This window comes from Ranitomeya variabilis, chromosome 5 (assembly GCF_051348905.1).
Source record: "Ranitomeya variabilis isolate aRanVar5 chromosome 5, aRanVar5.hap1, whole genome shotgun sequence".
NCBI classification, from domain to species: Eukaryota; Metazoa; Chordata; class Amphibia; order Anura; family Dendrobatidae; genus Ranitomeya; species Ranitomeya variabilis.
Genome location: NC_135236.1, coordinates 452348063 through 452420151, shown reverse-complemented (window position 1 = coordinate 452420151; position 72089 = coordinate 452348063). Strand labels below are relative to the sequence as shown.

The window sequence follows — 72089 nt, the reverse complement described above, 5'->3', positions numbered from 1 at the left end:
ACGCCGCAGAAAGCAAGCCAATCACTGCAATGCCCTTCTCTAAGATGGTGGGGACTGAGATCTATGTCATCACGCTGCCCACACTCTGCGTTCACCTTCATTGGCTGAGAAATGGCGCTTTTCGCGTCATTGAAACGCGACTTTGGCGCGAAAGTCGCGTACCGCATGGCCGATGCAACGCTGGGATCGGCTCGGTTTCATGAGACGCCGACTTTGCCAAAAGTCGGCGACTTTTGAAAATGAATGACCCGTTTCGCTCAACCCTAGTCTCTAGGAATCCGCTGCCTGGGGTTTCGGGAGTTAATGTGGTACGCACAGGCTCTGAGTCTTTAGCTTTTACAGCACAGCCTTTCCCGGGAAAACGATGGTCAGTCTATTATTAAGTCTCTCACCAGGAATCAAGGGCTCTGCACTGATACCGTGGGTACCCGGGGGTCACAGTATGTGCACGGGCCAATGTCTCTGCACGGGTCTCAAAGCACCCCTCTCCAGTTACAGCAGAGTCCGCTTTCATGTACTCACAGGATGCAGTCTTTCTGGGCAATCTCCCTGTATTTGTCCTCTGACTGGGAGCTCTCTCTCCCGGAGCGCAGCTGCACCCTGCTCTGACCCTTGCGCGCATGCCTTTCCCGCTCTCTGCCCGGCTTCCTTCCTGTCCCAGTCTCTAAGTCTGCCCCCTGGGGAACCTGTAGCACAGCTCAATGGTTCCAGGCACGGAGCCGAGAAGGTAACCGCCCCCAGACTCTTCTTGTGCTTCACCTCCTTACAACGGAGTTGTTCACTTTTCACGTGTTTTCCATCAGGACCAGACAGACATGATAACTAGGGTTGAGCGAAACGGATCGTTCATTTTCATAAGTCGCCGACTTTTGGTAAAGTCGGCGTCACATGAAACCCGACCCGATCCCTGTTTGGGGTCGGCCATGCGGTACGCGATCTTGGCGCCAAAGTCGCGTTTCGTATGACGCGTTTAGCGCCACTTTTACAGCCAATGAAGGAGCGTGGGCAGAGTGATGACACAGGGGTTAGGGCATGCACGCCTATCATCATTTTATCGCTTGTGCGCAGTAGCGATTTGGAATGTGTAAAACAAAATTTTCTGTGCTGGGACGGAGGGGGGGGGGGGGGAGAGAGAGAGAGAGAGAAAAAAAAAAAAAATCCCCATTGACGTGCATAGGGTTTCGTGTTCCGGCCGATCCTCGACTTTGCGCAGTAATCGGCCGATTTCGCCCGACTCGACTTTTCCAACAGTCGGGTTTCGTGAAACATGACTCGACCCTAAAAAAGTCAAGGTCGCTCAACCCTAATGATAACTTCTTCCAGCCACGACTTGGCAGCAAAGACACATTTCACTTGTAATATTTTCAGCACTATCCCCTATGGAACTAATTCCTAACCTGCACAAACTCCTTATCCTGCTAATACCCCAATGCTGAGCCACTGCTGCCGTATGTGTCCCTATTACTGCACATACTGTTTGGTTCTCTGTGCCCTCTAAATTCTAAAGCAACCATCTAGAATATAGTAATGCCGGGTGCAAGTGCCCTAGACAACACTGCCCACAATTTGCACCCTAGAAAGTAATAACGCCCTGTGTACCCCTTTGACAGTCACAGCAATCTGAGTTCCCCTATAACAATAAGTACCCACATTTAGTAATGTCCCAAGTCCCCCCATATACAGCTCCTCGCTACACTCTACTGCTCTCTTATGTGCAGTATAATGATCCTTCGCTGTACAGTACCATCCACACAATATACTGACCCCTTAGTAGCCCCAAACTGTTTGATGGCTCCAACAGTGTTTGATGGCCCCCTCACTGTAATTTCGACACTGTATGATGGTCCCCTAGATAGCCTCCATATAGTATAATGCACCAGATAGTCCTCAGAATAGTATAATGCACTCCCCATAGGCAGACTCTATACAGTATAATGCTTTTCCTATAGGCAGACTCTGCCTATTGTATAATGCACCCCCTTAGGCAGACTATCATAATGCACCCCCTATAGGAAGACTCTATAGTATAATCCACCCCGTATTCAGACTTTATAGTATAATGCACCCCCCATAGGCAAGCTCTATATAATATAAAGCACCCCATAAAAAATAAATACAATACTCACCCGAGTCACCTCTCCTCCTCGTTCCTCCACTGCTCCAAGCACCCGCACATCTCCGTTCAGCGGGTGGATTGATTTGAGGATGCCATGTCCAATTGGTAGAGCCATTGAGGTGCCAGAACAGCAGAACCCCCCATAAGTGACATTTTACAAACTGCAGCTCTCAATGAATTCATCCAGGGGTGCAGTGAGCATGTCGACACCACGTGTGCCTCACAGAAATTTATACCATTGGGCGGTGAAGAAAACAATTACATTTTTACTGCTAAAATGTTTTCGCCCCAAATTTAAAATTTTTATAAGGGCTAATAGGAAAAAATGGACCTCAATTTGTTGTAAAAAATTATCCTTAGTGCACCAATGCCCTACTTGTAATTGGGAACAACTTTTGAGGCACAGTGCAAAGCTCAGAAGTGAAGGAGTGCCATATTATAGTGCAGATTTTACGGTTACGATTTGCCATAACCCAGTAAAGAGCTTCGGAGGTGCCAGAACAGCACCTTTAGTGACCCCACTTTACATTCAACACCTCTCAGTGAATTAATCTAGGGATGCAGTGACCATATTGACACCATGGGTGTTGTCACAGAATGTTATACCTTTGGGCAGTGAAGAAAAAATAATTACATTTTTACCACAAAAATTTTATTTTACCCCAGATTTTACATTTTCACATGGGGAAATGGGTAAAAATGGCAGCAAAATGTATTACACAATTTTGGCTGAATGTAGAAATAAATCCCCCATATGTGGCTATACAGTATTGTTTAGCCAAATGGCAAGATTTGGGAGGGACGGAGCGCTATTTGCCTCCTGTAACACAGATATTCCTAGCATAGTTTGTAGACTCCCTATACAGAGCTCCAATGTGCTAGAAGAGCAGAATACTCCCCTCAAGTGACCCCATTTTGGAAATCATACTTCTTTGGGAATTTAGCTACGGATGCAGTGATGATTTGACTCCATCGGTGTTTTTTTTTTTTTTTAGTAACAAGCAGAAGTGGATGTTGCTGAGAGAGAATTGCAAATCTGTTATTGTAGTGCCCATACATTGTAGTGACCAGTATGTTATGCCCAGCTTGTGCTCCTGCAGACATGCACCCGGAAACTAGGCAGGCTTTCATCACTGCAGAAATGCCAAACATATGACCCCTAAGTGTAGCTTAGGCACACTGGGGCTCAGAAGCGAGAGGAGCATTTGAATTTGGCAGGACAGAATTCACTGGATTTATTTTGCTTTTCTAGAGCCTTTCTACCACCAGTTACATGGAAGCCCCCATTATTTCCATTGACAGATGATGGACCTGAGAGGGAGCTTGCTTTTTTTGTGGATTGAGTTGAAGCTTTTATTGGAAACATTTGACATAACACTTGGGATCACATACACAGTCCACAGTGTCCCCATCTGCTTTAAAAATACTTATTTATGGGTACAATATATATAATATTGTGATCTTTAAAAAAAGTATTTTAACATTTTGTTTTTGCTTTTTTATTTTGTGGTTCCATGGGGCTTTCACTTTTGGCAGTCTGATGACTGCTATAAACCATTGCAATCCATAAGCATTGTAACTCAGCACTTAACTGGCACAAGAGCTTGTGCGTGCAAAATCGCCAAAACTATCCATACATGCTAGGTTAGGAACTCCTTACCAACCATTACTTATGGATATATCTAAGGTAGTGAAGTGGTTAAAGAGTAACTGTCATTTTAATCTGTATTTCATAAATTGATAGAACACATGAAAATAAACAACTTTGCAATATATCTTATCAGATAAAGGTGTTTGGATTGAACTTTCACTCTTGCTTCATGGATGAAATCTGCATTTAGTAACAACAGATATTCCCATTACTGAAATAGGAGATGACAGTTGGGTCATTTAAAACTCTATGACGAGAGGAGCTAGATGCAAACACAGACATTCTGCTGCAAGGTGTCCTGAAACCAGTTAGGCTATGTGCACACATTCAGGAATGTAAGAATTTTCCTGAGCAAATCCGGACTCCTTTCGGAGGAAATCCGCTCGGGTTTTTTTGCTCAGATTTTTTGTGTTTTTTTCCCGGAGGTTCTCAATGCAATAATATAGTGGCAAATCCGCAGATTTTCCACAAAATAGATGAACATGCTTTGTTTTTTTCCGCAATGCGTTTTTTTTGCGGAAAAAAAAGCAGCATGGGCACAAAACACGGGTATTACATACCTGGTAATGTGTTTTTTCATGAGACATGACGGCATCATGAGAGAGGGGATCCGCCCTTCAAGGACAGGAAACCTTCAAGATAAAAGGGGTGGCTCCTCTCTCCACATCAGTTGTTTTACAGAGTACGAGAGGAACTCCGCCGGTTAGTGTACACATAAATAATACATCCTATACGGTTCTATTCACCGACACCTGAGGGAGTGTATAATACAAATAATGCTAATAACGCACCCAACTAATGACGTGATCAAAACGGTGGGAATATAAGGGTGCCGTCAGGTCATGAAAAAACACATTACCAGGTATGTAATACCCGTGTTTTTCCATCATACATGATGGCACCACGAGAGAGTTACAGTGATTTGTATTCTCTTTTAGGGAAGGATCACTGTTTGTAACACTCTTCTCCCAAATGTGAGATCAGAGGTAGCAGATAGGTCTAGCCTATGTTTAAAAAATGTAGACGGAGAGGACCAAGTGGCCGCCTTACAGATTTGGTTGATGGTAGCATCTGCTCTCTCCGCCCACGACGTCGCCATGGTCCTCGTGGAGTGGGCTTTCAGACCCTGTGGAACAACCCTGCCTGCACTACTATACGCTAGAATAATGGCCTCTCTCACCCATCTAGCTATAGTTTGTTTTGAGGCTTTAAGGCCCTTTCTTGACCCCTGGAATGAAACAAATAAAGCCCTCTGTTTCCTCCAGGATTTTGACATCTCTAAATACTGTAGGATACATCTCCTGACATCTAGGCAATGGAGTCTCTCCTCTTTCTTGTTGCTAGGATTGGGACAGAAAGAGGGTAGGGTTATATCTTGAGCCCTATGGAATCTCGATACCACTTTGGGGAGATATGCCGGATCTAATTTTAATACAACTCTATCGTCCATAATTTGTGTGTAAGGGGGGTCAGCTGACAATGCGTGTAAATCCCCAACCCTACGGGCCGATGTAATTGCCACTAACAAAGCTGTTTTTAATATTAGTACTTTATCTGATGTTGTATTTAACGGCTCAAAGAGGCTTTCTGTCAAAGCTGTCAATACTAAATTTGGATCCCATGGTGGAGGAGTAGGGGATGGAACAGAGTCAGCTCTACTACAGGCTCGGATAAACCTCACCACCCACCTATTGCTTGCCAAGTCACAGTTGAATTAAGGTACCTTCACACTAAGCGACTTTGCAGCGAGAACGACAACGATCCGTGACGTTGCAGCGTCCTGGATAGCGATATCGTTGTGTTTGACACGCAGCAGCGATCAGGATCCCGCTGTGATATCGCTGGTTGTTGCTGAAAGTCCAGAACTTTATTTGGTCGTCAGATCGGCGTGTATCGTTGTGTTTGACAGCAAAAGCAACGATTCAAGCAATGTTTTACAATGGTAACCAGGGTAAATATCGGGTTACTAAGCGCAGGGCCGCGCTTAGTAACCCGATATTTACCCTGGTTACCATTGTAAAAGTAAAAAAAAAACAGTACATACTCACCTTCTGATGTCTGTCACGCCCCCCGGCGTCCGCGCTGCTGCTCAGAGCTGCCTGCGCTGAATGTGTCAGTGCCGGCCGTAAAGCAAAGCACAGCGGTGACGTCACCGCTGTGCTTTAGGGCCGGCGCTTACACAGTGCAGGGAAGCGGACGCCGGGGGACGCGACAGGCACCGAAATGTAAGTATGTAGTGTTTTGTTTTTTTTTGGTAACCAGGGTAAACATCGGGTTACTAAGCGCGGCCCTGCACTTAGTAACCCGATGTTTACCCTGGTTACCCGGGGACTTCGGCATCGTTGGTCGCTGGAGAGCTGTCTGTGTGACAGCTCTCCAGCGACCACACAGCGACGCTGCAGCGATCGGCATCGTTGTCGATATCGCTGCAGCGTCGCTTAATGTGACGGTGCCTTTAGGCTGCTAAAGCTGAAATGTGTACTTTGAGGGTACTAACAGCTAATCCCAGATCTAAGCCCTTTTGCAGGAACTCCAGTATTGCCACTATCGGGACCTCCCCTTCCCGTATTGGCCCTGAGCTGGACAGGTATTTCTTCCATATTCTCCCATAGATCTTGGTTGTTACTGGTTTTCTGCTACTAAGCAAGGTGGATATTAAACCAGCTGAGAACCCTTCTTTCTCTAACAACGACTGTTCAAATGCCAGGCTGTCGAATGTAGCCCGGAATTCTGCGGGTGGTTGAAGGGACCCTGTGTTAAAAGGTCCTGGTCTTCCGGGAGAACTCACGGGTCCGCCACTGACATCACTCTCAGCCAGTAAAACCATGGTCTTTTCGGTCAGAAGGGAGCTATTACAATTACCCTGGCCTTCTCTTCCCTGATCTTCTTCAGAACTGCGGGGATTAGACATATAGGTGGGAAGGCATACAAGGGTCCCGACATCCATTCTATGCTGAAGGCGTCTACTGCCAACGGCCTGTCTGCTGGGTTCAGGGAACAGAACTTCTGAACTTTCTTGTTGGCTTTTGAGGCAAAGAGGTCTACACTGGGTCTTCCCCACATGTGCACTATCTGATGAAAAATGAACTTTTTTAGGCACCATTCCCATTGCCTTAAGTGGTTCCTGCTTAGAAAGTCTGCCTTCATATTGTCCACACCTCGAATATGCAGGGCCGATAATGAGAGGAAATGCTTTTCGGCTAGCGTCACGAGTCTTTTGGTTATGTGCATCAATGACCGAGAACGGGTGCCCCCCTGGTGGTTTATGTATGCGACCGCTGTTCGGTTGGATAAGACTCTCACATGATGCCCTGTCGAGTGTGGAAGTAACCTCCTTAGCGCTTTTTTCGATTGCTAGGAGTTCCCACTCGTTTGAGGATAGATTTTTTTTCCTCTTGAGCCCAGGGGTCTTGGACCCATAGTGTGTCTGAGTGAGCTCCCACCCCCATGGACTGGCATCCGTTGTGATTACTTTGGAGGCTGTGTATGTCCAGGGAACTCCTCTCCGAGATGACTATCTGTAACCACCATCTGAGTGATTGGAGTACAGAGAGCGGGAGAATGAGCTTCTGCTCTAGCTGCCCCTGAAGTTCCAGGTCGTTCTGCAGCACACACCATTGCAGTTTTCTTGCATGGAACTGGGCCCATTTTACTGCCAGTATGCAGAAGGTTAGGGACCCTAACACTGACATGGCTCTTCTTAAAGTCATCTCTGGTTTTTTTAATGTTGTCATAATCATTTGTTTGATTTTTTCCTCTTTTTCCTCTGGGAGGCGACACTCCTGCGCCACCGCGTCTACCGTTACCCCTAGGAAATTCTGGACCATTGCTGGCTCCAGTTGGATTTCTTGAGGTTCAGTTGCCATCCTAGTGTTCGTAGAGTGTCCATCACTATTCTGACCTGCTACTGACAGTGAGAAAAGTTTCCCCCACTATCAGGAAGTCGTCTAAGTAAGGTATCATCAGAGTATATTTTTCTCTGAGATGTGCTGTGACCTCTGCAATCAGTTTTGTAAATACACGTTGGGCTGTTGCCATCCCAAAAGGCCCTGTACTGAAAGTGACGTAGCTGGGACCCCATCTGAACTGCCACTCTGAGGAACTGCGATCCTGTTGTCTGATTGGGACATGGTAATGTCTAGGACATGTAACACTGAGGATATAGAAGTTTCACCGCTGATTTTATTGTTTCCATTTTGAATGCTGGAATTATTAGATATTTGTTGAGGCCTTTTAAATTTATTTTTGTCCTCCAAGAATTGTCCGTTTTTTTTAATGAGAAAAAGGGGGGAAAAAAAACCTTCCATCTTTTCCTCTATTGGGACTTCTTCCAAGACGTGTTTGTCTAGGAGTGATATTACTTCCCCTTCCAGACTGTCTTGTTTCTCTTGGGAGGATTGTACTGGAGTCTGCCTGTATTTTCTTGGAGGCCAGTGGTGGAATTTTAGTTTTAGGCCCGATCCTGTAATTTGTCTGATCCATGCGCTGGAGGAGATCCTCTCCCAGGCTGGAAGGGAGTGAGCCTCCCTCCCACCTGAGAAGGACCGTCACTGGGAGGGGGTTTCTTGGTGTCCCTGGAGGACTTGCCAAAATAGAAGCCTTTTCCTCCCTTGGATCGCTTGTCAAAGTTGCTCCTGTCTCGGTCTCTATACTGCTGCCTTCAGAATTTTTGGCCTCTCTGAAAGGAGCGCCGAAAGGGCTGAAATGGTTGTTTTGGAAAATTTTTCTTTTTTTGTCACCGGCTTTCTCCAACATCTCGTCTAATGCCGGTCCAAACAGGAAGTTCCCTTCACATGGCAAAGAGCAAAGTTTCATATTTGCCTGTGCATCTCCTGGCCAGCATTTAAGCCATACCGCACAGCGTCCTGTGTTGGCTAAAGCTGCTGACTTTGCTGCCAGTTGAGTCTGCTGATGCTTCAGCTAGAAATACTGCCACTGCTCTCATGGCCGGTATTGCCTCTAGGATAGTCTCTCTGGGAACTTTTTGTTCTACCTGATCCCCCAGGTTATCTATCCATATTTTTAAGGATCTGGCTACACAAGTGGCCGCGATAGCTGGCCTTAGTGCCCCTGCCAAGGCTTCCCATGCTGTTTTCAGGGAACTGTCCACTTTTCTGTCCAGAGGTTCTTTTAGAGAACCTAAGTCCTCAAATGTCAGGAAGGATTTTCTGGCAACTTTTGAAATTGCCTCATCAATTTTTGGAGCTCTATCCCAAGATGAGGACACCTCCTCCTCAAAAGGATATCTTCTCTTTAGGGAGTTGATTATCTGGGACTTTTCCTCCGCTTTTTGCCATTCCCTCTTAACCAGTTCCTGTAGCTGTTCGTTAATAGGGAATGACCTCCGTTTTTTCTTTTGCAGACCACTGAACATAAGTTCTCGTGCTGTCTTTTTTGCTTTCTCGTCTACCAGCCCCATGGTAGAGCAAACAGCCTTTATAAGCCTATCCGTAGCCTCCGTTGGAAATGCATCTTCCTCCTCTGAGTATCTGAGTCTTCTTCTGACTCCGAAGAATCCCTTTGGGATGCTACTGAAGGGCTGGATCTATCCCTAGATCTGGTATCTGTGCCGGCTGTCTGTAATGCTTTTACATACCTACAGACCTCTGATTGGATCAGTGATCTTCGACTCTCTGTAAAGGAGGGTGTTTCCTCCGCTACCGTCTTGTTATTGCAATCCTGACACAGATTTTTATTCCAGTATGGTTTTAATGCTTTTTTGCATAAGGGACATTCCTTGTTTTTAGCCTTTGATTTACACTTCTTGGGGACCTCCTATACTCCACCCCCAAAATGTATGTAAGAAAAGGGGAGAGACGGAGATAAGAGAAGAGAAAAGAACAGACATTAGCATGCTGGACTTTCTCGAAGTTCACTCACCACTCGGACGCTTAGAAGTATGGGTACCGGATCCGGAGGATGGCTGGTTTTCTCCATGTCTCCCGATGAGACCAGGGACCCCTCCTTGGCATGGTGATCCGCCCGCACGCTGTCCGAGCGGCTTCTGCTGCCGCTATGGCGTATCTGGCTCTTCTCACTTGAGCAAGATCACCTCTCCTGCACCTCTCTTGCTGTGGCATTAAATGTTCAGGCGAAAAATTCTCTATCTTACCAACTACCACGTAACAAGAGCAGTCACAATGAACCTGACCTGGTTAGTGACACAGGGCAGCACTTCTAACCCCTTTAAATAACCTCATTTCCTTTTTTTTTTTTTTTTTTTTTAATAGATCACCTTGTTGATCCTGCCTCTTACTGGTCGCTCAACACCCCGGTGTCTGTGCTACAACCAGGTGTATGTGCGCACCTGGCCTGCTAATCTTATTACCTGGCTGATCGTGCCTGTAAATGCAATCAATCACCTGGTTGATCCTGCATCTTGTCGGCCGCTAGCGCGACGCCTGCGCTGTGCAATCATGCCTAAGCGCGCATCCGGCAACCACTTCCGATGCGCGCTACTTGATCCGCCATTCACCTGGTTGATCCTGCCTCTGTCCGAGCGCTGCCGTCAGGTCCTGCGCGCGCACCCGGCCATTATTTCAGGTGCACGCTCCTTCAGCGCCCATGCACGCTTTACTTCCAGGCGCGCACCCGGCCTTTACTTCCGGTGCACGCTGAAGTTTCCGGCCCTCCTGCCCCTCTGCCCGCATCAAACATTCCGAATGCTGCCACCGGGTATTGTGCACACGCGCATACCTCCACTTCCGGGTACCCGGCGCTGGCTGGAGGGAGGCTTGCAGCGCCGGGAGTGTCCACGCCACGGATATCTGGAAGGCAGCGCAGCACTCATCCTCAGCGTCCCTCACCGCTGCCAGACACTGCTCCATACTTCTCCCTTCTCAGGTACCGACCAGGAAGGAGGGAGGGAGGGGGAGACCTGCTCTTAATGCTCGACAGGGAGGCCCCCAAACCTCCGAGGAGACTTACCCAGCCCGGGCACTGATGTGCCTTACGGGCTGCATGGCCACCTTAGGTCAACAGGAGGGTACCATAAAAGTGACAGCAGGAATTTTCGGCATCAGAAGGGGTGGGGGGGAGCGCTACATGCGGCCCCCGAGGCTCAATTTTTACCCAGGCATTGCCTCACAGGTTGTGGCCATGCTTCGCTCAGGGGGGACATGGAATACATGACCCCCGAGGCGACTACCGGTACCTGGTGACGGGTGCAGCAAACCAATGTCTGCCCAAATCCACCCGACCCAGGCATCCTCTTCTGTCTTCAGAAGTCTTCCATCTTGAGGGTTCCCCATCAAGGACAGGAAACCAACTGATGTGGAGAGAGGAGCTACCCCTTTTATCTTAAAGGTTTCCTGTCCTTGAAGGGCGGATCCCCTCTCTCGTGGTGCCGTCATGTATGATGGAAAAAATTGCAGTATGCATTAAAATGATGGGATGCTTAATGTAAGCGTTTAAGCATTTTTGCAGCGAAGAACCACCGAAAGAACGCAAAAAAATCCTGAACGTGTGCACATAGCCTTACAGTTCTCCATAGAACTTTATGAGCACCAACTTCCATCTCTCTCAGTAATGTGAAAATCATCTGTGTTCACTGAAAACAGATTTTATTACTGAATTAAGAATTCATGATCAGTCCAGACAGAGAAAGAAGCAGAATTCTCTAAGATACAGTATATTACAACGCTTCTTATGTTTATGTGAACTATTAATTTATGGAAAACAACAGTTTCTCATCTACCTTCACGGATTCTCTCCAGCCCAATCTGACAATAGACATGGAATAACACATATGGATGTTGGGCATTAAAGCTGCTACATTTTCTGAGGTTACTTATACCCATTATTTGTTCTTTGATTAGCTTTCTTATTGTTGTTACTACTAATGATTGAACGCGCTGGGATTAGCTTTCTTATTGTTGTTACTACTAATGATTGAACGCGCTGGGATTAGCTTTCTTATTGTTGTTACTACTAATGATTGAACGCGCTGGGATTAGGTGCTATCTTATCATGCTCTGATGCTAACCCAGTGACTTCGGCGTGGTCGAAAATTAAGTTCAAGTCTCCACGGCTGCATGTCTCATGGCTGTTAGACAGCCACAACACATGCAGAGATTTCCTGTTTGTAAGACAATCCCTTCATGTGTTGCTGCTGTCGAACAGCCATGAGACATGCAGCCGCGGGGACTTAATTATTTGACCACGCTGAAGTCACTGGGTTTGCACCAGAGCATGATCAGATAGGCACCTAATCCCAGCACGTTCTCTCATTACTAGTTATTACCATTACATTTTCATAATCAAAAGCAAATCTAAAGTATACCCTTGAAATAAGAGGCTTGTTCTTTCAGCCACATGTAAGTTATCACCATGGGTCTTGACAGCATCCTTTGGATACACTATCGATTTAGTACTGAAAAACCCCAAAAATGTCCTTTTTCATTTATTTTTTACAAGTTTTTCTATAGTTGCACCCACTGTTAAACTCATCATCAGAGAGCAAGAGTCTGAAAACCATCACAAAATGTAACATTTATTGGAGATCTGATGTGTGGGAGTAGGTCACGTTGGGCATTCCATTCAGAAAATGTCACGTCACAATTAGCGGTCCTTAGGAGGGTCTTTCTTTATTCGTCTTGTATGATATCTGCAAATAAAACACAGCAAATAAATAACATGTAAAACAAGGTGAATCATTTCTAATATAAACCCTCTCTGCACTGCTATTAGCGCTGACAGCATGAGGCTTTGCATGTGCGACCACCATTGCTTTCTACACATGGACAGCCACCACTCTTGATATTGAGTCACAGTTGCTGGACGCTCCTTATTGAGCTTGCGCACCCATTTTTTGGGGGGGAACATATGCAATATATGTATGGGAAACAGGTACAATGTCAGCATTGTATGAATGTATAAAGCGAGAATCATCGATGATTTTATCATGCTGGCATCATGGCTTCCATTTGTAACAAATTCATGACTACTGTGACAGATGTGCATGGAAACTGACAAACCCCATTATGGTCAGGTTTCCAGCAGTTCTGCCATTTGTGACAGCAAATTTAAAGAGGTTATCCACTACTTTAGTGTCCCTTTTAGGCTATGTGCACATGTTGCGGATTTGATGCATTTCCGTGGCGTTTTTGGCCGCACGGATTCACATCAAATCCGGAGTGTAGTGCACAGCCATTGTTAGTCTATGTGAAATTGACATTTGCTGTGCACATGCTGACGAAAAATACGTGCAGAATCACGGCTGTTTTTTTTCCGCAGCATGTCAATTCTTTTGGTGGGTCTGCAGCGTTTCTGCACCCATTAACTTCCATTGAGTCAGGCACATCTGCAGCAAAACCGCAGATGGAAAAAAGATCTGCGGATTTGCTGCGGATGAAACGCTGCAGATCGGGAGGGGGGAAGTGTGTGTGTGGAGGTCTGCGTGTATGTGTCTGTGTAGGCAGCCATTGTCTGATAGGACTACTGCTCCCATCCGGCAATGAATGCTCACAGTGACAGTATTGCCGATGATGGGAAAGTAGTCCCATCAGACAATGGCTGTGTTCAGTAGTAAAAAAACATATAACATACAGTAAATACTTACCAATCACCTAGTCTCCGAAGCCTTCGATTCTCCTGTAACAAAAATAACATAATAAACCAACCTATACTTACCTTTCCGCTGTAGTCCAGTTAACAACGAGTGTCCGACGACGATCTCCCGTGCAGAACAGTGACATCGGGCGATGTCCACGCTCTACAGGGCCTCCGTAATGAACTGACAGGCAGAGGTAATCCTCCGCAATGTATATCCCTCCGCCGCTGCCGGGAGAGAGGTCGCTTAAGTTCAGTTAATTTTCTTGCCGGCAACACTGTGTGAGAAAATTCCCATGCAGCATTGCTGTAAAGCAAGAGAATAAACTCAGGTAACCTCTCAGTGATGCACTGCCGGAGCCATTTTTTCCTGTCAGTGTGTCACTGAGGGTCCTATAGAGCAGTGACATCACTCGATGTCACTGTTCTATAGGGGAGATCGCCGTGGGACACTCGTTATTAATTGGACTATGTTGGACAAGGAGTATACGGTTGGTTTATTATTTTTTATTTTTTGCAGGTGATTGATGGCTTCGGGGAATTAGACGTGGTTGTAAGTATGGTGAAATTAAGATTATTAAAATACTTTTTTCTGGCTGTGTCTTTTTAACTCTTTCACTACTATAGGATTAGTAATGGATAGGTGTCTTATTGACGCCTCTCCATTACTAACCAGGCTTGATGTCACTTTACAATACAAAGGTGACATTAACCCCTTATTACCCCATATGCCACCGCTACAGGGCAGTGGGAAGAAAAAGGCTAAGCCCTGGAATTGGTGCATCTTGCGCATCTTGGTGCCATTTCTGGGGCGGCTGGGAGCTGGTGCTTTTAGCCGGGAAGGGGGGGGGGGGGGGGGTTAAGGGGGGCAATATCCATGGCCCCTCTCTAGGCTATGAATATCAGCCCGCAGCTGTCTGCATAGCCTTTCTGGCTATAAATCATAGGGGGACCCCACGTAATTTTCTTTTGGGGGGTCCCCCTATTTTAATAGCCAGTAAGAACTAAATATACAGCTGTGGGCTGATATTCATAGCCTGGGAAGCTCCATGGGTATTAACCCCTTCTCAGGCTATAAACATCGGCACCCAGTCGTTGGCTTTCCCACTCGACTTAAAAATTGCTCGGGAGCCCACGCAATTTTTTTTTCTCCATTTTTTTTTATAAATTAAATAGATATTGCGTTTAAGGCCAGAGTCACACTTACGAGAAACTTGCACTAGTCTCGCACCTCAATACCTGGCACAGCCGCCGGCACTTGGGACCGGAGTGTGCGGCTGCATGTCTTTCTATGCAGCTGAACGCTCCGGTCCCAGTGCCGGCGGCAATGCTGGGTATTGAGGTGCGAGACTAGTGCGAGTTTGTCGCAAGTGTGAACTGGCCAACGCAGATTTTGTGTGTGTGTCTTTATTTAACTCTTTATGTACCATTTTATCATGTTTATTACTAAACATCAGGCTTGGTATTATCTATCTATCCATCGATAGATAGATAAAGCTATAGAAAGATATATCTATCTATAGATAGAGCTATAGATAGAGCGATAGATAGAGCTATACATAGATCTATAGATAAATCTATAGATATATCTATTTATGTCTAGATCTATAGATAAATAGATATATCTATCTGTGTGTGTAAACATTACTCTTCAATGGAGTATGCAAATGAAGAGGTTGGACAAGAAATAAGATCAGTTTTTTTTTTGTTCAATAATACATCTTTATTTAGCTTTCAAAAACACATACAAATATGCATGAAAAAATCGCATAAAAAAACGCGTCAAATATGCACCTGCATTTTCTGGCAAGAGAGGAAGAATCTGCACAGAAAATTCCACAGGCAAATCTGCAACGTGTGCACATAGCTTTAGTCTCAGGCTGACTCCGCAAACTAGGTTTTCTCCGAAACACTACAACACTTCAGGGTAAAGCACACATGGCTGCAGTCGCACAGCCAGGCTCAGATTCATGCAGTGCCAGGATCTAATGACAGGTTCCCTTTATAGAGACAGATAATATTCTAGTCTGCAATGTGAGAACACTTTTTTAGCTGCTTCATGAAAAGATTGATAACTGATGGATACTGGGGCTTGTAATGCAGATTTTTTGTAATTATATGGATTATGTATGATGATTATTCACATTTAAAAGGAGTGACAATCCAATTAAAACTGCTAGTAAGTCATGTAGGTGACTTAGCTCCTATAAAATTCATGCCTGTACTATAAATTTTAATGCTTTTGATGTATAACAAAAAAATATATATTTTATTTAACGGGAACCTGTCACCCCCCCCCCCCCACAGGCATTTGTAACTAAAAGAGCCATCTTGTGCAGCACTAATGCGGCATTCTGACAAGGTGGCTCTTTTAGTTCTTGTTCCTGCCACTGCTGCAATAATCCCTTTTGAAATTTGTCCCTCATACCGTGAAATTGCCAGGGAGGCACGTCTTTCCTCCCTAATCCAGACGCCTCCCAGCCGTCACTCGTGGCCTCTGCGTGCCGGGCGCTGCCTCCTCTTCCTTCATTAGCATCCCCGGTTCCTGAGCTGTTATTTTTTTTTTCGGGCATGCGCAGTTGCGCTGCCCTTCGATCTTACAGCACAGGCGCCGGGGACGCTAATGAATGAAGAGGAGGCGGAGGCCCAGAGTGACAGCTGGGAGGTATGAGGGGCAAATTATACAAGCGATTACTGCAGGGAACCGAACTAAAAGAGACACCTTGACAGATTGCAGCATTAGCGCAGCACAAGGTGGCTCTTTTAGTTACAAACGCCTGGGGGGGTGACAGGTTCCCTTTAACATGTTAATCAGGCTCCTTGGTGTACCGTTCCACCCCCTTAATTAGCAGGGGTCGCAATGTCCAGTAGCTGCCTCATGCTTGTGCCTCTCTTGGGAGTGCCAGCTCTTTGCTCACTCCTGACTATGGCGGCTTCTTGCCTATTTGTGTAGTGAGCGGCTGCTACAGTCAAGAGCGAGGAAGGTGCGATTCAGCCAAGTTAGCACTATCAATAAAGCTAAGGTACATTGCGCTAAATTCAAGGATTAAAAGGTGCCTGAAGCCCTCGGCCATGTGAAGAGCGCATCAGGGAGTCCTGATTAGCAAAAAAAAAAAAAATGGAAACTTTTTTTCTGGACAGCAAAAGCAGTAAAAATCTATATTGTATAGAGGCTAAATCACCCATATCACTTTACTAGCAGTTTCATTGGAGTTTTTGTTGTGACCATGTCCCATTTAGAGGGCTATCCTATGAACATTTACCTACACACAGGATAGTGCAAACCACCACCAATCCTGAAAATAGGGGTCCTATGTTTGCTGTCACAAAGGAGCCCTGGTGCACGTTTGTTAACTGTTCTAATCACTATCGCTCCCATAGAAGTGGAACAGTGGCCAAGCAGGCACACTACTGCTCAGCATACATTTCCTTTGTATAGGGGATAAATGTGGCTGTAGAATAACCCACACCCCAAGATTCTGCTCCATGCTATCAGTGTAACTCCATATACTGTACATTCCATTCTACACATATACAGTCACAATCCATTAAAGTTATGTTCGCTTTATAACTTACTGTCCAACAGGATACCATCTGTGCTTGGTGGTGTAGAACATTTTGCTCAGCTCTTCTTTAGTTGGCGCTGGTTTACCCTCAGTTTGGTAAAGTCTGGCTTTTAGAACCTGCTCGTGTGATTCTTCCTGGTTGTGTAATGGATCTATCCGAGGAAGAGGCTACATAGGAAAGTTAAGGAGCAGTGGATGAGATTCTGCACTTTCTACTACAGATATGACAGTAAGCATGCACACAGTTAGGAATGCATTAAAGAGCCTTGTACCAAAAAAGTGAGGTCATCATGTTTAGTCTCCAAAGGTATCCAAGTATCCACTAATAAAGGCTAAACCACAACCAACAGTCCCTTGGATTTTATTTTGCTGGGTGCTCACTATGCTCAGCAGCACCATTTAATGACATAGTGGCATGTAGAAGTTTGGGCACTTCTGGTCAAAATTACTGTTATTGTGAACAGTTAAGCGAGTTGAAGATTAAATGATATCTGAGGCCTAAAGTTAAAGATGACACGTTTCATTTGTATTTTAGAACAAAAAAAAATTATACTGTCATTTTTTACATTTTAAAAATTACAAAAAGGAAAATGGGCAGATGCAGAAATTTGGGCACCATTAGAGATTTGTGTGCTCAGACCTTAATTAGCATGTTAGGGTTATGACTTGTTCTCCATCATCGTTAGGAAAGGCCAGGTGATGCAAATTTCCCAGCTTTATAAAAATCAGCCTCCTCTAACCTTGTGCTAAAAACATCAGCCATGGGTTCTTCTAAGTAGCTGCCTAGCGCTCTGAAAATGAAAATGGTGGAGCCACACAGCAGGAGAGGGCTATAAGAAGATAGGAAAGCATTTTCAAGTTGCCCTTTCCTCAGTTCGAAATGTAATTAAGAAACAGCAGAAATTGTGGAGGTCAAGATAATGTCTGGAACACAAAAGCAAAAAATTCAGTAAGAACCAAATCAGAATCCCCACTTGACTGCAAATCACCTTCAGAAAGATTTAGCAGATGCTGAAGTTGTGGTACACTGTCCTACTGTGCAGAGACACCTGAACAAATTTGGCCTTCATGGATGTCATAGTAACATAGTTATTAAGGTTGAAGGAAGACTTTAAGTCCATCTAGTTCAACCCATAGCCTAACCTAACATGCCCTAACATGTTGATCCAGAGGAAGGCAAAAAAAAACCATGATGTCATCGGAAGAAAACTTCTCCTGCGTCCTCACCATAAAATTCAGTGTCAGAAGTATGCAAGAGAACATCTCCAAAAGCCTGATGCATTTTGGAAAACAAGTCCTGTGGACCAGTAAGGTTAAAATAGAATTCTTTGGCCACAATGATCAAAGGTATGTGAGGAGAAAAGGGGCACAGAATTTCAGGAATAGAACATCTCGCCAACCATTAAATATGGGGGTGGATCAATCATGCTTTGGGATTAGGAGGCAGCTAATGGCAAGGAGAATATTTCATGGGTAGAAGGAAGAATGGATTCAATGAAATTTCAACAAATTCTTGATGCAAATGTAACACCATCTGTAAAAAAGCTGAAGTTGAAAAAAGGATGGCTTCTACAAATGTTTATAATAATGCCAAACATGTCAAAATTCACTATAGACTACCTCAAAAGACACAACCTGAAGGTTTTACAATGACCCTCACAGTCTCCTGATCTGAACATCCTTGGAAAATAATAATAATAATAATAAATATATATATCTTCTATGCCCAAAATTCAAATTAAACGTGTCATCTTTAACTTTAGGCCTTTTAGAGAACATTTCATCTTCAACTTACTTAATTGTTCACAATAACAGTCATTTTGACCAGGGGTGCCCAAATTTTTACATGCCACTGTATGTTCACATGTGGTGGATGTGCTGCAGACTTCCTGTCTGGATTTGCCAGCAGAATATCTACAGTGTGGATTTTCACGGCCAGTTTTACCCTTGGCAATCACAGGGTGAAATCCACACGTGCTGCACAAAGATATTGACAATGATTTTAATGAGCACCAAGTTCGTACATGTGAACGTACCCATAAACATTTTAGTTGACTGTGCTTTTAAGGGCTCATTCACATGTCCGCATTTCCCACGTACGAGAAAAATTGACTATTTTAATCAGGGTGTGATCTGAGTGTTCTGTTTTTTGTATGTGAATTAAAAAAAAAAATTCTCCACCCACTCCATTCTGACAGTTGGTGAAAATTGGACTGCACTTAGATGTCATCCAAGTGCAGTCCGATTTATTTCACAGACCCATTTCCTTGCATGGCAGATTTTCATCCAACACATCGAATAAGAATCGGAAATGTCTCTGATGATTTCTGTAGACTACTCAAAACAACAAAAACAGACATGTGAACAGCCCTACAGACTATCATAGGTATCAGTGCTATCCCTGAAAACCATGGAGAGCAGTCATATGAGAAAATCGGAGGTGTGAAGGAGCCCTAACGCCCTTGAGGCTGCAGGATCCTACTTAATTCTACCATGAGTTGTATGCCTGACTGTAGTGTAAATGTGCAGCACATAGGCAGTGTGAAGGCAGCTCACGCGTTTCTGGTTATGTCAGAGGCTACACAGTTACCTTGGTGTGCTCGTATGGAATATCCACTGATGGATGGTAGCAGACAATGGTTTTCCCATCTGATGTCTGGGCCAGCTTCACGTCGCTACACAAGGATGGTGGGGATGAGAAGTGATGGGAAAAGAAGAGAAAGAGAATCTTTATCATTAGGAACTGGTTAGTGCTCAGGCCTACGTGAAGTATGTCTAATCGTGCAGGGCACTTACTGTACAGAAACCTTGGCACATAAATGCTTAGGGCATCCACACATTACATGCAATGCCCCAATAGGCCAATTACCAAGCAGTTACAGATGTATGCGGGGAAAGCAGCAATCTGCTCTACTCTGAGGACCCAGGTCAGTGATAGAATCCTTGCTCTAAGTCCACTTACATTTAAAGGGGTTGTCCGGTCAAAACTGATAATAAGTCTGCAGTGATTCTCTGTGACTGCAGACTTATGAATCCCCCAGCACACGCACTGTGCGCTGCAGGGATTCACTGGCTTCAGACCTGGGACCGGAGGGTATGTGTGAGTGATATATGCCCCCAGCTGGTGGCCGTGGCCTTGCTCCATACACTCTAGTGATGCGGCCGGCCCATGGACGTGGTACACTAGAGGGCGGCCTCGCTTCATCCAAGTGTATGTAGAGCCAGGCCATGCCCACTAGCTGGGGGCATATATCGCTGACACATACCCTCCGGTCCCAGGTCAGAAGCCAGCGAATCCCTGCAGTGCACAGTGCGTGTGCTGGGGGATTCATAAGTCTGCAGTCACAGAGAATCACTGCAGACTTATCAGTTTTGACCGCACAACCCCTTTAACCTCTACAGAACAGGTCCAATTTGGGCCTTTGTGATAATTGTATTCCTTGTTCTCATTGGTGCATTTCTAGAGCCTTGGTAGCAGTTTCCCCACCATTGCTGTATGATGGCATGTGTGAGATTAGTAACTAGTGCCCTACCTTTACTCTATGGTGCCATAGGCTTGTGCGCATACCATGCATTATTTAGTTTTTACAGTGTAAAATTTATAAACAATAACATTTTTCTTTATGTCACCCACAAACACAAGGCAAACTCTGAAATTAATTTCTAAAGGTCAGACTCAAACCCAGAACTTAATTAGTGCAAGGTAATCAAGCTAAAAACTGAAGCACTATAATGGATTCTATGACTGGCACCCGGGCTACTGTGGTTAGAACTTTGGGAGTCGTAGCCATAACTGAATATTAAGTCAAAAATGTGGGATTAAGTTTTAAAGACAACTTGGTTTAAAGAGCTTTCACCAAATTTTCCATATTGAACTGAACACACAATGTAATAGTGACTGTATAGTAAAACGCTTTTTTTTTTATTTCTTTGTTTTTTTTAATTATTATTATACATTTTTATGACACCATTTATTCCATGGCGCTTTACATGTGAATGGGGCAAATTTAGACAAGTGCAGTAAACATGAGTAAAACAAGGCACACAGGTACAGGAGGAGAGAGGACCCTGCCGGCGAGGGCTCACAGTCTTTCACATATCCATTGCAGATATATTAGAGATCAGAGTATTTAGCACCTAATGAGTTAACTTTTGTTAGGTCCAAATAGGTGTGGTCAGAGAATATTCACTGGAGGCATGTACTTCTTATTGTATGATGCTGCCCAATCATAAGCAGGCATCAACTCTCAGCAGAAAAAGAACAAGCTCCCACCATAGCTTAGAGCGACATGGAATCGCTGTGAGAACAGAGCAGGCTACTCCTGTGTGAGACATATAACGAACGACAGTCTGCTCTGCTCTTATGATGACCTTTTTCGAAAGGTGCTATTCATCTGTGCTGTACTCCCAGCACTTGCTAATCATGCAGGAAGTTAGATAAGGCTGTCTGACATTATATGTCTCCATCGTCCTGTCTCCATCTTACCAGTATGTGCAAATCCATATTTGCTCTTCTGTAAGGGTCTACTTACAAAAGTCACCATCTGGAGACCTGCTCTTCATAGCTGTTTGCCAGACTAGGCTTCAATGCATAAAGCTGGCAGTGAGCCAGGAGCCACATGTGTCTCCCAAGCCATAGGTTGGGGACCGCTGCTCTAAACTACAGTGGGGGTGTGTTCTTCTTTCCATTGAGTGTTGGTGCCTGCTTATGTTTGGTCAGCATCATACAGAATGAAGAAGTACACGCCGCCAGTGAAAACTATCTGATAAAACCAACTTGTACTTAAAGGGGTACACTCATGGCCAAGATCCTATCCCCATATGAAGTAAGGTGTAATAATAATATTAGCAAATACCTCCAACTAGAAATGTAGTATAGTTCTTATGATTTGCTAGGTCTCTTTCCTCATGTACAGGTATAGCAGGAATTTAGGTATCCATGCTTACGACGAACGCCGATATACTGACAGTTAGCTAGTTGCTAGCGGTCGTAACCATGAATACCTAAGGTCCTGCAATGCCTGCACATGATGAAAGAGACATAGCGAGTAAGAAAAACTATACTACATTTCTAATTGGAAGTATTTGTTAATATTATTACAACTACTACATATTGGGATAGGGTCTTAGAGAAGGGAATACCCCTTTAACAAGAGTTGACTCATTAGGGGCCAAATGCTGTGTCTTGCTAATATCTTGGCAATTGAGAGGTGAAAAGAAAAACACAAACCAAAATAAAATGTTTTATTCATTTTTAAGTCTGTCAATTACAAATAAGGGTGTTTTGACATTGATTTACGTGGAATGAAGACATCAAGAGTATTTCACACTTTTGGCATATACAGTTGTGCTCATAAGTTTACACACCCTGGCAGAATTTTTGCTTTCTTGGCCTTTTTTCAGAGAATATGAATGATAAAACCAAAACTTTTTTTCCACTCATGGTTAGTGGTTGGGTGAAGCCAATTATTATCAATATACTGTGTTTTCAATTTTTAAATCATAATGACAACCCAAAACATCCAAATGACCCTGATCAAAAGTTTACTTACCCCATTCCTTAAGACCTTGTATTGCCCCCTCTAACATCAATGACAGCTTGAAGTCTTTTGTGGCAGTTGTGGAGGAGGTTCTTTATTTTCTCAGATGGCAAAGCTGACCACTCTGATTGGCAAAAAGCCTCCAGTTCCTGTAAATTCCTGGGCTGTCTAGCATGAACTGCGTGCTTGAGATCTCCCTAGAGTGGCTCAATGATACTGAGGTCAGGAGATGGAGATGGCCAGCCAGAACCTTCACTTTGTTCTGCTGTAGCCAATGACAGATCGACATGGCCTTGTGTTTTGGATCGTTGTCATGTTGGAACGTCCAAGTACGTCCCATGCGCAGCTTCCGGGTTGATGATTGCAAATTTGCCTTCAGTATTTGCTGATAACATGCTGCATTCATCTTTCCTGCAACTTTGACCAAGTTTCCTGTGCCTTTGTAGCTCGCACATCCTCAAAACATCAGCGATCCACCTCCGTGCTTTACAGTAGGAATGGTGTTTCTTTCATAATAGGCCTTGTTGACCTTTCTCCAAATGTAATGTTTATGGTTGTGGCCAAAAACTTGAATTTGGTCTCAGCACTCCAAATTACCTTGTTACAGAAGTTTTGAGGCTTGTCTCTGTGCTGTTTTGTGCATTGTAGGAGAGATACTTTGTGGCATTCATGCAGTAGTGGCTTTCTTCTGGCGACTCGACCATGCAGCCCATTTTTATTCAGGTGCCTCCTTATTGTGCATCTTGAAACAGCCACACCGCCAGTATTCAGAGAGTCCAGTATTTCAGCTGATGTTATTTGTGGCTTTTTCTTTGCATCCTGAACAATTTTCCAGGCAGTCGTGGATGACATTTTTGTTGGTCTACATGACGATGGCTTTGCTTTTACAGAGCCCCTGATTTTCCATTTGTTACTCACAGTTTGAACGCTGCTGACTGGCATTATCAATTCCTTGGATATCTTTTTATATCCCTTTCCTGTTTTATACAGTTCAACTACCTTTTCCCATAGATCCGTTGATAATTCTTTTGCTTTCCACATGACTCACAATCCAGAAACGTCAGTGGCTGGATGAAAGATGAAAGAGTCTGTCTGGATCCCAGAAACTCACTCAGCTTTTATGCACACACACTGCTTACAAGCAAACAGGTCACAGGTGAGGATGTTACCTTTAGTAGCCATTCAAACCCATTTGTGTCAACTTCTGTGCAGGTTATGAGTCCAAAATCACCAGGGTATGTGAACTTTTGATCAGGGTTGTCATTATGATTTAAATAGAGAACACAGTAGTTTGACAATAAATGGCTTCATCCAACCACTAACCATAAGTGGAGAAAAAGTTTTAGCATCATCATTCATATTTCCTTGAAAAATGGCCAAGAAAGGAAACATTCTGCCGGGGTATGTAAACTTTTGAGCACAACTGTTTTCTGGGTACATAAGGTTCTATCAACATGTTTTGCACATATGCCAGGACATACCAACCAAACATATATCCAGCACATGCCAACACATTCTCCACTCCAAGTCTCTCGAGCATTGGGCAGTGGAGTCTTTCTTTGAAGGACGATACAGATCTCTCCAAACTACGTGGGTTAAGAGTTACCAAATATACTTATTTTACAATATTTTTCATTTTTTTTATCAGAGCATATTTAGGTAGATGACAATTTCAATAGACATAGCGTGATTTCAGGTCACATACCAATTATAATCATCTGGGAGGGCAGAGTAGGAAGAATCGTGATGTAGTAGGCACTGGCCTGTAAAAGAGAAATCCATTTAGTCAGATCATCTTTAATCAGACGTTATATGCACAGTGTGTATTTATTTCCTTGAATGATAGCAGGAAAAACACATTACCACTAAGCAAAATAAAGCAATGTTGTATCCCATCATGGTGTCCTCGTATGATCATAATTTATATGCAGAGCAGTTACAGGAATAGTCAGAGAAGATAAAAGTCTATTTACTATGTCACTGGTGATTATAGCTACATCTGTATTGTGAAAGTAATCCGTATATACTCGAGTATAAGCAGAGTTTTTCAGCACATTTTTTGGGGGCTGAAAACGCCCCCCTCGGCTTATACTCCAGTGAGGGTCCAGAAGATGGAGGGGGAGCGGCAGCAGCGGGTCACAGGAGGCAGCTGCTGCGCGTAAAGCCTGCGCCCAATGCTAAAGAAAAATGAATATTCAATGCGCTGGCAGTGAACATTAATTTCTCTGTAATAGCACGCACAGTGTCAGCCGCAGCAGCCGGCTCCTGCAGGTATCAGGCGGTCACATATGCCCGCTATTTAAGAGAAATGAATATTCACCTCTCTCCAATTTCATTAGCGTGGACAGAGGTAAATATTCATTTCTCCTAAGTAGCATAATGCAGAGACCCTCTCTCCAGCAATGTGTCACTTACTGGGCTGCTTGCTGTATTTTTTTTTTATATAAAAATCACTGTTTTATTCGCAGGAGATTACCACCAGAGGACTAGAAAACCTGCTGAAAAGCGGTCCTCCATGTTCATGAGTTCTGAATAACCACTTCCCCAAGACTGATTGGAAGCTTTCTGCCTATGCACAGTGTACACATAAAGCTGTCATTCAGTAGTGTGGGCAGGTTATACAGAGCTCTGTGTTCAGAGAACTGCTAGATCTGCAGCAGAGAAAACAGGGATTTTGATGAAAAAAATTAACATGCAGCCTGCTATTGGGGCCTCTACATTATGCTTCTCTCAGATGGGGATAGCAAAAACCTGGTGACAGATTACTTTTAACTGTTTATTTGCTGTGTATTACTATTTACCCATGTAGTTTTCAGCTCATGCTTCTGTGTGGATGTGCCCTGCGAATTTTTCTGTGTTTTTACTTGTATTATAACAAAGTATTTCTTACATTTATTGTCATATGGCGTGCAATATTTCTAGACGTTCATCACTGGAACATATATATTGAACCTAGTGCTAATTAAATGGAACCGTCATTTCTTGAAACCAGTAGCATAGCTACCAGTGGGGCGCCTGGGCCCAGCGCTCTGAGGGCCCACCTGGAGCTTCGCTACTGCAACTGTCATGGTGCACACTGCGCCAATACATAACACTCTGCAGCAGGGCAGGGAGACTTAATCTTCCTGCTCTGCTAACTGGCCGCTATGCTGCTGGATGCCGATACAGTTAACCGCATTGATGAGAGCAGGAGCATCACACTCCCTCTCCCATCAATCCCCTTCAGCGTCTGACGTCACTGACGCAGACACTGACAGCAGGTGCGATGACGTCATTACTTGCCGCCTGATGCTTTGAGATGTGCAGGCGATCAAAGCAACAGGGGAACGATGAGGAGAGATATTGTATTTTTTTTTTCAATGGAGTGACTTATACAATATAGAGTCTGCCTATGGGGGGTGGATTATACTACATAGAGTCTGCCTGTGGTAGTGTGCATTATACTATACAGAGTCTGATTATGGGAGTGTGCATTATACTACATAGAGTCTGCCTATGGGGGTGCATTATACTATACTATATGGTGGCCCCATTCTAATGCAATTCTAATGCATCGGGTATTCTAGAATATGTATGAAGTTTATTCATGAAGATTTCAGAATAATGCAATGAATACACAGGATTCGGCCGGCCGGGCGCGACCAATTAGCGAAGCGTGGTTCAAATCCTGCGCCAATTCGCGGAAGGACTGCGTCTGTCACTGATTGTTCACGGCCGCCGGCTGTGACCAGTCAGTGAAGCCAGGGCCAGCTGCAGGTTTTTGAGGGCCTTGGGCGAAAGAGTCTCACAGCCCACGTAGCATATAGCACGGCCCACGTAGTATATAGCACGGCCCACGTAGTATATAGCACGGCCCACGTAGTATATAGCACGGCCCACGTAGTATATAGCACGGCCCACGTAGTATATAGCACGGCCCACGTAGTATATAGCACGGCCCACGTAGTATATAGCACAGCCCACGTAGTATATAGCACAGCCCACGTAGTATATAGCACAGCCCACGTAGTATATAGCACAGCCCACGTAGTATATAGCACAGCCCACGTAGTATATAGCACAGCCCACGTAGTATATAGCACAGCCCACGTAGTATATAGCACAGCCCACGTAGTATATAGCACAGCCCACGCAGTATATAGCACAGCCCACGCAGTATATAGCACAGCCATGTAGTATATAGCACAGCCAAGTAGTATATTGCACAGCCACGTAGTATATAGCACAGGCACGTAGTATATAGCACAGCTACGTAGTGTATAGCACAGCCACGTAGTATATAACACAGCCAAGTAGTATATTTTACAGCCACGTAGTATATAGCACAGGCACATGGTATATAGCACAGCTACATAGTGTATAGCATAGCCAGGAAGTATATAGCACAGCCACGTAGTATATTGCAGTCACGTAGTATATAGCACAGCCCACGCAGTATATAACACAGCCAAGTAGCATATTCCACAGCCACGTAGTATATAGTACAGGCACGTAGTTTATAGCACAGCCACGTAGTTTATAGCACAGCCACGTAGTTTATAGCACAGCCACGTAGTTTATAGCACAGCCACGTAGTTTATAGCACAGCCACGTAGTTTATAGCACAGCCACGTAGTTTATAGCACAGCCACGTAGTTTATAGCACAGCCACGTAGTTTATAGCACAGCCACGTAGTTTATAGCACAGCCACGTAGTTTATAGCACAGCCACTTAATATATTGCAGAGCCACGTAGTATATAGCACAGCCCACGTAGTATATAGCACAGCCCATGCAGTATATAACACAACCCACGTAGTATATAGCACAGCCCACGCAGTATATAATACAGCCCATGTAGTATATAACACAGCCATGTAGTATACTGCACAGCCACGTAGTATATAGCACAGTTCACGCAGTGTAGAGGACAGCGACGTAGTATATAGCACAGCCCACGTAGTATATAGCACAGCCCACGTAGTATATAGCACAGCCCACGTAGTATATAGCACAGCCCACGTAGTATATAGCACAGCCCACGTAGTATATAGCACAGCCCACGTAGTATATAGCACAGCCCACGTAGTATATAGCACAGCCCACGTAGTATATAGCACAGCCCACGTAGTATATAGCACAGCCCACGTAGTATATAGCACAGCCCACGTAGTATATAGCACAGCCCACGCAGTATATAACAAAGCCCACGTAGTATATAACACAGCCGCGTAGTATATAACACAGCCACGTAGTATATTGCACAGCCCACATAGTATATTGCACAGCCCACGTAGTATATAACACAGCCATGTAGTATATTGCACAGCCACGTAGTATATAGCACAGTTCACGCAGTGTAGAGGACAGCGACGTAGTACATATCACAGCCCATGCAGTATATAGCACAGCCCACGTAGTATATAACACAGCCCACGTAGTATATAACACAGCCCACTCAGTATATAACAGCCCACGCAGTATATAACAGCCCACGCAGTATATAACAGCCCACGCAGTATATAACAGCCCACGCAGTATATAACAGCCCACGCAGTATGTAACACAGCCCACGTAGTATATAACAGCCCACACAGTATGTAACACAGCCCACGTAGTATATAGGAATGTGGGCACCATATCCCTGTTAAAAAAATAAATTAAAATAAAAGTTATATACTCACCTTCCGGCGGCCCCCGGATCCAGCCCAGGTCTTTAGCGATGCTTCTCGCGACGCTCCGTTTCCAGTAATGGCTTGCGGCAATAACCCGTGATGATTTAGCGTTCTCGTGAGACCGCGACGTCATCATCTCGCGAGACCGCTACGTCATCAAGGGTCGTTGCCGCAATGCATTCTTGGGACCGGAGCATCGCGAGAAGCGGGAAAGGCGCCAGTAGGTGAGAATATAATGATTTTTTTTTTTATTATTATTTTTAACATTATAGGTTTTTACTATTGATGCTGCATAGGCAGCATCAATAGTAAAAAGTTGGTCACACTTACAGGGTTAATGGCAGCGTTAACAGACTGTGCTACACCGCGTTATGCCATGGTGTAACACAGTTCCTTTAACGGACTGCCAAAATAGCTATGTGGGCGCTGACTGGAGGGGAGTAGGGAGGGGCCAATTTGCGGCTGGACTGTGCCTCTCGCTGATTGGTCGTGGCGGGCTGGGAGCGACCAATCAGCGATGCGGGATTTCCGTTACAGACAGACAGACGGAAGTGGACCTTAGACAATTATATATATATATATATATATATATATATATATATATATATATATATATATATATATACAGTAGATAGTCGGCTTATGGGGAGTGCATTATGCTATATAGAGTCTGGCTTTGGGGGTGTGCATTATACTATATAGAGTCTTCCTATGGGGGTGTGCATTATGCTATATAGAGTCTGCCTATGGGGGTGCATTATACTATATAGAGTCTGCCCATGGGGAGTGCATACTATACTACTATATTATAGAGGCCTATGAGGAGTGCATTATACTATGGAGGCCTATGAGGAGTGCATTATACTATAGAGGCCTATGAGGAATGCATTATACTATATGGAGGCTATTTAAGCGGTCATCATACAGTGTGAGGGCCATCCTACAGTGTTGAAGCCATCAAACAGTTTGGAGGCTACTAAGGGGTTAGTATACTATGTGGGGGGTACTATACAGGAGCTTATGGCATTATACTATGTATAAGAGAGCATCATACTATGTAGAGGGGGAGACTTGGGAGATTATTAAATGTTAAGTGGGCACTTATTGATATAGGGGAACTCAGGTTATGGTGCCTGTCAAAGGAGCACACAGGGAATTATTACTTTCTAGGGGGCATAATGTGGGCACTGTTTACCATCAGAGGGCACACAGTACCATACAGTAGGTGCAGTAAAAAGGACACATACAGCAGTGAATCAGTTTTGGGGTATTAGGACGCTGTGCTGTGCAGGTTGGGAATAGACTGTGCAGGAAACGTAAACAAATGAGTCTTTGTTGTAATCTCTGCAGCAGAGGTGTCGGCTGGAAGAAGTTGTCATGTCGGTCTGGGCCAGATGGAAAAGACAGGAAAAGTGAACTATTCCATCAGAAAGATTGTCAGCAGTAAGGCGCCATCTATAACTGTACCGTGATCACTTATATGTTCCATATGACCGGTATCTACCACTGACCATATGGCGGCAATATCAACGTTGGTCTTTATACAGAGATTATTTTCAGAAACAGCACGATCATCTGTTGAGGTTCTCCTATATCCACCATTAGGCTGGGGTCACACTTGTGAGTACAATGCGAGAATCTCGCGCATGAATACCCGGCACTGCCAGCGCCACTCGGGAACCCTAGCTACGTAGGCCTCAGCTTGAAACGCTATGAACTTGCAAATTTTAGTCTATCTTACAGCATTTATCCACAATATATAAGAGCATACAGAGCATAACTAGCCCAATTTTCAATGAGGGTATGTGCACACGTCCGGATTTCTTCAGGAATTTTTGCGATTTTTTTGCGGAATTCCCTGATAAAAACGCAAAAATTCTGCACAAAAAACGCTTAAATTATGCATCCTATCATTTAGAATGCATTCCGCATTTTTTGTGCAAATTTTGCATTTTTTTCCGCAAAAAAAACGCAATCCGCAAAAAGAAGCAACATGTTCATTCTTTTTGCGGATTTTTGCCCCGTGTATGATATTAGAGGCAGGGTACACAGCATATACAGTATGTCCCGTGTATGATATTAGAGGCGGGGTACACAGTATATACAGTAGGTCCCGTGTATAATATTAGAGGCGGGGTATACAGTATATACAGTAGGTCCCGTGTATGATATTAGAGGCAGGGTACACAGCATATACAGTATGCCCCGTGTATGATATTAGAGGCAGGGTACACAGTATATACAGTAAGTCCCATGTATGATATTAGAGGCAGGGTACACAGCATATACAGTAGGTCCCGTGTATATTAGAGGCAGGGTACGCAGTATATACAGTATGTCCCGTGTATACACTAGAGGCAGGGTACACAGTATATACAGTATGCCACGTGTATGATATTAGAGGCAGGGTACGCAGTATATACAGTATGTCCCGTGTATGATATTAGAGGCAGGGTACGCAGTATATACAGTATGTCCCGTGTATGATATTAGAGGCAGGGTACGCAGTATATACAGTATGTCCTGTGTATGATATTAGAGGCAGGGTACACAGCATATACAGTATGCCCCGTGTATGATATTAGAGGCAGGGTACACAGTATATACAGTAAGTCCCATGTATGATATTAGAGGCAGGGTACACAGCATATACAGTAGGTCCCGTGTATATTAGAGGCAGGGTACGCAGTATATACAGTATACCCGTGTATACACTAGAGGCAGGGTACGCAGTATATACAGTATGTCCTGTGTATAATATTAGAGGCAGGGTACACAGTATATACAGTATGTCCTGTGTATGATATTAGAGGCAGGGTACACAGTATATACAGTATGTCCTGTGTATGATATTAGAGGCAGGGTACGCAGCATATACAGTAGGTCCCGTGCATATTAGAGGCAGGGTACGCAGTATATACAGTATACCCGTGTATACACTAGAGGCAGGGTACGCAGTATATACAGTATGTCCTGTGTATAATATTAGAGGCAGGGTACACAGTATATACAGTATGTCCTGTGTATGATATTAGAGGCAGGGTACACAGTATATACAGTATGTCCTGTGTATGATATTAGAGGCAGGGTACGCAGCATATACAGTAGGTCCCGTGCATATTAGAGGCAGGGTACACAGTATATACAGTATGCCCCGTGTATACACTAGAGGCAGGGTACGCAGTATATACAGTATGTCCTGTGTATGATATTAGAGGCAGGGTACACAGTATATACAGTATGTCCTGTGTATGATATTAGAGGCAGAGTACGCAGTATATACAGTATGCCCCGTGTATGATATTAGAGGCAGGGTACGCAGTATATACAGTATGTCCCGTGTATGATATTAGAGGCGGGGTACGCAGTATATACGGTATGTCCCGTGTATGATATTAGAGGCAGGGTACGCAGTATATACAGTATGTCCTGTGTATGATATTAGAGGCAGGGAACGCAGTATATACAGTATGTCCTGTGTATGATATTAGAGGCAGGGTACACAGTATATACAGTATGTCCCGTGTATGATATTAGAGGCAGAGTACGCAGTATATACAGTATGTCCCGTGTATGATATTAGAGGCGGGGTACGCAGTATATACAGTATGTCCCGGGTATATTAGAGGCAGGGTACGCAGTATATACAGTATATCCCGTGTATGATATTAGAGGCTGGGTACGCAGTATATACAGTATGTCCCGTGTATGATATTAGAGGCAGGGTACGCAGTATATACAGTATGTCCTGTGTATGATATTAGAGGCAGGGTACACAGTATATACAGTATGTCCTGTGTATGATATTAGAGGCAGGGTACACAGTATATACAGTATGTCCCGTGTATGATATTAGAGGCAGGGTACGCAGTATATACAGTATGTCCCGTGTATGATACTAGAGGCAGGGTACACAGTATATACAGTATGTCCTGTGTATGATATTAGAGGCAGGGTACACAGTATATACAGTATATCCCGTGTATGATATTAGAGGCAGGGTACGCAGTATATACAGTATGTCCCGTGTATGATATTAGAGGCAGGGTACACAGTATATACAGTATGCCCCGTGTATACACTAGAGGCAGGGTACGCAGTATATACAGTATGTCCTGTGTATGATATTAGAGGCAGGGTACACAGTATATACAGTAAGTCCCATGTATGATATTAGAGGCAGGGTACACAGCATATACAGTAGGTCCCGTGTATATTAGAGGCAGGGTACGCAGTATATACAGTATACCCGTGTATACACTAGAGGCAGGGTACGCAGTATATACAGTATGTCCTGTGTATAATATTAGAGGCAGGGTACACAGTATATACAGTATGTCCTGTGTATGATATTAGAGGCAGGGTACACAGTATATACAGTATGTCCTGTGTATGATATTAGAGGCAGGGTACGCAGCATATACAGTAGGTCCCGTGTATATTAGAGGCAGGGTACACAGTATATACAGTATGCCCCGTGTATACACTAGAGGCAGGGTACGCAGTATATACAGTATGTCCTGTGTATGATATTAGAGGCAGGGTACACAGTATATACAGTATGTCCTGTGTATGATATTAGAGGCAGGGTACGCAGTATATACAGTATGCCCCGTGTATGATATTAGAGGCAGAGTACGCAGTATATACAGTATGTCCTGTGTATGATATTAGAGGCAGGGTACGCAGTATATACAGTATGTCCCGTGTATGATATTAGAGGCAGGGTACGCAGTATATACGGTATGTCCCGTGTATGATATTAGAGGCGGGGTACGCAGTATATACGGTATGTCCCGTGTATGATATTAGAGGCAGGGTACGCAGTATATACAGTATGTCCTGTGTATGATATTAGAGGCAGGGTACGCAGTATATACAGTATGTCCTGTGTATGATATTAGAGGCAGGGTACACAGTATATACAGTATGTCCCGTGTATGATATTAGAGGCAGGGTACGCAGTATATACAGTATGTCCCGTGTATGATATTAGAGGCGGGGTACGCAGTATATACAGTATGTCCCGGGTATGATATTAGAGGCAGGGTACGCAGTATATACAGTATATCCCGTGTATGATATTAGAGGCTGGGTACGCAGTATATACAGTATGTCCCGTGTATGATATTAGAGGCAGGGTAAGCAGTATATACAGTATGTCCTGTGTATGATATTAGAGGCAGGGTACACAGTATATACAGTATGTCCTGTGTATGATATTAGAGGCAGGGTACACAGTATATACAGTATGTCCCGTGTATGATATTAGAGGCAGGGTACGCAGTATATACAGTATGTCCCGTGTATGATACTAGAGGCAGGGTACACAGTATATACAGTATGTCCTGTGTATGATATTAGAGGCAGGGTACACAGTATATACAGTATATCCCGTGTATGATATTAGAGGCAGGGTACGCAGTATATACAGTATGTCCCGTGTATGATATTAGAGGCAGGGTACACAGTATATACAGTATGCCCCGTGTATACACTAGAGGCAGGGTACGCAGTATATACAGTATGTCCTGTGTATGATATTAGAGGCAGGGTACGCAGTATATACAATATGCCCCGTGTATGATATTAGAGGCAGGGTACACAGTATATACAGTAAGTCCCATGTATGATATTAGAGGCAGGGTACACAGCATATACAGTAGGTCCCGTGTATATTAGAGGCAGGGTACACAGTATATACAGTATGTCCTGTGTATGATATTAGAGGCAGGGTACACAGTATATACAGTATGTCCTGTGTATGATATTAGAGGCAGGGTACGCAGTATATACAGTATGTCCTGTGTATGATATTAGAGGCAGGGTACACAGTATATACAGTATGTCCTGTGTATGATATTAGAGGCAGAGTACGCAGTATATACAGTATGTCCTGTGTATGATATTAGAGGCAGGGTACGCAGTATATACAGTATGCCCCGTGTATGATATTAGAGGCAGAGTACGCAGTATATACAGTATGTCCTGTGTATGATATTAGAGGCAGGGTACGCAGTATATACAGTATGTCCCGTGTATGATATTAGAGGCGGGGTACGCAGTATATACGGTTTGTCCCGTGTATGATATTAGAGGCAGGGTACGCAGTATATACAGTATGTCCTGTGTATGATATTAGAGGCAGGGTACACAGTATATACAGTATGTCCCGTGTATGATATTAGAGGCAGGGTACGCAGTATATACAGTATGTCCCGTGTATGATATTAGAGGCGGGGTACGCAGTATATACAGTATGTCCCGGGTATGATATTAGAGGCAGGGTACGCAGTATATACAGTATATCCCGTGTATGATATTAGAGGCTGGGTACGCAGTATATACAGTATGTCCCGTGTATGATATTAGAGGCAGGGTACGCAGTATATACAGTATGTCCTGTGTATGATATTAGAGGCAGGGTACACAGTATATACAGTATGTCCTGTGTATGATATTAGAGGCAGGGTACACAGTATATACAGTATGTCCCGTGTATGATATTAGAGGCAGGGTACGCAGTATATACAGTATGTCCCATGTATGATACTAGAGGCAGGGTACACAGTATATACAGTATGTCCTGTGTATGATATTAGAGGCAGGGTACACAGTATATACAGTAAGTCCCATGTATGATATTAGAGGCAGGGTACACAGCATATACAGTAGGTCCCGTGTATATTAGAGGCAGGGTACGCAGTATATACAGTATACCCGTGTATACACTAGAGGCAGGGTACGCAGTATATACAGTATGTCCTGTGTATAATATTAGAGGCAGGGTACACAGTATATACAGTATGTCCTGTGTATGATATTAGAGGCAGGGTACACAGTATATACAGTATGTCCTGTGTATGATATTAGAGGCAGGGTACGCAGCATATACAGTAGGTCCCGTGTATATTAGAGGCAGGGTACACAGTATATACAGTATGCCCCGTGTATACACTAGAGGCAGGGTACGCAGTATATACAGTATGTCCTGTGTATGATATTAGAGGCAGGGTACACAGTATATACAGTATGTCCTGTGTATGATATTAGAGGCAGGGTACGCAGTATATACAGTATGCCCCGTGTATGATATTAGAGGCAGAGTACGCAGTATATACAGTATGTCCTGTGTATGATATTAGAGGCAGGGTACGCAGTATATACAGTATGTCCCGTGTATGATATTAGAGGCAGGGTACGCAGTATATACGGTATGTCCCGTGTATGATATTAGAGGCGGGGTACGCAGTATATACGGTATGTCCCGTGTATGATATTAGAGGCAGGGTACGCAGTATATACAGTATGTCCTGTGTATGATATTAGAGGCAGGGTACACAGTATATACAGTATGTCCCGTGTATGATATTAGAGGCAGGGTACGCAGTATATACAGTATGTCCCGTGTATGATATTAGAGGCGGGGTACGCAGTATATACAGTATGTCCCGGGTATGATATTAGAGGCAGGGTACGCAGTATATACAGTATATCCCGTGTATGATATTAGAGGCTCGGTACGCAGTATATACAGTATGTCCCGTGTATGATATTAGAGGCAGGGTACGCAGTATATACAGTATGTCCTGTGTATGATATTAGAGGCAGGGTACACAGTATATACAGTATGTCCTGTGTATGATATTAGAGGCAGGGTACACAGTATATACAGTATGTCCCGTGTATGATATTAGAGGCAGGGTACGCAGTATATACAGTATGTCCCGTGTATGATACTAGAGGCAGGGTACACAGTATATACAGTATGTCCTGTGTATGATATTAGAGGCAGGGTACACAGTATATACAGTATATCCCGTGTATGATATTAGAGGCAGGGTACGCAGTATATACAGTATGTCCCGTGTATGATATTAGAGGCAGGGTACACAGTATATACAGTATGCCCCGTGTATACACTAGAGGCAGGGTACGCAGTATATACAGTATGTCCTGTGTATGATATTAGAGGCAGGGTACGCAGTATATACAATATGCCCCGTGTATGATATTAGAGGCAGGGTACACAGTATATACAGTAAGTCCCATGTATGATATTAGAGGCAGGGTACACAGCATATACAGTAGGTCCCGTGTATATTAGAGGCAGGGTACACAGTATATACAGTATGTCCTGTGTATGATATTAGAGGCAGGGTACACAGTATATACAGTATGTCCTGTGTATGATATTAGAGGCAGGGTACGCAGTATATACAGTATGTCCTGTGTATGATATTAGAGGCAGGGTACACAGTATATACAGTATGTCCTGTGTATGATATTAGAGGCAGAGTACGCAGTATATACAGTATGTCCTGTGTATGATATTAGAGGCAGGGTACGCAGTATATACAGTATGCCCCGTGTATGATATTAGAGGCAGGGTACGCAGTATATACAGTATGTCCCGTGTATGATATTAGAGGCGGGGTACGCAGTATATACGGTTTGTCCCGTGTATGATATTAGAGGCAGGGTACGCAGTATATACAGTATGTCCTGTGTATGATATTAGAGGCAGGGTACGCAGTATATACAGTATGTCCTGTGTATGATATTAGAGGCAGGGTACACAGTATATACAGTATGTCCCGTGTATGATATTAGAGGCAGGGTACGCAGTATATACAGTATGTCCCGTGTATGATATTAGAGGCGGGGTACGCAGTATATACAGTATGTCCCGGGTATGATATTAGAGGCAGGGTACGCAGTATATACAGTATATCCCGTGTATGATATTAGAGGCTGGGTACGCAGTATATACAGTATGTCCCGTGTATGATATTAGAGGCAGGGTACGCAGTATATACAGTATGTCCTGTGTATGATATTAGAGGCAGGGTACACAGTATATACAGTATGTCCTGTGTATGATATTAGAGGCAGGGTACACAGTATATACAGTATGTCCCGTGTATGATATTAGAGGCAGGGTACGCAGTATATACAGTATGTCCCATGTATGATACTAGAGGCAGGGTACACAGTATATACAGTATGTCCTGTGTATGATATTAGAGGCAGGGTACGCAGTATATACAGTATGTCCCGTGTATGATATTAGAGGCAGGGTACACAGTATATACAGTATGTCCTGTGTATGATATTAGAGGCAGGGTACGCAGTATATACAGTATGTCCTGTGTATGATATTAGAGGCAGGGTACGCAGTATATACAGTATGTCCTGTGTATTAGAGGCAGGGTACGCAGTATATACAGTATGTCCTGTGTATGATATTAGAGGCAGGGTACACAGTATATACAGTATGTCCTGTGTATGATATTAGAGGCAGGGTACGCAGTATATACAGTATGTCCTGTGTATTAGAGGCAGGGTACACAGTATATACAGTATGTCCTGTGTATGATATTAGAGGCAGGGTACGCAGTATATACAGTATGTCCTGTGTATTAGAGGCAGGGTACGCAGTATATACAGTATGTCCTGTGTATGATATTAGAGGCAGGGTACGCAGTATATACAGTATGTCCTGTGTATGATATTAGAGGCAGGGTACACAGTATATACAGTATGTCCCGTGTATATTAGAGGCAGGGTACACAGTATATACAGTATGTCCCGTGTATATTGGAGGCAGGGTACACCGTATATACAGTATGTCCCGTGTATATTAGAGGCAGGGTACACAGTATATACAGTATGTCCCGTGTATATTAGAGGCAGAGTACACAGTATATACAGTATGTCCCGTGTATATTGGAGGCAGGGTACACAGTATATACAGTATGCCCCGTGTATGATATTAGAGGCAGGGTACGCAGTATATACAGTATGTCCCGTGTATATTGGAGGCAGGGTACACAGCATATACAGTAGGTCCCGTGTATATTAGAGGCAGGGTACACAGTATATACAGTATGTCCTGTGTATGATATTAGAGGCAGGGTACACAGTATATACAGTATGTCCTGTGTATGATATTAGAGGCAGGGTACGCAGTATATACAGTATGTCCTGTGTATGATATTAGAGGCAGGGTACACAGTATATACAGTATGTCCTGTGTATGATATTAGAGGCAGAGTACGCAGTATATACAGTATGTCCTGTGTATGATATTAGAGGCAGGGTACGCAGTATATACAGTATGCCCCGTGTATGATATTAGAGGCAGAGTACGCAGTATATACAGTATGTCCTGTGTATGATATTAGAGGCAGGGTACGCAGTATATACAGTATGTCCCGTGTATGATATTAGAGGCGGGGTACGCAGTATATACGGTATGTCCCGTGTATGATATTAGAGGCAGGGTACGCAGTATATACAGTATGTCCTGTGTATGATATTAGAGGCAGGGTACGCAGTATATACAGTATGTCCTGTGTATGATATTAGAGGCAGGGTACACAGTATATACAGTATGTCCCGTGTATGATATTAGAGGCGGGGTACGCAGTATATACAGTATGTCCCGGGTATGATATTAGAGGCAGGGTACGCAGTATATACAGTATATCCCGTGTATGATATTAGAGGCTGGGTACGCAGTATATACAGTATGTCCCGTGTATGATATTAGAGGCAGGGTACGCAGTATATACAGTATGTCCTGTGTATGATATTAGAGGCAGGGTACACAGTATATACAGTATGTCCTGTGTATGATATTAGAGGCAGGGTACACAGTATATACAGTATGTCCCGTGTATGATATTAGAGGCAGGGTACGCAGTATATACAGTATGTCCCATGTATGATACTAGAGGCAGGGTACACAGTATATACAGTATGTCCTGTGTATGATATTAGAGGCAGGGTACGCAGTATATACAGTATGTCCCGTGTATGATATTAGAGGCAGGGTACACAGTATATACAGTATGTCCTGTGTATGATATTAGAGGCAGGGTACGCAGTATATACAGTATGTCCTGTGTATGATATTAGAGGCAGGGTACGCAGTATATACAGTATGTCCTGTGTATTAGAGGCAGGGTACGCAGTATATACAGTATGTCCTGTGTATGATATTAGAGGCAGGGTACACAGTATATACAGTATGTCCTGTGTATGATATTAGAGGCAGGGTACGCAGTATATACAGTATGTCCTGTGTATTAGAGGCAGGGTACACAGTATATACAGTATGTCCTGTGTATGATATTAGAGGCAGGGTACGCAGTATATACAGTATGTCCTGTGTATTAGAGGCAGGGTACGCAGTATATACAGTATGTCCTGTGTATGATATTAGAGGCAGGGTACGCAGTATATACAGTATGTCCTGTGTATGATATTAGAGGCAGGGTACACAGTATATACAGTATGTCCCGTGTATATTAGAGGCAGGGTACACAGTATATACAGTATGTCCCGTGTATATTGGAGGCAGGGTACACCGTATATACAGTATGTCCCGTGTATATTAGAGGCAGGGTACACAGTATATACAGTATGTCCCGTGTATATTAGAGGCAGAGTACACAGTATATACAGTATGTCCCGTGTATATTGGAGGCAGGGTACACAGTATATACAGTATGCCCCGTGTATGATATTAGAGGCAGGGTACGCAGTATATACAGTATGTCCCGTGTATGATATTAGAGGCTGGGTACACAGTATATACAGTATGTCCCGTGTATGATATTAGAGGCAGGGTACACAGTATATACAGTATATCCCGTGTATGATATTAGAGGCTGGGTACACAGTATATACAGTATGTCCCGTGTATGATATTAGAGGCAGGGTACGCAGTATATACAGTATGTCCTGTGTATGATATTAGAGGCAGGGTACACAGTATATACAGTATGTCCTGTGTATGATATTAGAGGCAGGGTACACAGTATATACAGTATGTCCTGTGTATGATATTAGAGGCTGGGTACACAGTATATACAGTATGTCCCGTGTATGATATTAGAGGCAGGGTACGCAGTATATACAGTATGTCCCGTGTATGATATTAGAGGCAGGGTACGCAGTATATACAGTATATCCCGTGTATGATATTAGAGGCAGGGTACACAGTATATACAGTATGTCCCGTGTATGATATTAGAGGCGGGGTACGCAGTATATACAGTATGTCCTGTGTATGATATTAGAGGCAGGGTACGCAGTATATACAGTATGCCAAGTGTATGATATTAGAGGCAGAGTACGCAGTATATACAGTATGTCCTGTGTATGATATTAGAGGCAGGGTACGCAGTATATACAGTATGTCCCGTGTATGATATTAGAGGCGGGGTACGCAGTATATACGGTATGTCCCGTGTATGATATTAGAGGCAGGGTACGCAGTATATACAGTATGTCCTGTGTATGATATTAGAGGCAGGGTACGCAGTATATACAGTATGTCCTGTGTATGATATTAGAGGCAGGGTACACAGTATATACAGTATGTCCCGTGTATGATATTAGAGGCAGGGTACGCAGTATATACAGTATGTCCCGTGTATGATATTAGAGGCGGGGTACGCAGTATATACAGTATGTCCCGGGTATGATATTAGAGGCAGGGTACGCAGTATATACAGTATATCCCGTGTATGATATTAGAGGCTGGGTACGCAGTATATACAGTATGTCCCGTGTATGATATTAGAGGCAGGGTACGCAGTATATACAGTATGTCCTGTGTATGATATTAGAGGCAGGGTACACAGTATATACAGTATGTCCTGTGTATGATATTAGAGGCAGGGTACACAGTATATACAGTATGTCCCGTGTATGATATTAGAGGCAGGGTACGCAGTATATACAGTATGTCCTGTGTATTAGAGGCAGGGTACGCAGTATATACAGTATGTCCTGTGTATGATATTAGAGGCAGGGTACACAGTATATACAGTATGTCCTGTGTATGATATTAGAGGCAGGGTACGCAGTATATACAGTATGTCCTGTGTATTAGAGGCAGGGTACACAGTATATACAGTATGTCCTGTGTATGATATTAGAGGCAGGGTACGCAGTATATACAGTATGTCCTGTGTATTAGAGGCAGGGTACGCAGTATATACAGTATGTCCTGTGTATGATATTAGAGGCAGGGTACGCAGTATATACAGTATGTCCCGTGTATATTAGAGGCTGGGTACACAGTATATACAGTATGTCCCGTGTATGATATTAGAGGCAGGGTACGCAGTATATACAGTATGTCCCGTGTATATTAGAGGCTGGGTACACAGTATATACAGTATGTCCTGTGTATAATATTAGAGGCAGGGTACACAGTATATACAGTATGTCCTGTGTATGATATTAGAGGCAGGGTACACAGTATATACAGTATGTCCTGTGTATGATATTAGAGGCAGGGTACACAGTATATACAGTATGCCCCGTGTATGATATTAGAGGCAGGGTACACAGTATATACAGTATGCCCCGTGTATGATATTAGAGGCAGGATACACAGTATATACAGTATGTCCTGTGTATGATATTAGAGGCTGGGTACACAGTATATACAGTATGTCCCGTGTATGATATTAGAGGCTTGGTACACAGTATATACAGTATGTCCCGTGTATATTAGAGGCAGGGTACACAATATATACAGTATGTCCCGTGTATATTAGAGGCAGGGTACGCAGTATATACAGTATGTCCTGTGTATGATATTAGAGGCAGGGTACACAGTATATACAGTATGTCCCGTGTATATTAGAGGCAGGGTACACAGTATATACAGTATGTCCCGTGTATATTGGAGGCAGGGTACACCGTATATACAGTATGTCCCGTGTATATTAGAGGCAGGGTACACAGTATATACAGTATGTCCCGTGTATATTAGAGGCAGGGTACACAGTATATACAGTATGTCCCGTGTATATTGGAGGCAGGGTACACAGTATATACAGTATGCCCCGTGTATGATATTAGAGGCAGGGTACGCAGTATATACAGTATGTCCCGTGTATGATATTAGAGGCTGGGTACACAGTATATACAGTATGTCCCGTGTATGATATTAGAGGCAGGGTACACAGTATATACAGTATGTCCCGTGTATGATATTAGAGGCTGGGTACACAGTATATACAGTATGTCCCGTGTATGATATTAGAGGCAGGGTACGCAGTATATACAGTATGTCCTGTGTATGATATTAGAGGCAGGGTACACAGTATATACAGTATGTCCTGTGTATGATATTAGAGGCTGGGTACACAGTATATACAGTATGTCCCGTGTATGATATTAGAGGCAGGGTACGCAGTATATACAGTATGTCCTGTGTATGATATTAGAGGCAGGGTACGCAGTATATACAGTATATCCCGTGTATGATATTAGAGGCAGGGTACACAGTATATACAGTATGTCCCGTGTATGATATTAGAGGCGGGGTACGCAGTATATACAGTATGTCCTGTGTATGATATTAGAGGCAGGGTACGCAGTATATACAGTATGTCCCGGGTATGATATTAGAGGCAGGGTACGCAGTATATACAGTATATCCCGTGTATGATATTAGAGGCTGGGTACGCAGTATATACAGTATGTCCCGTGTATGATATTAGAGGCAGGGTACGCAGTATATACAGTATGTCCTGTGTATGATATTAGAGGCAGGGTACACAGTATATACAGTATGTCCTGTGTATGATATTAGAGGCAGGGTACACAGTATATACAGTATGTCCCGTGTATGATATTAGAGGCAGGGTACGCAGTATATACAGTATGTCCCATGTATGATACTAGAGGCAGGGTACACAGTATATACAGTATGTCCTGTGTATGATATTAGAGGCAGGGTACGCAGTATATACAGTATGTCCCGTGTATGATATTAGAGGCAGGGTACACAGTATATACAGTATGTCCTGTGTATGATATTAGAGGCAGGGTACGCAGTATATACAGTATGTCCTGTGTATGATATTAGAGGCAGGGTACGCAGTATATACAGTATGTCCTGTGTATTAGAGGCAGGGTACGCAGTATATACAGTATGTCCTGTGTATGATATTAGAGGCAGGGTACACAGTATATACAGTATGTCCTGTGTATGATATTAGAGGCAGGGTACGCAGTATATACAGTATGTCCTGTGTATGATATTAGAGGCAGGGTACGCAGTATATACAGTATGTCCCGTGTATATTAGAGGCAGGGTACGCAGTATATACAGTATGTCCTGTGTATGATATTAGAGGCAGGGTACACAGTATATACAGTATGTCCCGTGTATATTAGAGGCAGGGTACACAGTATATACAGTATGTCCCGTGTATATTGGAGGCAGGGTACACCGTATATACAGTATGTCCCGTGTATATTAGAGGCAGGGTACACAGTATATACAGTATGTCCCGTGTATATTAGAGGCAGGGTACACAGTATATACAGTATGTCCCGTGTATATTGGAGGCAGGGTACACAGTATATACAGTATGTCCCGTGTATATTAGAGGCAGGGTACACAGTATATACAGTATGTCCCGTGTATATTAGAGGCAGGGTACACAGTATATACAGTATGTCCCGTGTATATTGGAGGCAGGGTACACAGTATATACAGTATGTCCCGTGTATATTAGAGGCAGGGTACGCAGTATATACAGTATGTCCCGTGTATGATATTAGAGGCAGGGTACGCAGTATATACAGTATGTCCCGTGTATGATATTAGAGGCAGGGTACGCAGTATATACAGTATGCCCCGTGTATGATATTAGAGGCAGGGTACGCAGTATATACAGTATGTCCCGTGTATGATATTAGAGGCAGGGTACGCAGTATATACAGTATGCCCCGTGTATGATATTAGAGGCAGGGTACGCAGTATATACAGTATGTCCTGTATATTAGAGGCAGGGTACACAGTATATACAGTATGTCCCGTGTATGATATTAGAGGCAGGGTACACAGTATATACAGTATGTCCCGTGTATGATATTAGAGGCAGGGTACACAGTATATACAGTATGCCCCGTGTATGATATTAGAGGCAGGGTACACAGTATATACAGTATGTCCTGTGTATGATATTAGAGGCAGGGTACGCAGTATATACAGTATGCCCCGTGTATGATATTAGAGGCAGGGTACGCAGTATATACAGTATGTCCTGTATATTAGAGGCAGGGTACGCAGTATATACAGTATGCCCCATGTATACACTAGAGGCAGGGTACGCAGTATATACAGTATGTCCTGTGTATGATATTAGAGGCAGGGTACACAGTATATACAGTATGTCCCGTGTATGATATTAGAGGCAGGGTACACAGTATATACAGTATGTCCTGTATATTAGAGGCAGGGTACGCAGTATATACAGTATGTCCTGTATATTAGAGGCAGGGTACGCAGTATATACAGTATGCCCCGTGTATGATATCACTGTGTGTGTATGTGTCACACCCAGACAGGACCCCACTTCCGGCCATATCTCACCCCCTATTTGCCATTTGCTGTTTCGGCCAGAAATCCCACCTAGCACCGAGCAGCGTAGAGTCCGGCAGACAATGAGAGCCGCCCTGCACCGGCTCAGCACGGAGGCCGCCATGATGTGTGAGGAGGAGACGGAAGACCCGGAAGCAGTGAGTGTGGACTGGAGGAGGTGTGTCCGGTAGAGCTGCTGCTGTTACCGTCACGTCTTCGTTCTAGAGGAGAACACTATGTGAGCGACCAGAGCAGCAGTAACTGTACATCATAGCCGGAGTGACGGGGAGGAGACCACCTTCACCTATGGACAGCGGAGAGAGGAGCGATGTCATAGCAACGAACCGACACCGCTCATGAATATTAGTTACCTGACCGCGCCCATACAGTGCCCGCCACACAGATACAGTGCCCGCCACACAGATACAGTGCCTGCCACACAGATACAGTGCCTGCCACACAGATACAGTGCCTGCCACACAGATACAGTGCCTGCCACACAGATACAGTGCCTGCCACACAGATACAGTGCCCGCCACACAGATACAGTGCCGGCCACACAGATACAGTTCCCGCCACACAGATACAGTGCCCGCCATACAGATACAGTGCCTTCCACACAGATACAGTGCCTGCCACACAGATACAGTGCCCGCCACACAGATACAGTGCCCGCCACACAGATACAGTGCCCGCCACACAGATACAGTGCCTTCCACACAGATACAGTGCCCGCCACACAGATACAGTGCCCGCCACACAGATACAGTGCCCGCCACACAGATACAGTGCCCGCCATACAGATACAGTGCCTTCCACACAGATACAGTGCCTGCCACACAGATACAGTGCCTGCCATACAGATACAGTGCCTGCCACACAGATACAGTGCCTGCCATACAGATACAGTGCCCGCCACACAGATACAGTGCCCGCCATACAGATACAGTGCCTTCCACACAGATACAGTGCCTGCCACACAGATACAGTGCCTGCCACACAGATACAGTGCCCGCCACACAGATACAGTGCCCGCCATACAGATACAGTGCCTGCCATACAGATACAGTGCCTGCCACACAGATACAGTGCCTGCCATACAGATACAGTGCCTGCCACACAGATACAGTGCCTGCCACACAGATACAGTGCCTGCCATACAGATACAGTGCCTGCCACACAGATACAGTGCCTGCCACACAGATACAGTGCCCGCCACACAGATACAGTGCCCGCCATACAGATACAGTGCCCGCCACACAGATACAGTGCCTGCCACACAGATACAGTGCCTGCCACACAGATACAGTGCCTGCCATACAGATACAGTGCCTGCCACACAGATAGTGCCTGCCACACAGATACAGTGCCCGCCACACAGATACAGTGCCCGCCATACAGATACAGTGCCTTCCACACAGATACAGTGCCTTCCACACAGATACAGTGCCTGCCACACAGATACAGTGCCTGCCACACAGATACAGTGCCTTCCACACAGATACAGTGCCTTCCACACAGATACAGTGCCCGCCACACAGATACAGTGCCCGCCACACAGATACAGTGCCTGCCACACAGATACAGTGCCCGCCACACAGATACAGTGCCTGCCACACAGATACAGTGCCTGCCACACAGATACAGTGTCTGCCACACAGATACAGTGCCCGCCACACAGATACAGTGCCCGCCACACAGATACAGTGCCCGCCACACAGATACAGTGCCTGCCACACAGATACAGTGCCTGCCACACAGATACAGTGTCTGCCACACAGATACAGTGCCTGCCACACAGATACAGTGCCTGCCATACAGATCCAGTGCCTGCCACACAGATACAGTGCCTGCCACACAGATACAGTGCCTGCCATACAGATACAGTGCCTGCCATACAGATACAGTGTCTGCCATACAGATACAGTGCCTGCCATCCAGATACAGTGCCTGCCATCCAGATACAGTGCCTGCTACAGATACAGTGCCTGCCATACAGATACAGTGCCTGCCATACAGATACAGTGCCTGCCACACAGATACAGTGCCTTCCATACAGATACAGTGCCTGCTACAGATACAGTGCCTGCCACACAGATACAGTGCCTGCCACACAGATACAGTGCCTTCCATACAGATACAGTGCCTGCTACAGATACAGTGCCTGCCATACAGATACAGTGCCTGCCATACAGATACAGTGCCTGCCATACAGATACAGTGCCTTCCATACAGATACAGTGCCTGCCTTACAGATACAGTGCCTGCTACAGATACAGTGCCTGCCATACAGATACAGTGCCTGCTACAGATACCATGCCTGCCATACAGATACAATGCCTGCTACACAGAAACAGTGCCTGCCATACAGATACAGTGCCTGCCATACAGATACAGTGTCTGCCATACAGATACAGTGCCTGCCATACAGATACAGTGCCTGCCATCCAGATACAGTGCCTGCCACACAGATACAATGCCTGCCACACAGACACAGTGCCTTCCATACAGATACAGTGTCTGCCATACAGATACATTGCCTGCCATACAGATACATTGCCTGCCATACAGATACAGTGCCTGCCACACAGACACAGTGCCTTCCATACAGATACAGTGCCTGCCTTACAGATACAGTGCCTGCTACAGACACAGTGCCTGCCATACAGATACAGTGCCTGCCATACAGATACAGTGCCTGCCACACAGATACAGTGCCTGCCACACAGATACAGTGCCTGCCATACAGATACAGTGCCTGCCATCCAGATACCATGCCTGCCATACAGATACAGTGCCTGCCATACAGATACAGTGCCTTCCATACAGATACAGTGCCTGCCATACAGATACCATGCCTGCCATACAGATACAGTGCCTGCCACACAGATACAATGCCTGCCACACAGACACAGTACCTTCCATACAGATACAGTGTCTGCCATACATATACAGTGTCTGCCATACAGATACAGTGCCTGCCATACAGATACAGTGCCTGCCATACAGATACAGTGCCTGCTACAGAAACAGTGCCTTCCATACAGATACAGTGCCTGCCTTACAGATACAGTGCCTGCTACAGATACAGTGCCTGCCATACAGATACAGTGCCTGCCTTACAGATACAGTGCCTGCTACAGATACAGTGCCTGCCATACAGATACAGTGCCTGCTACAGATACCATGCCTGCCATACAGATACAATGCCTGCTACACAGAAACAGTGCCTTCCATACAGATACAGTGCCTGCTACAGATACAGTGCCTGCCATACAGATACAGTGCCTGCTACAGATACCATGCCTGCCATACAGATACAGTGCCTGCCACACAGATACAGTGCCTGCCATACAGATACAGTGCCTGCCATACAGATACAGTGTCTGCCATACAGATACAGTGCCTGCCATCCAGATACAGTGCCTGCCACACAGATACAATGCCTGCCACACAGACACAGTGCCTTCCATACAGATACAGTGTCTGCCATACAGATACAGTGCCTGCTACAGATACAGTGCCTGCCATACAGATACAGTGCCTGCCATACAGATACAGTGCCTGCCACACAGATACAGTGCCTGCCACACAGATACAGTGTCTGCCATACAGATACAGTGCCTGCCATACAGATACCATGCCTGCCATACAGATACAGTGCCTGCCATACAGATACAGTGCCTGCCATACAGATACAGTGCCTTCCATACAGATACAGTGCCTGCCATCCAGATACCATGCCTGCCATACAGATACAGTGCCTGCCACACAGATACAATGCCTGCCACACAGACACAGTGCCTTCCATACAGATACAGTGTCTGCCATACATATACAGTGTCTGCCATACAGATACAGTGCCTGCCATACAGATACAGTGCCTGCCATACAGATACAGTGTCTGCCATACAGATACAGTGCCTGCCATACAGATACAGTGTCTGCCATACAGATACATTGCCTGCCATACAGATACAGTGCCTTCCATACAGATACAGTGCCTGCTATCGAGATACCATGCCTGCCATCCAGATACCATGCCTGCCATACAGATACAGTGCCTGCCACACAGATACAATGCCTGCCACACAGACACAGTGTCTTCCATACAGATACAGTGTCTGCCATACATATACAGTGCCTGCCATACAGATACAGTGCCTGCCATACAGATACAGTGCCTGCCACACAGATACAATGCCTGCCATACAGATACAGTGCCTGCCATACAGATACAGTGTCTGCCATACAGATACAGTGCCTGACATACAGATACAGTGTCTGCCATACAGATACAGTGTCTGCCATACAGATACAGTGCCTGCCATTCAGATACAGTGCCTTCCATACAGATAGAGTGCCTGTCATACAGATACAGTGCCTGCCATACAGATACAGTGCCTTCCATACAGATACAGTGCCTGCCATACAGATACAGTGCCTGCCATACAGATACAGTGCTTGCCACACAGATACAGTGCCTTCCATACAGATACGGTGCCTGCCACACAGATACGGTGCCTGCCACACAGATACGGTGCCTGCCACACAGATACAGTGCCTGCCATACAGATACAGTGCCTGCCATACAGATACAGTGCCTGCCTTACAGATACAGTGCCTGCCACAGATACAATGCCTGCCACACAGACACAGTGCCTTCCATACAGATACAGTGCCTGCCTTACAGATACAGTGCCTGCTACAGATACAGTGCCTGCCATACAGATACAGTGTTTGCCATACAGATACAGTGCCTGCCATACAGATACAGTGCCTGCCATACAGATACAGTGCCTGCCTTACAGATACAATGCCTGCTACACAGAAACAGTGCCTTCCATACAGATACAGTGCCTGCCATACAGATACAGTGCCTGCCATACAGATAACATGCCTGCCATACAGATACAGTGCCTGCCACACAGATACAGTGCCTGCCACACAGATACAGTGTCTGCCACACAGATACAGTGCCCGCCACACAGATACAGTGCCCGCCACACAGATACAGTGCCCGCCACACAGATACAGTGCCTGCCACACAGATACAGTGCCTGCCACACAGATACAGTGTCTGCCACACAGATACAGTGCCTGCCACACAGATACAGTGCCTGCCATACAGATCCAGTGCCTGCCACACAGATACAGTGCCTGCCACACAGATACAGTGCCTGCCATACAGATACAGTGCCTGCCATACAGATACAGTGTCTGCCATACAGATACAGTGCCTGCCATCCAGATACAGTGCCTGCCATCCAGATACAGTGCCTGCTACAGATACAGTGCCTGCCATACAGATACAGTGCCTGCCATACAGATACAGTGCCTGCCACACAGATACAGTGCCTTCCATACAGATACAGTGCCTGCTACAGATACAGTGCCTGCCACACAGATACAGTGCCTGCCACACAGATACAGTGCCTTCCACACAGATACAGTGCCTGCTACAGATACAGTGCCTGCCATACAGATACAGTGCCTGCCATACAGATACAGTGCCTGCCATACAGATACAGTGCCTTCCATACAGATACAGTGCCTGCCTTACAGATACAGTGCCTGCTACAGATACAGTGCCTGCCATACAGATACAGTGCCTGCTACAGATACCATGCCTGCCATACAGATACAATGCCTGCTACACAGAAACAGTGCCTGCCATACAGATACAGTGCCTGCCATACAGATACAGTGTCTGCCATACAGATACAGTGCCTGCCATACAGATACAGTGCCTGCCATCCAGATACAGTGCCTGCCACACAGATACAATGCCTGCCACACAGACACAGTGCCTTCCATACAGATACAGTGTCTGCCATACAGATACATTGCCTGCCATACAGATACAGTGCCTGCCACACAGACACAGTGCCTTCCATACAGATACAGTGCCTGCCTTACAGATACAGTGCCTGCTACAGACACAGTGCCTGCCATACAGATACAGTGCCTGCCATACAGATACAGTGCCTGCCACACAGATACAGTGCCTGCCACACAGATACAGTGCCTGCCATACAGATACAGTGCCTGCCATCCAGATACCATGCCTGCCATACAGATACAGTGCCTGCCATACAGATACAGTGCCTTCCATACAGATACAGTGCCTGCCATACAGATACCATGCCTGCCATACAGATACAGTGCCTGCCACACAGATACAATGCCTGCCACACAGACACAGTACCTTCCATACAGATACAGTGTCTGCCATACATATACAGTGTCTGCCATACAGATACAGTGCCTGCCATACAGATACAGTGCCTGCCATACAGATACAGTGCCTGCTACAGAAACAGTGCCTTCCATACAGATACAGTGCCTGCCTTTCAGATACAGTGCCTGCTACAGATACAGTGCCTGCCATACAGATACAGTGCCTGCCTTACAGATACAGTGCCTGCTACAGATACAGTGCCTGCCATACAGATACAGTGCCTGCTACAGATACCATGCCTGCCATACAGATACAATGCCTGCTACACAGAAACAGTGCCTTCCATACAGATACAGTGCCTGCTACAGATACAGTGCCTGCCATACAGATACAGTGCCTGCTACAGATACCATGCCTGCCATACAGATACAGTGCCTGCCACACAGATACAGTGCCTGCCATACAGATACAGTGCCTGCCATACAGATACAGTGTCTGCCATACAGATACAGTGCCTGCCATCCAGATACAGTGCCTGCCACACAGATACAATGCCTGCCACACAGACACAGTGCCTTCCATACAGATACAGTGTCTGCCATACAGATACAGTGCCTGCTACAGATACAGTGCCTGCCATACAGATACAGTGCCTGCCATACAGATACAGTGCCTGCCACACAGATACAGTGCCTGCCACACAGATACAGTGTCTGCCATACAGATACAGTGCCTGCCATACAGATACCATGCCTGCCATACAGATACAGTGCCTGCCATACAGATACAGTGCCTGCCATACAGATACAGTGCCTTCCATACAGATACAGTGCCTGCCATCCAGATACCATGCCTGCCATACAGATACAGTGCCTGCCACACAGATACAATGCCTGCCACACAGACACAGTGCCTTCCATACAGATACAGTGTCTGCCATACATATACAGTGTCTGCCATACAGATACAGTGCCTGCCATACAGATACAGTGCCTGCCATACAGATACAGTGTCTGCCATACAGATACAGTGCCTGCCATACAGATACAGTGTCTGCCATACAGATACATTGCCTGCCATACAGATACAGTGCCTTCCATACAGATACAGTGCCTGCTATCGAGATACCATGCCTGCCATCCAGATACCATGCCTGCCATACAGATACAGTGCCTGCCACACAGATACAATGCCTGCCACACAGACACAGTGTCTTCCATACAGATACAGTGTCTGCCATACATATACAGTGCCTGCCATACAGATACAGTGCCTGCCATACAGATACAGTGCCTGCCACACAGATACAATGCCTGCCATACAGATACAGTGCCTGCCATACAGATACAGTGTCTGCCATACAGATACAGTGCCTGACATACAGATACAGTGTCTGCCATACAGATACAGTGTCTGCCATACAGATACAGTGCCTGCCATTCAGATACAGTGCCTTCCATACAGATAGAGTGCCTGTCATACAGATACAGTGCCTGCCATACAGATACAGTGCCTTCCATACAGATACAGTGCCTGCCATACAGATACAGTGCCTGCCATACAGATACAGTGCTTGCCACACAGATACAGTGCCTTCCATACAGATACGGTGCCTGCCACACAGATACGGTGCCTGCCACACAGATACGGTGCCTGCCACACAGATACAGTGCCTGCCATACAGATACAGTGCCTGCCATACAGATACAGTGCCTGCCTTACAGATACAGTGCCTGCCACAGATACAATGCCTGCCACACAGACACAGTGCCTTCCATACAGATACAGTGCCTGCCTTACAGATACAGTGCCTGCTACAGATACAGTGCCTGCCATACAGATACAGTGTTTGCCATACAGATACAGTGCCTGCCATACAGATACAGTGCCTGCCATACAGATACAGTGCCTGCCTTACAGATACAATGCCTGCTACACAGAAACAGTGCCTTCCATACAGATACAGTGCCTGCCATACAGATACAGTGCCTGCCATACAGATAACATGCCTGCCATACAGATACAGTGCCTGCCACACAGATACAGTGCCTGCCACACAGACACAGTGCATGCCATACAGATACAGTGCCTGCCACACAGATACATTGCCTGCCATACAGATACAGTGCCTGCCATACAGATACAGTGTCTGCCATACAGATACAGTGCCTGCCATCCAGATACAGTGCCTGCCACACAGATACAGTGCCTGCCACACAGATACAATGCCTGCCACACAGACACAGTGCCTTCCATACAGATACAGTGCCTGCCACACAGACACAGTGCCTTCCATACAGATACAGTGCCTGCCATACAGATACAGTGCATGCCATACAGATACAGTGCCTGCTACACAGATACAGTGCCTGCCATACAGATACAGTGCCTGCCATACAGATACAGTGTCTGATATACAGTGCCTGCCACAGATACAGTGCCTGCCATGCAGTGCACTGCCTGGTATACAGATACGGTGCTTGCTACACAGATACAGTACCAGGTATACAGATACAGTGCCTGCCGTACAGATACAGTGTCTGGTATACAAGTACAGTGCCTGCCATACATATACAGTGCCTGCCATACTGTGCCTGCCATACAGTGCCTGGTATACAGATTCAGTGCCTGCCACAGATACAATGCCTGCCATACAGATACAGTGCCTGCCTACAGATAAAGTGCCTGCTACAGATACAGTGCCTGCCATCCAGATATCATGCCTGCCATACAGATACAGTGCCTGCCATACAGATACAGTGTCTGCCATACAGATTGTCACGATATGGTATGAAATATCATAAGTTTAGTTCTCTTGTCAGCCCAGGATGTGGGCTAAGAAACCCCCCTTGTCTTTTACTTCACAGTTGAGCTTGCCGTGCCAATGTATGTGAGAGGGGAGTTTTATTGAAGAAAGGAATTTACGACCGGCATTTCCTGCCGGGTAAGCTCTTGTCCAGCTATCACTGGAATGGAAACTTCTAGAACACATGGAAGTTCTTTGTTCCATTTTTGTAAGATATTAGGCGAACGATTTAAAATACGAACCCCAAAATATATCATCATAATCACACTCGGAGGATCTACGCATCACTCTAAATACGGGCGTCTAACTCCATCTGGTGAAGAAGTAGGGATTTCTCTGTAAATATGTATCCCAGACAGGGCATATTTGATCTTATTAGAAAGCCCACGTTACTCCGAGATGAATGCTGGTTATGTTAGGACTATGATAGGTTCAGCAGCGGAATTACAAGTCTTAGAAAGATTTAGCTTATACTTAAGTCAGAATGCAGAGAGAGGAGGGACTGGGATAGCCAGCCTTTTTGGTGATGTCACCAGTTTAAGCTATAACTGTTTTGGCCGGACTCCAGCAGTCAGTCTGTTGCTGGAAGAACATGTGGGTCTGACCTGAAGAGCTGTACCTCATGCATTGGGATTTTTGGGAGCCCCTCCCCCTAGCATGGTGTTTGCCTGAACTGCTATGAACTAAGAACATGTGAGTTATCTTTTCTTCCTTTAATCCTTTTATTTTCATAATTACCTTGTACATATTTGCAATTGTCTCATTTGTAACATCTTTGTAAAATATTTTTATAAAAAGCACTGCCTACCTTCTGTGGGGTATATTATTTCATGCCAGTCCTTTCTCCCTGCTCTAAAAACGTACCCTAAGTCTCTTGAAGGGGAATTACGCTACTGTTCCGAACCCGTTTAATCGGAGCTGGTGGCAGCTTACCGTGTGCCGGCTTTTGGGGGGTCACTGTAGCGACTGCGGCTTGATAATTATTGTTCCTGCCTGAGTGGGAGTAGTTATCGCGTCGCTGCAGCGCGCCCAATAGCCAGTACATAGCAGGCAGCCTTTCTGGCGACTAATTACCCTAGGTGCAGTACCTAATCTGACCTGAGAGTAAGGGGGGCGCCAAAGAGCTGCAAGTGTTGAGTGAAACTGTAAGCGGGATACACAAATCCCTGCAGTTCATGGTATATTGAAGAGCAGTGGGATACCTGAAATAAGCCCCTGCTGTAAACTAAGAGGTCAATAGCCTTGTGTGGTTTTTTTATCACATTGTGGCAGTAGAGGGATAACGAGGATAAGCCCCCTGCACATGTGATAGCCGTCTGCTGGTCTAAAGTCACCCCAATCCGTGACCTAATGGTGGCAGTGGTCAGGAATCCCTGTGGCTTTTCGTGACAAACTGCGGGCCACGGCTAAGGGATCGTGACAATTGGTGATAGTCACGGTGTGAATCGTGACACAGATACAGTGCCTGCCATACAAATACAGTGCCTGCCATACCGTGCCTGCCATACAGATACAGTGTATGCCATACAGATACAGTGTCTGCCATACAGTGCCTGGTATACAGATACAGTGCCTGCCATACAGATACAGTGCCTGCCATACAGATACAGTGTCTGCTATACAGATACAGTGCCTGGTCTTCAAATACAGTGCCTGCCATACAGATAGAGTGCTTGCCACAGATACAGTGCCTGTCATACAGTGCCTGGTATACAGATACAGTGCCTGCCATACTGTGTCTGCCATACAGATACAGTGCCTGCCATACAGATACAGTGCCTGCCATATAGATACAGTGCCTGGTGTACAAGTACAGTGCCTGCCATACAGATATAGTGCCTGCCATACAGATACAGTGCCTGCGATCCAGATACCATGCCTGCCATACATATACAGTGCCTGCCATACAGATACAGTGCCTGCCACACAGATACAGTGCCTGCCACACAGATACAGTGCCTGCCACACAGATACAGTGCCTGCCACACAGATACAGTGCCTGCCATACAGATACAGTGCCTGCCACACAGATACAGTGCCTGCTACAGATACAGTGCCTGCCATACAGATACAGTGCCTACCATACAGATACAGTGCCTGCCACACACATACAGTGCCTTCTTCAGATACAGTGCCTGTCATTACAGTGCCTGCCATACAGATACAGTGCCTGTCATACAGATACAGTGCCTGCCATACTGTGCCTGTGTCACGATCCCTTAGCCGCTTCCACCAATATGTCAGGGATCCACACCGTGACCGTCACCCCTACGTCACGGATCGGGGTGACTTTAGGCCAACAGACGGCTATCACATGTGCAGGGGGGCTTATCTTCGTTATCCCCCCACTCCACAATGTGATAAAAGACACACACAAGGCTATTGACCTCTTAGTTTACAGCAGGGGCTTATTCTAGGTATCCCACTGCTCTTCAATATACCATGAACTGCAGGGACTTATGTATCCCGCTTGCAGTTCCACTTAACCCTTGCAGCTCTCTGGCGCCCCCCTTACTCTCAGGTCAGATTAGGTACTGCACCTAGGGTAATTGGTCGCCAGAAAGGCTGCCTGCTATGTACTGGCTATTGGGCACGCTGCAGCGACGCGATAAACTACTCCCGCTCAGGCAGGAACAATAATTATAAACGCCGCAGTCGCTACACATCACCCAAAAGTCTGCACACTAACGCTGCCACCAGCTCCGATTAAACGGGTCCGAAGCTAACCCAACACAGTAGCGTAATTCCCTTCAGGAGACAGGGTACGTTTAGAGCATGGAGAATGAACTAGTATGAAATATTATACTCATAAAGTTTATGCAGTGTTTATATCAAAATATTTTACAAAGATGTTACAAATGAGACAATTGCAAATATGTACAAGGTAATTATAACATAAAGAGGATTAAAGGAGAAAAGATAACACTCACATGTTCTTAGTTCATATCAGTTCAGGCAAAAACCATGCTGGTGGGCGGAGCTCCCAAAAATCCCAATGCATGAGGTACAGCTCTTCAGATCAGACTCACATGTTCTTCCAGCAACAGACTCCCTGCTTGAGTCTGGCCAAGACAGTTATAGCTCAGCTTGGTGACATCACCAAAAAGGGCTGGCTTTTCCAAACCCTCCTACCTCTTCAGTTTTACTAACTGTGCATTAAATATATCTGATGCCCGTAACTTCGCTACAGAACATGTAACAATCATACCACACCCAGCATTCATCTCGTATTATCGCTGGCATTCTAGTGAGATCAAATATGTCCTATTTGGGATGTATATTTACAGAGAAATCCCTACTTCTTTACCTGATGGAGTTAGACGCTCATGTTTAGAGTGCTGGATAGATGCTCCGATGGAGATTAAAAATATATTTTTTCGTGGTCCTATCTTAAATGGTTGGCCTAATATCTTACAAAACCAGAACAAAGGACTTTCATGATTCTGGAAGTTTCTAATCCAGTTAACGCTGGTCACTTTCCACTACAGGAAATGCCGGTCGTAAATACCTTGGCAAGGGGGATGAAGGCTTGTGAGCTGAAAGTCAGGAATGTGCAGCAAGAAGCAATAAACCCTTCTACACTCATTGACAAGACAAGCTAAAACACAGTGAAGGGGGGATCAACGCCCACCCTATGTGTGCTGGCAGAGAAACTAAACTTATGTATTTCATACCATATCGTGACACCTCCCCCTTTTGGCGTGCGCTAGGGAGGTAGAACCCCACGGAATGCCTCCATGCGCACCTCAGTAGGTTCACCCTGGCGGGACAGTCCATCTGCATTCCCATGCTCCCTGCCTGCTTTGTGTTCAATGGTGAAGTCAAATTGCTGAAGGGCAAGGCTCCAGCGTAGCAACCTGCCGTTGGTTCCACACATGGTGCTTAGCCAGCGCAGAGGGTCGTTGTCGGTCACCACGGTGAAGGTGCGACCGTACAAGTAGGGCTGCAAGCACTGCAGGGCCCAGACTATGGCCAGGCGCTCCTTCTCAACGGTGGAGTAGGCCACTTCCCTCGGCAAAAGTTTGCGGCTCAGGTACAACACGGGGTGCTCTTGGTCCTCCGAGTCAACCTGGCTGAGCACAGCACCGAGGCCAAACTTGCTGGTGTCAGTCTGTACCAAGAACGGTCGACTACTGTCGACTGCTTTCAACACAGGGGCGTTGCACAGTGCGGTTTTCAACGCCTGGAAGGCCCCCTCACAGCCATCTGTCCAGTTGACGATGTGGGGTAGCTTCTTCCTGGTGAGGTCCGTCAAAGGTTTTGCCAGGCTACTATAGTGCTGCACAAAGCGCCTATAGTACCCTGCAGTGCCCAGGAAGGACATCACCTGTTTCTTAGTCCCAGGAGTGGGCCAGTTCACGATCGCGTCCACTTTCTCAGGCTCTGGCTTCAGGGTGCCTCCGCCTACCCGGTGCCCCAGGTAGTGGACCTCCCTCATGCCCATCTGGCACTTTCCCAGCTTGATAGTCAGTCCTGCTTGGTGAAATCGCCTGAGCACCTCCTCGAGATGTGCATGTGTTCCCCCCAGGAGGGACTGAAGATGGCAATGTCATCCAAGTATGCCACTGCGTACTTCTCTAGTCCCTGAAGCAGGAGGTTGACCATCCGCTGGAAAGTGGCAGGGGCATTCTTCATGCCGAAGGGCATGACCGTGGACTCGTACAGTCCAAAGGGTGTGAAGAAGGCGGACTTCTCCTGTGCCTTGGGGCTCAGGGGAATCTGCCAGTATCCGCGAATCAGATCCATTATTGTCAGATATTTTGCGCCAGCTAACTTCTCAAGCAGCTCCTCGATGCGCGGCATTGGGTGCGCGTCAGAGGCTGTAATGGCGTTGAGCCCCCTGTAGTCCACGCAGAACCGGGTGGTCCGGTCCTTTTTTGGCACGAGAACTACAGGTGAGGCCCACGCGCTCTTTGACCGTCGAATCACCCCCAGCTGTATCATCTCATCGATCTCCTGGCGCATAATCTGCTGCACCTGGTCAGAGATTCGATAGGGTGTTCGCCGTAGTGGGGCATGATTCCCGGTGTCCACCTCGTGGACTGCTAACTCAGTCCTTCCAGGCCGGTTCGAGAACACGACCCGGAAGGGTTCCAGTGTGATTTGCAACTGCAACCGCTGTGGTTCATCTAGCTAGGCGCTTACCTCCACGTCCTCAATGGACCCATTGGCCTTGGCTTGGGCCAGCATGTCCAGGAGGGTGTCTTCCTCCCCATCTTCGGGTGCACTGCAGACCGGTAGGACGAAAGGTTCACGTTCGTGATGAGCCTTCATCATGTTAACGTGAAAGGCCTTTCGCCTACCCCGAGCGTGGTCAAGCGTGACCACGTAGGTTACCGGGTTGAGCTGTTGGTGGACGACGTATGGGCCCTCCCAGGCTGCCTGAAGCTTATCCGTTGGTACGGGACCAGCACCCACACCTTTTGACCCACGTGGTAGGTCCGCACCCAGGCGTTCTGGTCGTACCAGTGCTTCTGATCAGCCTGAGCCTGCGTCATGTCATGCACCAACTGCGTCAAGGTCTGCATCTTGTCACGGAAGCGCATGACATACTCCACTATGGACACTTCAGAAGGGTTCGTCTCCTCTTCCCAAGATTCTCTTACCAACCCAAGGGCTCCCCGGACTCGCCTGCCATACAGGAGCTCGAAGGGAGAGAACCCCGTCGAGGCCTGCGGAACCTCTCGGTAAGCGAACAGCAGGTGTGGGAGGTACCGCTCCCAGTCGCGCCCTTGTGTCTCAACCAGCATGCGTAGCATCTGTTTGATGGTACCATTGAAGCGTTCACACAAGCCATTGGTCTGTGGGTGATACGCACTCGATACCAGGTGCTTCACCTGCATTCTCTTACAGAGAGTCTCCATTAGGCGAGACATATATTGGGTCCCTTGATCAGTAAGCATTTCCCTGGGAAATCCTACACGTGAAAAGATGGCCAACGGCATCCGCCACCTTATCTGCCCTAGTTGAAGACAGAGCTACTGCCTCTGGGTAACGGGTAGCGTAGTCTACCACAGTAAGAATATATCGCTTTCCAGAGCTGCTGGGGACGGCCAGCGGGCCCACAATGTCCACCGCGATCCTCTGGAAAGGCTCCTCTATCACTGGCAAAGGGATCAGGGGAGCCTTAAGAGCAGGCCCCGCCTTCCCCACTCTTTGACAGGTGACACAGGAGCGGCAGTAGTTCGACACATCTGTCCCCATCTTAGGCCAATAGAAGTGTTGAGACAGCCGGGCCTTAGTTTTGCTGATCCCCAAGTTTCCAGCTAGCGGGATCTCATGGGCAATCCGCAACAACTCACCCCGGAATTGCTGCGGGACGACCAGCTGTCTTTCCCTCAACCACTCCTTTTGTGATTCTCCGGGTACTGTCTCCCGGTACAACCTTCCTCGTTCCCAGAACACCCTCTCCTTATCAGTCTCGGAGAAGCGCGTCCCGGCGAGTTGTCTCAAACTCTCTAGGCTCGCATCTGTGTGCAGAGCGGCCTGAAACTCCTGGCTAGGGGAAGCCAGAAGTGACGTCAGGGTCCCTTCCCCACGGGAACCCTCTTGGACCTGCTCTGGGTCCACCTCTGGTTCAGTCATACTGATGACTGAGGAGGGTCCGGGAGGCAGACAGCTATCTGCATTCCGGGCACTCTGACTGTGGGTGACAGCAGCTACGTAGGCTGTCTCCCCGGAGATTTCTACAGACCCATCAGCCGACGCTGCTATGGGCTCTACCTCCCCATCCACCCCCATTACCTCAGGAGCATTGCTACTTATGGGCCAGTTACCTTCCTCGGTGGCACTGGTCAATTGCATGGCATCACCTTCCTCACGGTTCCCATGTATCTCCCCATTTCCGGTAGCACCGACACTTGCCCCTGCTAGGGGTTCCTCAGCCGTCTCACTCCGCAGAGCGACGTGGCTGAGTACTCCTGTACCTATGGACACATCAACTTTCACAGAAACATCATTATCATGTTCAGTTGGCACAGGTACAACATTTTCACCATCAATCCTAGGGAAAAAATGGTTATCAGATGCATCATTACTAGATAAAGCATGGTCAGGTAACACATGCGATCTCCCATCATCAACATCAAGGTTAACGTTACCATTATTAGCAGATTGGGGAGGGGTGTCAGTGACGTAGTATGCAACCAACCTCCCCAAATCAGTCCCCAACAAAACATCAGTGGGCAAATTATCAGACAGCCCCACTTCCTTCACCCCGCTCCCAGCACCCCAATCAATATAAACCCGGGCTATTGGTAAGGGACAACGGATGCCCCCAATCCCAGTGACAGTTAGGGTTTTCCCCGGAATGATTTCTTCAGGGGCCGCCAGTTCGGGTCGGATGAGGGTTCATTCAGCCCCGGTGTCCTTGAGGCCTGTAGCAACATGACCTCCCACAGTGACGTGCTGTACGTTGTCACACACCCTCCCAACCACACCACCCACCAAAAGAACTGCTGCATTAGGCCCTGGGGCCTTGGATGAGGGGTTCTTCTGCTTGCCTGGACAGTGGGGACTGATATGACCAGGCTACCTGCAGTGGTAACACTGGCGAAGTTCGGTGGTAGGTCTGGTGCTGTTGGCCACGGGGACAGGACCTCTGGTGTGTTGGCTGGCAGGGGTACTGGCGTTGGCTGCAGGCTTACCCCCTCTCCAGCTGGTGGTGACTGGCTTCCGCACTTCCGATCTACGGTTGGCCTCATAGGCATCGGCAATCTGCGCTGCTTTCGTCACATCTTTGGGTTCTCTGTCCATCACGAACTGTCGCACCTCAGCTGGGCAAAGATGGAAGAACTGGTCTTTGATCATCAGGTCTCGCAGCTGTGCAAAGGTGGTCACTGACAGTCCTTGGGTCCACTGGTCAAAGTGGGTCCCCAGTCCATGCACCACATCACTGTAACTGTCGTGTGGGCCACGTTGGAGGGTCCGGAACTTCTTACGGTACACCTCGGGTGTAAGCTGGTACTTGGCTATGAGGGCCTGCTTGATGGCCTCATAATCACCATCTTGTTCTTGAGGGAGGGCAGCAAACGCCTCCAGAGCTTTTCCTCTCAGCCCTGGTGTCAGGTATCGTGCCCATTCTTCTGTAGGCAGTCGGTACTGTCTGCAGGCTTTCTCAAAGGCCCGCAGAAAAGTGTCCAAGTCCCCATCCTTTTCCATAACAGGAAAGTGGTCGGGCCGGGGCTTTGGTGTCTGAGCGCTGCTGGGCTCACGGCTCTGGGCGGCGGAAGGCGTCCCCCCCTGCCGGAGCATCTCCAGTTCATGTTCTCACTGGGCTTGGCGCTCGGCTCACTGGGCCTGGGCCTCTCGCTCGGCTCGCTGGGCCTCTCGCTCGACTCGGGCCTCAGCCTCCTGCCGGTATTGCTGAATCAGCTGCCGACGTCCCTCATGGTCGTCAGCAGGGAATTCTTTCAAGGCCGCCTGCAGGTGGGGGTCCAATTCGCCCGGATTGCTAACGGGGCCAGCATTCAGTGGTTGGACCTCTGCGGCAGCACCATGTTCACTGGTGCTGGCTTCTGGGCTCTGTGAGTGGTCTAGAGCGGCTTCCCATTGCATCAGGACTGCGACCAGTTGGCTTTTGTTTTTGCTTGCATAGTCAATGTGCTGTGACTTGCATAAGGCAACAAGGGTGTCTCTGGTCTGCTGCTCATAAAAGGTTTCTCCCAGCCCAACCATGGTTGCCAAATAAAAGATAGGATAGAAAAACAAAGAAAAAGGGAGGGGATAATTACCAGTACACAATTGTCTCAAGTCTAATAAACACTGAGTTCGTTCTCCAAACTTATTTGCGCAGAGTCCTCGCAAGAACTTTCTGCAAGTTTTTAGTGAGAGGAATGATTGCTCAAACCAAATCACTAATACTCTAATATCCCACCGCCTTGCCACCAATTTGTCACGATCCCTTAGCCGCTTCCACCAATATGTCAGGGATCCACACCGTGACCGTCACCCCTACGTCACGGATCGGGGTGACTTTAGGCCAACAGACGGCTATCACATGTGTCACATGTGCAGGGGGGCTTATCTTCGTTATCCCTCCACTCCACAATGTGGTAAAAGACACACAAGGCTATTCTATGTATCCCACTGCTCTTCAATATACCATGAACTGCAGGGACTTATGTATCCCACTTACAGTTCCACTTAACCCTTGCAGCTCTCTGGCGCCCCCCTTACTCTCCGGTCAGATTAGGTACTGCACCTAGGGTAATTGGTCGCCAGAAAGGCTGCCTGCTATGTACTGGCTATTGGGCACGCTGCAGCGACGTGATAAACTACTCCCGCTCAGGCAGGAACAATAATTATAAACGCCGCAGTCGCTACACATCACCCAAAAGTCTGCACACTATCGCTGCCACCAGCTCCGATTAAACGGGTCCGAAGCTAACCCAACACAGTAGCGTAATTCCCTTCAGGAGACGGTACGTTTAGAGCATGGAGAATGAACTAGTATGAAATATTATACTCATAAAGTTTATGCAGTGTTTATATCAAAATATTTTACAAAGATGTTACAAATGAGACAATTGCAAATATGTACAAGGTAATTATAACATAAAGAGGATTAAAGGAGAAAAGATAACACTCACATGTTCTTAGTTCATATCAGTTCAGGCAAAAACCATGCTGGTGGGCGGAGCTCCCAAAAATCCCAATGCATGAGGTACAGCTCTTCAGATCAGACTCACATGTTCTTCCAGCAACAGACTCCCTGCTTGAGTCTGGCCAAGACAGTTATAGCTCAGCTTGGTGACATCACCAAAAAGGGCTGGCTTTTCCAAACCCTCCTACCTCTTCAGTTTTACTAACTGTGCATTAAATATATCTGATGCCCGTAACTTCGCTACAGAACATGTAACAATCATACCACACCCAGCATTCATCTCGTATTATCGCTGGCATTCTAGTGAGATCAAATATGTCCTATTTGGGACGTATATTTACAGAGAAATCCCTACTTCTTTACCTGATGGAGTTAGACGCTCATGTTTAGAGTGCTGGATAGATGCTCCGATGGAGATTAAAAATATATTTTTTCGTGGTCCTATCTTAAATGGTTGGCCTAATATCTTACAAAACCAGAACAATGGACTTTCGTGATTCTGGAAGTTTCTAATCCAGTTAACGCTGGTCACTTTCCACTACAGGAAATGCCGGTCGTAAATACCTTGGCAAGGGGGATGAAGGCTTGTGAGCTGAAAGTCAGGAATGTGCAGCAAGAAGCAATAAACCCTTCTACACTCATTGACAAGACAAGCTAAAACACAGTGAAGGGGGGGATCAACGCCCACTGTTATGACCCCAATGGCGAGGGTCTCAGAGGAACGTGGAAGTCTGCAGAATACAAAAATCCAGCTCATAGGGCAGTGGTAACTGGGTTGACCATATATCTACTCCTAACGCCAACACTAGAAGTAGCCGGGGATCATTCCTACGTTGATTCTAGATGACACGCGCCAGCCGGAGAATCTAGCTACCCCTAGTAGAGGAAAACAAAGACCTTTCTTGCCTCCAGAGAAGGGGACCCCAAAGCTGGATAGAAGCCCCCCACAAATAATGACGGTTAGGTAAGAGGAAATGACAAACACAGAAATGAACCAGGTTTAGCACAGAGAGGCCCGCTTACTGATAGCAGAATAAAGAAAGGTAACTTATATGGTCAACAAAAACCCTATCAAAATCCACACTGGAAATTCAAGAACCCCCGAACCGTCTAACGGTCCGGGGGGAGAACACCAGCCCCCTAGAGCTTCCAGCAAAGGTCAGGATATAGATTTGGAACAAGCTGGACAAAAATACAAAACCAAAACAAATAGCAAAAAGCAAAAGGCAGACTTAGCTGATATAACTGGAACCAGGATCAGTAGACAAGAGCACAGCAGACTAGCTCTGATAACTACGTTGCCAGGCATTGAACTGAAGGTCCAGGGAGCTTATATAGCAACACCCCTAACTAACGACCCAGGTGCGGATAAAAGGAATGACAGAAAAACCAGAGTCAAAAAACTAGTAACCACTAGAGGGAGCAACAAGCAAATTCACAACAGCCCACCCTATGTGTGCTGGCAGAGAAACTAAACTTATATATTTCATACCATATCGTGACAGACACATTCATTCCTGCAGTGAGAGTGTGAAAGGTCATCATCAGTTTATATTCCCAGACTCTTCTGTCTCTCTTAGATTTGAAGCTACCTTTTAGCACAAGTAATTTCTTGTCCATCCCTGTATCAGAAGCCAATCGACCGTCCAACATATCTTAAATGGGACAGTTTCCATCCAAAACACATAAAAAACTCCATTGTCTACAGCCAAGCCATCAGATACAATCGTATATGTTCCAACCCAATGGACAGGGATGAACACCTTGGTCGCCTCAGAAAGACCTTTTTGAATCAGGGCTACCATCCAAGAACAATTGAAAACCAGATTACAAGAGCCACTAGAATATCAAGGAATCACCTGCTACATTACAAAGCTAAAGAAGAAAATAACCGGGTACCTCTAGTAGTCACCTACAATCCAAATCTGGAGGTGCTAAGGGGAGCTGCACGGAAATTACAACCTTTACTACAAAAAGATGCCCGATTGCAATCCATTTTTCCAGACCCCCCCACTACTGTGTTTTAGGCAGCCCCCAAATCTAAGAAGCATCATTGTCAGAAGCTCCCTGTCCTCTCCAACAGCTGCAGGTACCTTTCCTTGCAATCAGAAAAAATGTAAAACCTGTCCATTTATAATGACCATGGACAAGATAAAGATCCCCAATTCACATCAGGACTACAAGTTCCCAGGTACTTTCAGCTGCGACACATCTAATGTGGTGTACTTAATTATTTGTACTAAATGTCCAACTGGGGGTCTGTATGTGGGGGAGACAGGGCAAAAGCTTAGAACAAGAATGAATTCTCTCCGCAACACAATAAGAGAAAAAAGAATGGATCTACCTGTGGCAATACATTTTTGTCTCCCAAATCATAACATTATGGACATGAAATTACTTGTGTTAAAAGATAGCTTCAAATCTAAGAGAGACAGAAGAGTCTGGGAATATAAACTGATGACGACCTTTGACAGTCTCACTGCAGGAATTAATGTGTCGCATGGATTTATGTCTTTTTACATCAACTAAGGAACTTGCCCCTCAGACTATGTGGGGTCATCACAACAGAACCAACCCCAATCAGAGGACAATAAAACATTCCTTATCTAAGAACTGGCCCAATATTTATGGACATAACTGTTTATCACTCATGGTAATTCTGTTTCATGTCACCTATCTTATCCATGTTTTGTTTCCTTTTTTTTTTCTGTGCTATGTTGTGCATAAATATGTGATTCTTCAGAATATCTTTTAGTCTTTGCCTGATGAAGAGACCTGTGTAGTCTCGAAAGCTTGCAATTTGTTACCATCTTTTCAGTTAGCCATTAAAAGGTATCAACCACTGAGGACTCTCAATTCTAAATATTTTTCTATCTACTGCTATCACGGTAGCAAAATATATATCTTTCCTGTCTTTTTGCATCAATTAAGGAATTTGCTCTTCAGACCTTCTGGGGTCATCAAAACATAGAACCAGACCCATTCAGAGGACCATAAAACATTAAGACTTCCTTATCTATGAACTGTTCCAATATCTATATCTATCCCTCTCACATAATGATAATTCTGCTTCATGTCACTTGTCTTATCTATTGTCTTCTTTCTCTCTGTGCTGTGTTGTATATAAATATGTGATTCTCCAGAATGTGAATTATTCTTTGCCTGATGAAGGGACCTGCGCAGTCTCGAAAGCTTGCAGTTTGTTACCATCTTTTCAGTTAGCCATTAAAAGGTATCAACCACTGAGGACTCTCACATAGGGTTGAGCGAAACGGATCGTTCATTTTCATAAGTCGCCGACTTTTGGCAAAGTCGGCGTCTCATGAAACCGAGCCGATCCCTGTGTGGGGTCTGCCATGCGGTACGCGACTTTCGCGCCAAAGTCGCGTTTCAATGACGCTAAAAGCGCCATTTCTCAGCCAATGAAGGTGGACGCAGAGTGTGGGCAGCGTGATGACATAGTTCTCAGTCCCCACCATCTTAGAGAAGGGCATTGCAGTGATTGGCTTGCTTTCTGCGGCGTCACAGGGGCTATAAAGGGGCGTTCCCGCCGACCGCCTTCTTACTGCTGCTGATCTGAGCGTAGGGAGAGGTTGCTGCAGCTTCTTCGGAAGCAGGGATAGTGATAGGCAGGGTACATAAAGCTACAAACCGCTTGTGCTGTAGCGATTTCCACTGTCCAACACCACCTTTTGATTGCAGGGACAGTGGAAGCTACATTTTTTTTCCCTTAGCGCTGTAGCTCATTGGGCTGCACTAGAAGGCTCCCTGACCCTGATAGCTGCGTTGCTGTGCCTGTGTGTACGCCGCTGTGCAAACCAACTGCTTTTTTCAAAGCACAAATCCTGTTTTTCCTTCCTTTCTGCACAGCTATCTTGTGTGATTGTCCACACTTTTGTGTGCAGCAGTCCTTTTTATAGCTGCCTGCCATACTTTTCTGAGATAACTGCAGGGAGATAAATATTGGCAAGTCTGCCTCCGTGCCATTGCTGTGTGTGGTATCTGTCTCTCATTGTGTGGCACCGAAAACACTGTGTAATACTTGGCCATTTTTTTTTTTTTTTGGGTACATTCTCCCTTTTCCAAAAAAAAAATTAGTGGGAGATAAATATTGGCAAGTCTGCCTCCGTGCCATTGCTGTGTGTGGTATCTGTCTCTCATTGTGTGCCATCGAAAACACTGTGTAATACTTGGCCATTTTTGTTTTCTTTTGCTAAATTCTCCCTTTTCCCCCCAAAAAATTAGTGGGAGATAAATATTGGCAAGTCTGCCTCCGTGCCATTGCTGTGTGTGGCATCTGTCTGTCATTGTGTGGCACCGAAAACACTGTGTAATACTTGGCCATTTTTTTTTTTTTTTGGGGTACATTCTCCCTTTTCCAAAAAAAAAATTAGTGGGAGATAAATATTGGCAAGTCTGCCTCCGTGCCATTGCTGTGTGTGGTATCTGTCTCTCATTGTGTGCCACCGAAAACACTGTGTAATACTTGGCTTTTTTTTTTTTTTTTGCTAAATTCTCCCTTTTCCCCAAAAAAAATTAGTGGGAGATAAATATTGGCAAGTCTGCCTCCGTGCCATTGCTGTGTGTGGCATCTGTCTGTCATTGTGTGGCACCGAAAACACTATGTAATACTTGGCCATTTTTTATTTTTTGGGGGGTACATTCTCCCTTTTCCCCAAAAAAAATTAGTGGGAGATAAATATTGGCAAGTCTGCCTCCGTGCCATTGCTGTGTGTGGCATCTGTCTGTCATTGTGTGGCACCGAAAACACTGTGTAATACTTGGCCATTTTTTTTTTTTAGGGTAAATTCTCCCAGAAAAAAAAATAAATAGTGGGAGATTAAGATTAGCATTTCTGCTTGAGTGCTGGTCCTGTGTGTGCCATCTGTCTGAAATTATTGGGGCACAGAAAACCTAGTGTGTAACATTGGGCCTGATTTTCCTTTCAGTGTCAGGCACCTATAAAGGTATATAAATCCTACAGAAGTTTGAGTTCACCTGATAAGTTGTTTTACAGTAACAAATAGCGTTACTTTGGTTACGTTTTGCAAACAATGAGGAAGTCTAGTGGAAGAGGTCGTGGCCGTGGGCGGTCATTGTCAGCTGGTAATGATGGTAGTGGTGGTGGAGCATCAGGTGGTCGTGGTAAAAGCAGTACAGCACCTAAGTCTCGAGTTGTTGAGCCAGGTTCGTTGTCTGGCTACACAAGGCCTCGAACGCTCTCTTTTCTGGGAGTAGGAAAACCACTTTTGAAGCCGGAGCAGGAGGAACAAGTATTGGCTTTCATTGCTGACTCTGCCTCTAACTCTTTCGCCTCCTCCTCGGAAAGTGCCAAATGTCAGAGCAGTGCATCGTCAGTGGATGCTCCCGGTCAGGAACAAGTCGCTTCCTTGTGTCCTTCACTAAAAACAACAGTGAAGGATGCGTCAGTCGACACAACAGGTTACTCCATGGAGCTCTTTACACATACCGTTCCTGGGTTACACAGTGAAACAGTTAACAGGCTATGCCCATTAGAAGTTGAATCGGACATGGAGTGCACAGATGCACAGCCACAGCCAGATTACTATGCTGTTCCTTTGACTCAGACCAGAACATTGCCCTCGCAGTGTACTGAGGCAGAATCAAAACCAGCGGAGACTATGGTGCTCCGTCACGAACGCAATACCACCGGCTTACACGGTGACACAGACGAAGTTGCACACAACATAGAAGAGGAGGTCATAGATGACCCAGTTGTGGACCCCGATTGGCAGCCATTGGGGGAACAGGGTGCAGGCGGCAGTAGTTCTGAAGCGGAGGAGGAGGAGCCGCAGCAGGCATCAACATCACAACAGGTTCCATCTACCGGGCCCGTATCTGGCCAAAAACGCGTGGCAAATAGTGTTGAGCGATACCGTCCGATACTTGAAAGTATCGGTATCGGAAAGTATCGGCCGATACCGGCAAAGTATCGGATCCAATCCGATACCGATACCCGATACCAATACAAGTCAATGGGACTCAGGTATCGGACGGTATTCCTGATGGTTCCCAGGGTCTGAAGGAGAGGAAACTCTCCTTCAGGCCCTGGGAACCATATAAATGTGTAAAAGAAAGAATTAAAATAAAAAATATCGCTATACTCACCTGTCCGACGCAGCCGGGACCTCAGCGAGGGAACCGGCAGCGTTGTTTGTTTAAAATTCGCGCTATTACTTGGTTACGTGAATTCCCGGCTTGTGATTGGTCAGGTCGGCCATGTTGCCGGGACGCGGACCAATCACAGCAAGCCGTGACGAAATTACGTCACGGCTTGCTGTGATTGGTCCGCGTCCCGGCAATATGGCCGCCCTGACCAATCACAAGCCGTGACGTCACGGGAGGCTGGACACGCGCTCATTTTAAAATGGGTGTCCAGCCTCCCGTGACGTCACGGCTTGTGATTGGTTGCGCCGCGGTCAACCAATCACAAGCCGGGAGGCTGGACGCGCTCATTTTAAAATGGGCGCGTGTCCAGCCTCCCGTGACGTCACGGCTTGTGATTGGTCAGGGCGGCCATATTGCCGGGACGCGGACCAATCACAGCAAGCCGTGACGTAATTTCGTCACGGCTTGCTGTGATTGGTCCGCGTCCCGGCAACGTGGCCGACCTGACCAATCACAAGCCGGGAATGCACGTAACCAAGTAATAGCGCGAATTTTAAACAAACAACGCTGCCGGTTCCCTCGCTGAAGTCCCGGCTGCGTCGGAGAGGTGAGTATAGCGATATTTTTTATTTTAATTCTCTCTTTTACACATTTTAACATTAATGTTGTTGCGATACCCGATACCCGATACCACAAGAGTATCGGAATCCCGGTATCGGAATTCCGATACAGCAAGTATCGGCCGATACCCGATACTTGCAGCATCGGAATGCTCAACACTAGTGGCAAAACCTAAACCAGTTGGAGGACAGCGTGGCCATCCAGTTAAAGAAGCTCAGTCTGCAATGCCTGAAAAGGTATCCGATAGTAGAAAGAGTGCAGTCTGGCATTTTTTTAAACAACATCCAAATGATCAGCGCAAAGTCATCTGTCAAAAATGTTCAACTACCTTAAGCAGAGGTCAGAATCTTAAAAGTCTAAATACAAGTTGCATGCATAGACATTTATCCACCATGCATTTGCAAGCCTGGACTAACTACCAAACGTCCCTAAAGGTTGCAGCACCCTCGGCCAATGAAGCTAGTCAGCAACGCTACATCCCTTCCCTCCCTGTAAGCCGACCATTTCCCACACCACCTGCAGTATCTGTGCAGCTTTCGTCGCCAGGCCAAAGCAGTCAGGGAATCACCAGGTTAGTAGTAGGAAACACAGCATGTAGGGCACCGGCAAGAATACCATCTCCAACCCTCTCTCACTCACCCATGTCCACCGGCACCACCGCTAGTTCCATGATCTCCAGCTCTCCAGTCCAGCTCACCCTACATAAGACTCTTGTTAGGAAAAGGAAGTACTCATCCTCGCATCCGCGTATACAGGGTTTGAACGCCCACATTGCTAGACTAATCTCATTAGAGATGATGCCCTACCGGTTAGTTGAAAGCGAAGCTTTCAAAGTGCTGATGGACTACGCTGTACCACGCTAAGAGCTACCCAGTCGGCACTTCTTTTCTAGAAAAGCCATCCCAGCCCTCCAACAGCATGTTAAAGACCGCATCGTCCATGCACTCAGGCAGTCTGTGACTACAAAGGTGCACCTGACAACAGATGCATGGACCAGTAGGCATGGCCAGGGACGCTACGTGTCCATCACGGCACACTGGGTGATTGTGGTGGATGCAGGCTCCACAGGGGACAGCAATATTGGGACAGTTCTGCCTAGCCCACGGTCAAGGAAAGAGTTGGCTGTAGGCGTTCGCCCCCCCTCCTCCTCTTCCTCCTCCTCCTGCAGAAGCGAGAGCTCATCCACAGACCGCAGTCGCACATCCACTCCATCCGCAGCTGCCACTGTTGCACACCAGGTGTGCCATTATGGGACAGCTAGTGGCAAGCGTCAGCAGGCTGTATTGGCAATGAAGTGTTTGGGCGACAACAGACACACCGCGGAAGTTCTGTCCGAGTTCTTGCAGAAAGAAACTCAGTCATGGCTGGGCACTGTACATCTTGAGGCAGGCAAGGTAGTGAGTGATAACGGAAGGAATTTCATGGCTGCCATAGCCCTTTCCCAACTGAAACACATTCCTTGCCTGGCTCACACCTTAAACCTGGTGGTGCAGTGCTTCCTGAAAAGTTATCCGGGGTTACCCGACCTGCTCCTGAAAGTGCGCAGACTTTGCTCGCATATCCGCCGTTCGCCTGTACACTCCAGCCGTATGCAGAACTATCAGCGTTCTTTGAACCTTCCTCAGCATCGCCTAATCATCGACGTTGCAACAAGGTGGAACTCCACACTGCACATGCTTCAGAGAGTGTGCGAACAGAGGCGTGCTGTTATGTATTTGTGGGAGGATACACGGGCAGGCAGTTGGATGGCAGACATGGAGTTGTCAGGTGTGCAGTGGTCGAAGCTACAAGACTAGTGTTGAGCATTCCGATACCGCAAGTATCGGGTATCGGCCGATATTTGCTGTATCGGAATTCCGATACCGGTATTCCGATACTTTTGTGGTATCGGGTATCGGTATCGAAACAACATTAATGTGTAAAATAAAGAATTAAAATAAAAAATATTGCTATACTCACCTCTCCGACGCAGCCTGCACCTTACCGAGGGAACCGGCAGCGTTGTTTGCTTAAAATTCGCGCTTTAACTTCCTTACGCGAAGTCCCGGCTTGTGATTGGTCGCGCGCCGCCCATGTGGCCGGGACGCAACCAATCACAGCAAGCCGTGACGTAATTTCAGGTCCTTCAGGATTTTAAAATTACGTTCCGGCGTTGTGATTGGTTGCGTCGTGGTCACATGGGCGACGCAACCAATCACAAGCCGTGACGTCACGGGAGGCAGGAGACGCGCGCATTTTAAAATGCGCGCGTGTCCAGCCTCCCGTGACGT

At 46.0% G+C, this 72089-nt stretch overlaps 1 protein-coding gene across 2 annotated transcripts; it reads right to left on the bottom strand.

Annotated features, from left to right (window-relative positions):
• Positions 1 to 12182: 12182 nt before the first annotated feature.
• Positions 12183 to 44749, bottom strand: MRPL42 (mitochondrial ribosomal protein L42). 2 transcript variants are annotated; one of them, XM_077265409.1, is made up of 5 exons: positions 44491 to 44749; positions 24128 to 24185; positions 19473 to 19557; positions 16893 to 17050; positions 12183 to 12372 (listed from the first exon to the last, which is right to left on the bottom strand). In XM_077265409.1, the coding sequence occupies exons 1-5, from the start codon at positions 44600 to 44602 to the stop codon at positions 12327 to 12329; spliced, it is 459 nt and encodes a 152-aa protein (XP_077121524.1). In that variant the 5' UTR covers positions 44603 to 44749; the 3' UTR covers positions 12183 to 12326. The 2 variants fall into 2 exon arrangements, with proteins under 2 accessions (XP_077121524.1, XP_077121525.1); XM_077265410.1 differs by having other exon boundaries at positions 44530 to 44648.
• Between the last annotated feature and the right edge of the window lie 27340 nt (positions 44750 to 72089).

Bases quoted from the DNA above. Each gene is read 5' to 3' on its own strand.
- MRPL42 (XM_077265409.1), bottom strand. From the start codon at position 44,602: ATGGCGGCCTCCGTGCTGAGCCGGTGCAGGGCGGCTCTCATTGTCTGC. The intron at 24,186-44,490 runs GTGAGATATGGC...TCTCTTTTACAG, and splicing joins CAGCAAATGGCAAATAGGGG to GCCAGTGCCTACTACATCAC. The intron at 19,558-24,127 runs GTATGTGACCTG...ATCCTTGTGTAG, and splicing joins CTCCCAGATGATTATAATTG to CGACGTGAAGCTGGCCCAGA.